The sequence below is a fragment of the Gadus morhua genome, chromosome 5 (genome assembly GCF_902167405.1).
Source record: "Gadus morhua chromosome 5, gadMor3.0, whole genome shotgun sequence".
In the NCBI taxonomy this organism is placed as follows: Eukaryota; Metazoa; Chordata; class Actinopteri; order Gadiformes; family Gadidae; genus Gadus; species Gadus morhua.
In genome coordinates, this window is record NC_044052.1 from 4006621 (window position 1) to 4069408 (window position 62788).

Consider the following 62788-nt stretch of genomic DNA (forward strand, 5'->3'; position numbering starts at 1 on the left):
GGACTACGGGGCTCACTTTTCTGTACACTAGTGTGCTAGTATTTGCTGTATTGCACTGTTATTCATAAACTAATTGGGATTTTTTTATAAACTAAGATTATTAGGCAGTTTTACATCTATATGTATACTAGTGTGTATAGTACAAGCATGCATTTTTGCAAGAATCCAATAGCCCACAATTCATTTTTGATGTTAATAAATTACAAACATTATTTATCCATAAATCCAAGTCAAAGCCATAAATCCAAATCACTCATTGATATGGGGAAAACATGCCTTTTTAAATGTCCAATATATATTTCCAACAAAATATATATATATAATTTTTTTTTTCCATAAACGATTTTTATTGAATTTTCTTTTTTATGCAAACATACAAACATTTACAACCCCCTCCCACCCCTCATCCCAAACAATCCTTGGACAGATGGAAATTACATTAAAAAAAACAACAACATAGTAAAAAAATAAAACAATTACATGAGTATTTCACCTTAATATAGACAATGCCGATCAAATACTGTGCATCACATATACACACATTCATACAAATCTTAAAAGGAGTACCTTGTTTAGCTTGGTTACCAAACGGACAGGGTTATTACTTAGCCATTGGGAAGCGACTTAAGCTTATTGAAGTGAGAGTTGAAGGGGCGCCACCGAGAGTCAAATTTCTTTAAAGAAACTCTGAGAATATTTATTTTTTTCCAGTTTGATAAAGAACATAACATCACTCAACTAGGAAGATGACAGAGGAGGCTTGGGAGAGTTCCACTCAAAAAGTATTCTTCTCCGAGCTAAGAGAGAAGAGAATGCGATAACATCTGCTTGAGGTCTAGAGAAGGCAGAAGGCACAAGGGGAACCCCAAAAATGGCTGTCAAAGGACATGGCTGAAGATTTAGCTGCAGGACGTCAGACAGTGTTTTGAAGACAGAACACTAAAAAATTGTTCATTCGTGGATAGAGAAAAAACATATGACTGTGGTCAGCCGGGGCAAAGCCACACCGGTTGTAGCTATCGTCTACGTCAGGGTATATCTCTGCCAATTCGGCTTTAGAAAAGTGGGTTCTATGGAATACCTTAAACTGTATGAGCCCAAGGCGAGCACAGGATGATGTTGAGCCTATTCTATCGATTGCCTTAGCCCACCAGTCATCTGTGAAATCCACCTTTAATTCTTTCTCCCATGCAACCTTAGCTTTTAGCACAGGTTTGTTATTGAGCGACATAAGACCGCTATATACCCGGGATATAAGGGCTTTCTGATTGGGACTTAATATAAGTAATTCCTCCCAGGGCAAAGTGGGGGGTGGTGAGGGAAACAAAGGGTACTGCGTGCAAATGAAGTGCCTTATTTGTATGTAACGAAAGAAATGTGAACGTGGCAAACCAAATTTCTTAATTAGATCTGTAAAACTGGAAAAAACTCTGTTTTCATATAAATCCAAGAAGCAATTATTGCCTTTTGCTTTCCAAAGAGAAAATTAGGCATCTAAAGCAGGGGGAAATGGTGGTTACCAACTATGGGAGCAAGTATAGACGAGGATAAGAATTTGAAATGACGGCGGAACTGATACCAGATCTTAAGGGAAGCCAACACAAGGGTTTTTGGTGTGCTTAGACACGACAGTTGGAAGAGGGGAACACAGCAACGCTGAAAGAGATGTACCCAGACAAGACTTTGATTGAATGGACCCCCAAGATGTGTTAACTGTGGAACCAAAACAAAAGTTTTTGAATATAAGCTGACCAGTAGTAGTACATAAAGTTTGGCAGGGCAAGGCCCCCTCCAAATTTACTAATTTCTAGTACAATCCTACTAGTTCTTGGGTGTTTTCCTGCCCAAACAAATGATGTAATAAGTTTGTTCAACGATTGAAAGAAGGATTTTGGTAACAATATTGGAATGGATTAGCCTGGATACCAGCCTGAACTCCGCCCACAAAATATTTGGTCTGGAGATTCAGTCTGGAATTGAGCTCGTTGGGAGGTATTAGGTCAGATCAAAAAGTGATCTGACCAATCAAATTGTAAGGGCGGGCTTTATAAGTTGATGGACAGATGATACACATTAACGTAATCAACCACGTCACCAAAGAGCACTCAGCGCTTTTACTTTTTTTCCCAAAAATGCTGACCGTGTTGCCAATTTGTCCATGTATCCTTAAATTCTTTTTACAAAACAGGCATAAATCGTTTATGTCCATCTTCTTTTTCTACTTCTTCGAACGTGCGCTCAGTTGAGTTAGTTTGAGAATAGCTGTGCTTCGCACAACATACGTCACATACTACGTTGCTCTGATTGGTTTTAGGTCTATCCAATTGAGCGAAGAGGCATTTTCCTTCCTGGTTCCGCCCTATAATCACAGCCCAATGGTTCGGTCTCAGACTCATATTCTGACTAGAATTATGAGTATGACATCGCCAGGCTAGGAATGGATTGGAATAAGTAAAGAAATCGGGGCAAAATTGTCATCTTCACAGAGTTAATTCTGCCTGTCAGCGTCAGAGGGAGGTTGCCCCATCTCTGAAAGTCAGATTTAGTCTGGTTAAGTAGGGGAGTGAAATTTGCGGAATTTACCCTGAGCGGCCAATATTAAATGGCAAATTCAACTCTGAGGGGGGGATGTTAAGAGGGAATCACTCACTTTTCTGCAGGTTAAGCTTATAACCCGGAAAAGGGTTAGCCAAATTCATTAAGAATAGAGATCACAAACGGAATTCGAGACATAGAGCAAGAGGTCATCCGCATATAATGACACACGATGTTCGATTCCCTCACGATGGATTCCCTGAAGTAGGGGGGAAAAGCGCAGGGCTATGGATAGGGGCTCGATAGCTAGGGCAGATAAAAGTGGACTTAAGGGGCAGCCCTGTCGGGTCCCGCGGGACAGTGGGAAATAATCAGACCGAGTGTCCCCAGTGCAATCACTTGCCTGGGGATCTGTATATAAAAGACGAATCCACGTGCTAAAGCGGTCACCAAAACCAAATATTTTAAGAGCAGTAAATAAATACAGCCATTCTACTCGATCAAAGGCCTTTTCGGCATCCAGTGATATTACAACTTCAGGACGTTTAGAGGTAGGGGTCGAATAAATTATGTTTATTAATGTTCGGATATTGAAAAAAGAATGACGCCCTTTAATGAATCCTGTCTGCTCCTTCGAGGCGATATCCGGCAAAACTGCCTCGAGACGCGTTGCTAGCACCTTCGCCAAGACCTTGACATCAACATTGAGGAGCGATAAAGGCCTGTAGGACCCGCAACAAGTAGGGTCTTTATCCTTCTTAAGTAGGAGAAAGATTGATGCCTGGGTCAGGGTAGGTGGTAGTGTCCCCCGTTCGATTGACTCAATATATACAGCTCGAAAGAAGTGGTCCTAGGAAGTGGGGCTAGTTTGCTACTAAATTTCTTAAAGAACTCGGTGGGATGGCCATCAGGGCCAGGGGCTTTGTTACTTTGCATAGAACATATTGCATCAACTATTTCCTGCAGCACCAATGGTAAATCTAGGTTGTTTCCAATTGCAGGGTCAATAGTGGCCACACTAAGATTATTAAAAAATCGGTCCATGGTGGTGTTGTCGGTTTGGGAGTCGGATTGGTAAAGAGCCGAATAAAACGTTTTGAATGTTGCATTAATATCGGAAGGGGCAGACAGGGGAGCACCGCCTTAAGCGATTCCCATAGTAGAGAGTAAGAGGTAGAATCATTTTTGTTAATAGATCAAACTCATCAATAGAGGAAGAAATATAATGAAAGAAACCCTGGTTAGAGAGAAGCAGAGAGTCCAGTCTCCACAAAGGACGGGGTCTTGGATGGGATGTCAATAGCATGTCAAGAACCAAAGGGGAGTGGTTGCTTATAACTAGGAGACTAGCATCCACAAAAAAATAATCAATTCTAGAATAGGAGTAATGTTCCGGTGAAAAAAAAGACAATTCTTTTGCATGTGGATTACGAAAACTCCATGGGAGACTGAGAAACGCATCCGTTTTGTAACATAAAGTCTGCAAATGCCCTTGACATGGAAGAGGGATGAGCTAGCCTGGGGCTGGAGCGATCTAATACGGGGTTAATACCGCAGTTCAAACCACCACCAAAAATTAATCAACATTCATTTAAAGCTGGGAGACTGCTAGGTAATCTGTTTGCAAAGCCAGCATCATCAAAATTAGCAGCATACACGTTAACCAGTAAAACAGGTGTCTGCTGTATGGTGCCTGTTACAATCAAATACCTTCCATTGGGGTCTGAGATCGAGCTAGTGGGAATGAATTGTGTTCTCTTATGAATCAATATAGCCACACCCCGAGCCTTTGAGTTAAAGGACGTGCGCAACGACATGACATGATCAGTATTGCACATATGCGTCTCCTGTATGAAAGCTATATCCGTTTTTAAAGGTTTAAGGTGCGACAAAACTCTGGATCTTTTAATTGGATGTCCCTCGCCTTTGACATTCCAGGACAGAAACCTAATAGAGTTTACTGAGTTATTAGACATCATTAGGGTAAGTATGTAGACAGTGTCCTACAAGATAATACAGTGATATGAAAAGAGATGATAAAAACACACATTGCATACAGATGTTAAGAAAATAGAATAACACCAAGGATAACCCTCCCCCCACCCCCCAAACCCAATGTCCTCATCCCCAAACGATGAAGACGGCAGGTTGAATGCAGGTTAAACTTCCGTTGCATCTCGACAGAAACAGAAAACGCTATCCTCTCTTCATGCAGAGAGGCTCCGAGCGTTCAAACAGAGCACCATGGGTGCATATAAAACACAAATGAACACCACAATTGAGAAAAGTCACATCTTTAGGCACTGTTAGCCTAGCATGCATATCCAGCCAATAGGGCCAGATAACAATTGCTGACAAAACGATGTGTAATAAACAAGAGAAAAGAAAAGAAAGAAAAACACACGCAACTCAGCTAGGAAACCCTATTAACATTCAACACTAAAACTGTGTGGTTTATAACAGTATCCTAAAGCCTGTGTGGGGAGTAGATCAAAAATTAGAAAAACAACAACACCCCACACATCAGCTGGGAAATTATTCTTTAAGGGGCCAATATCTAGGCTAAAGTCTTTTTTAACTTACAGGATGAGAGAGTTCAGTAGTCTGAGAATCATCAGCGGGCAGAAAATTGCGAATCGTAAAATGCCTGGGCTACTTTCGGGCATTCAAAAAACCTCTTCTCCCCCCTTCTCCGTGCTCCACGCGCAGACGGGCCGGGAACAGGAGGGAAAACCTGACTTGCTTCTCGTAGAGACAGCGTTTCACACCGGCAAAGGATGCTCTCTTCTTAGCGATGTTGGTGGTCATGTCGGGGAAAAAGTAAACATTCTGTCCATGGTATTTGAGCTGCTCTCTCGTCTCAGAACACGCTCCTTATCACTGAAGTAGTGGAATCGGACAATGAATACTCTCGGTCTGGCCCCCCTGCCCTCCTCCGCCGAGCGCGCTGGGCCGATGCGGTGAGCTCTATCCAGAATCGGTGGGGAAGAAAAGAAGCTTGTGCCGAGGACCTCGGTGAGAAAGGTAGCCATGAACTTCACTGGGTCTGCTCCCTCTGTCTTCTCCGGGATGCCAATTATAGATTATTGCGACGCAACCGTGATTCCAAATCTTCGGTCTTAGCCATCAGCTGTGTATTTTCAGACTGCAAACGAGTACATGTCTCCTCGAGGGCAGTGATCCGGTCGCTGTGGTCAGACAGGGCTGTCTCCATGGCGGTTATCTTCAGGTTGAGCGAGTCGGTGGTCGACTTGACGGCATCTAAGGCAGCGGAAATGGGCCTCAAGGCTTCACCCACTACCATTTTCATGGTTGTAGTATGGGTTGTTGTGAGGTCGGATAGCAGCACAGCGCGGAGCTTGTCGAGGTCCGGCAGGAGCAACCTGGTCTCACAGGAATCTGTGAAATTACTACGGACGAATAACTCGAAATCCGTGGACACATCACGGAAACACGCCGATTTCCGTGATGTGGCCACGGAATTCGCTCCAATGCAAGTTAATGAAACTGATGTTCCGTGGCTCACACACGGATCCCCGTTTCAACGAGCGAGTCGGCCACGGGGGCTTAACTCAAAACCTGTGGTGGTCTCACTGAAACACTTAAATTGTCCTTGATGTGTCCACGGAAGTTGATCCAATGCAAGTAAATGACACTGATATTCCGTGGCACACACACAGATTCCCGTTTAAATCTGTGTCTGTGCCACAGTTGACCACAGCGGGGGCTTAACTCAAAATCCATGGGGGTCTGACGGAATCACTTAAATTGTCTGTGATGTGGCCATGGAATTTGCTCCAATGAAAGTAAATGACACTGTTTGTCACGGTCTGTCCGCCACGCCCCCTTAACCCTCGCAGCTGGGCTGCGTCAGGTGGTTAGTGGAGCCTTTAAGTTGACTGAACACTGTTCACCTGTAGCCAGATTGTCTTCGCTGTTGGTTCATGCAAGTCTCTCCAGCTATTCGCCTGTCTCCTGTTCCCGGTTTACCGATCCTGCCTGTTCCCGACTACGTTCCCCGCCTCGTCCTACTGGATCCTCGTTCGCCTGTCCCCTGTCCCGGCTTCCCGACCCTGCCTGTCCCCGACTACGTTCCCCGTCTCGTCCTACTGGACCCTCGTTTGCCTGTCTCCTGTCCCGGCTTCCCGATCCTGCCTGTCCCCGACTACGCTCCCCGTCTCGTCCCTCTGGATCCTCGTTCGCCTGTCTGCTGCCCCGGTTTCCCGATCCTGCCTGCCCCCGACTACGTTCTTCGCCCCGTCCCCGTTGATTTGCTTGACGAAGTAAAGAGCGGATTATCATTGTGTTTGCTGGTCTCTGAGTCCTGCTTTTGGGTTCAAATCTGCCAGTCTCTTCAGTGGAGCGTGACACTGTTATTCCGTGGCTCACACACGGATCCCCGTTTCAACGAGCGAGTCGACCACGGGCTCACGGAATTACTTAAATTGTCCGTGATGTGGCCAAGGATTTGCTCCAATGCAAGTAAATGACACTGTTATTCCGTGGCTCACACACGGATATCGGCGAGTTTCCGTGATGTGGCCACGGATTTCGAGTTAAGCGTCCGTAGTCATTTCACGGATTCCTGTGAGACCATGTTGGGCAGGAGGGTATCGTCTCCGCCATGACAGTGCGACATCGTGGCTGCCTCTTTCTCCGGCGAATTCTGCCCTTTCTCTTTCTGCCTGCTGCGGCCAATCAACGGCAAACAGTCCATGGTCGCAATAACCAAGCAAAAATTATTTTCAAGTAGTGTGTGGTGCTGATATATGTCAAATAATAGTGAACGCTTGGGAGCGCCCGCGCTGCACGTCCTTCTCCTTCACATGCTTACCCGGAAGTCGTATGTTTCTTTCCTTAAGATAAAACACACAATCGTAAAAAAAAATGGAAACAAACCTTAATGAGATTTTCCCCTGAATCTCTCCCCTTTGCCAGTCCAGGAGTAAAAAGACAGTTCAAAGAAAGTCAAATCTTTTAATATTCTTTTCTGGATTGTTGCAACGCAGTTCATTTGACCCAACCTGACCCAACTAAAAACTCAGGAGCTGGGTAGAACTTAGGCCCCGTTGACACGAGGACGCTTGCGGGTAAAAACGACAAAATATTTTATCGGAAGTGCCTTTCCTTCAGACGGTGACAGCGTTTTTGGGGCTTAAAAACGCAAAAATCTGAAACCACCCTCCAGAATGGAAAACTTGAATACGCTCCGCCGTAGTGTTTCCGTCTACACTGCCAAGACGCAAAACTCTGCTCAGATCTGCTCAGGTCCCATACGCGTTTACGTCACATGCATGCGCCAGTACAGGGAAAGAAACAAACATGTTGGATTATTTCCATGTGTCGGACCGTCAAGCTGCTCTGGCAGCTCTAATAAACTTAGAGCAGTCTTTCCATGAAATGTACAGGATATGTAGAGATAGTATTACTGAACAGAGAAGGATCTGTAATTATGTTTTGGTTTTCGCGGCGCAGATGAGAAGAAGGAAGATTCTACACATGCGCTCAGACATGGCGGTGTTGTGTGATAGTGTATCACAGCACCACCTAGCCGCCTGACATGTATACCCAATCAAATTCCACACACTTTTGCGTCACCATATGCACGCAGATTTCCTCTCGAAAAACGCTTGTCTCAATAAAAAGTCTAGAAAAGTCTTGTCTTGAATAAAAAGTGAAGACACAACGCCACTTTTGCGTCTTCTGTTCAGACCGTCATCATGTAAACTTAGCCTTAGTTACCCTACATAAGTAAAAGTAACCCAATAAAATGACCCAGCAGTGTCAACCATGCGGTTGGGTTGATATATTAACCCAGCATTTCTTAGAGCGTACCAGGGATACCACTTGATACAACAGATAAAGGCAGATAAAAAAGGAAATCCCTACACCAAAGACATATAGCCTATTTAAACCTGGTTGTCAGACCAGGCTAAGTGTCAGATGTCTGGTTAAGGTGACAGATGCTTATGAGTGCAAGTGATGTGCAAATCCGCATAGAGTCCAATAAATAAATGCATTGTATAGTTATAAAGTAGCCTTTGAGAAAAACCAACAGTATATAAAAACAGTAAAAAGTTGTGCATGTTATACAAAGCCACTAGAGTTCATGATATGCTGCAGCGATGTAAAGTTGATAAAAAATGTAAGGGTTCTGCCGAATGTGCTGCTGAGGAAGCGGGAGGTTTTTTGTTTTGATGGCCCTCAACCTTCTACCTGATTGAAGAATTGACAGGCCTCCGTGATGGATTTGGGCCTCGTAGATGACTGGAGAATCGGGGAGTCTGCAGACACACACACACGCACGCACGCACGTACGCACGCACGCACACACACACACACAATATCACTTATAATACCTTCTTGCATTTGCATAAATGCAATTTTGGCTTTTTATAGTATTTTTTAGCATTAGGTTTATTATCATCAACACATACACGAAGACATACACACAAACACACACACCCATACACGTAAACACACACACACACAAACACATTACTGAATATCACACACGCACGCTGAATATTAAATCATTTATATATCGGCCTATGCAATTGTCATGTCTTTTTAAGGCATAATCGCACAAGTGATTATATAAAATAAAGACAAATATTTAACATGGCTAACCGAGCAAATTCTTTTTAATATTTTCATAGTATAATGACACAAAAGTAAAACAGCACAAAAATCACGTACTACAGGAATGCTTCTGTCTTTGTTTTTTTGATGATCATAGTGTGTGCCCAATTTGTATAGTAAATACAAAATAATCGAATATAGAGCGAATGTAGAAGGAATATAAGCATATAAATGTTTTGCTTTTTGTTAATTCTACCTCCATTAATGGTATATTCAATAACCCTGATATGGACTGTTTACTCCTTTCAAATTTCTTCTTCTTTTATAAAAGTTCTGATCACATAGAATAAATATTAGAGTAGGCTATATAAAGAACATTATTGAGAATCTCATCAGGATATATATATTTCCAGAACATTTTTTTTTAATTCCTTTTTGTTCTCTAGTAGGATTCACATTCAAACATCAATTGGCTTCAGGCATCTTTTTCAATATATCCATTTAAGTTGAAATATGAACTGTAGAAAAAATGTTTTTATTAAACGGCAAGTCTGAAATATGGTCTGTGACCAGCAGATGGTGCTAACATAATTTGAAATAACCGACTGAAGGTACATTTGAAGGCCTTGCCTTTAGTGGAAATGATCCATCTGGTAAACATCCAAAAGCTGAAAATAGATCAGAGATACTGGTGGCACCGGTGTTTGTCAACAACAAGTCAACGCAATGAAAAAATAGTTTTTGCATTACAAAAGTGAATGCATATATTTGAATATGCATACATGTATAGCATAGCAGTACACATTTCTTACATTTATTCAAACATGCTAACATGCAAAACTGGATTTGAGAGTGGGAGGAGCTTGTGTGCATAGTCTCAATCTGTTGGGACAGATATCATATCATATTTCTATTGGCCCTTTGGCGTCTCCCTCCAAAGGCAGACTGCTACATATAGGTGACGTTAACAGGGGCATACATGTAAACCATCAAATTAGATATAACTGACTGAAGAAAAAGTGGAGACCAATACTGTCAGAGTAAACTAAATCTGCTGAGCGTTCGGATGGCAGAGAGAGGCGCCAGTGATGGTGATCCAGGGGAGAGGGGGTTGCGGACACAAGCGGATAAACAACCTTCTCCGGCTGAAGAGGGCAGCGCGGTTCTAGAAGCTGTCCCGGACCGTCAAGTCGTTAACTGCCAGGAAGGTCAGGCCCAGCCCCCTGGTCCTCAAAGCACAGAGGCTCCTGGGTCTCCGGAAGAGGACTACGGCTCAGAGTGTCCGGGATGCCAGGCCATGGGTGCCCTGGTGCTTCCCTGTGGGCACAGGCTCTGCACAGCTTGCGTCCAGCTCAGCGGCGGGGGCCGGGGGGAGATGGGCCCCGGCTGCTGCACCGTTTGCTACGGGACCCAGCTGATGGACTCGGTCCTTCACACCCTGCTGGAGGTCCTGTTCCAGGGCCAGTCCAGGAGGCCGCCGGAGGGAGTAGAAGATCGGAAGAAGGCCGCTGTGGAAGCAGGGGACTCGGGTAGGGCCGGTGTGGAGGAACTCTGCTCACGGCACGGCCAGCCTTGCACCATGTTCTGCTTGGAGGAAGAGGAGCCACTCTGTGAGGAGTGTGTTGAGGAGGAACACGACCACCACCACTGCTGCTCCTTACAGGAGGCCGTCAGGGCTTGCAAGGTGAGGAACAGAGGATGGAACCAAACACTAGGATTTAGTCGCAAAGCAGTAAACATTGATGATTCAATTGGTCCGCGCCATTTATAGCTTCAATTTGTTAGAGCAGGATCAGTAATTGAATTGACCATTTCAGGAATTTTTTTTTTGAAAATAGATTACTTTCACTTCGCTGTACACAACTGTTCATTTTTTGGAGTTTGCGATTTGTGTGACATCCTTCAACTTCGATTTGAGTGTCCTTATTTTAATTTCAGAGCGAGTTGCAATCTTCTCTTCAATCCCTAAGAGAACAGCGGGAGACTCTGAAGTCCATTAAGGATTCCTGTCAGGACACTGCTAATTATGTCAAGGTACTTACTCACATAGTACCTGTTGTTATGGAGACACTGTTAAATGCAAAGACACACACATATTTTAAAACATACACATCTTAAATATATCTTAACCGAAGGCCTCTCACATCCTAACCTCAGAACCAGTTAGTGCGCACGTCACAAGTGCTGCGGGAGGAGTTTGAGAAGATGCACCAGTTCTTGCGGGACAGAGAGGCAGCTGCCATGACATCCCTGAGGAGGGAAGAGGAGGAGAAGAGTCTGCGGATTGCTGAGAAGATGGAGAAACTTACAGACGGCATCGACGAACTGAAAGACGCAATGCAACAGACGGAGGAGGCCATGGTGTTGGAAAACCATGTCTTCCTGAAGGTTAGCTGCTAATCCTTTGGTCAAGGAGACAGAACAATGACAGCCCGTTCAACCCCAGACTCTCTCAAATATACCCATGGGCTCCAGTGTCCTAAAATAGTAGTAAAGTTCTGATTCATTTTTATATTTTAAATGGTGATCGTGAGCCTGTACCTTCCCCCTGTTCAGATTCTGATACGTTTCAATAAATTCAGGATTAAACTCACCTAAAACTGAAACGTCTATGTCGTTGCTGCAAACACTTTACGACCCTAACTCAATTTCAATGTATTTACTGTCTCACAACAGAACTACAAGAGGGCTTCTGAAAGGTATGTTCCCTGACATGTTTATCATGAAGGTCGCAGGCATTTCCATCTCACAATGGAATGCCTAAAACCATCGACATTTATACATAGATGCTGTATTGATTGTTTAAACCCATTGCTGTGCTACTTCAACAAGACTGTAATTAATACAATTCAACAGGGGAGGCGTGTTTTTCTGGATAAAAAGCACCATAACGTTTACATTTATTAACCGATCTGAATCGTCCACTTTTGTATTCATATTAAATAACATGTTAAACACTTTGAAAACTAGCATTCTTTTATTTGTTTTACTCCAAGTAGATCATCAACCCTTGAATTGAAATGATTTTTATGTGGGGGTTCCTTACTGTAGGGCTGGGTACAGAATAGCTGAGCCAGAAGAGGAGTTAGGATCGCTGCTGGATGTGGCCAACCACCAGGGTTGTCTTCACTTCCATGTCTGGGAAAAGATGCTGGACACCTTTGAATATGGTGAGTTCATGAAAAAACGGGAGTTCATGAAAAAAGGGATTTGTAATACAAATGTATTTTCACATTAATCTTGATTATCTCACTTTTTACCAGGTTTAGAGAGTTATATAAATCAACAACACTTTGAATACTAGCACAGACAATGGCAAAAAACACACTAATCAAAATGCTAATCGAGCTGCCTGTGTTTCACCAGGGATGGGGCTTAAAGTTGAACAGTTGATTCACTCTTTACCCCACGTCTATGTTTCTGCACTAGTCCCAGTGACTCTGGACCCCAACACAGCCTCTGCCTGGCTGAGCATTTCCCCAGACCTGGCCAGCGTGTGTGCCTGCGAGGAGACTCACACGCTTCCAGTTCCGGCCAACCAGGAGAGATTCGTGGGGCCGAGGGCCGTCCTGGGCTCCGAGGCCTTTGAGGCCGGGAGACACAGCTGGGAGGTTGAGGTGGGCGACAACACCTGCTGGTCCCTGGGAGTAGCCAGAGAGAACATCAGCCACAGGAAGGACTCCTGGTCAGGAGGATTGGAGCCAGGTGGGGAGGACAGTGTGGCTGGCCTCGGCGTCAGTGAACGCTGGGTGCTTTCCCTCTCCGATGGCCATTATCGTGCCTTTCCCAGCCATGGTGGCGGACCGATCGGGCTGAGACGAAGGCCCCGTCGAGTCACGGTTCAGCTGGACTGGGAGAGGGGTTGTCTGACGCTGTCGGATGCAGCAGACAACAGCCTGATTTACCGCTTCAAGCAGCAATGGAGCGGCCCGCTACGGCCCTACCTCTCCACCACGTGTGCCAAACATCCGCTGCGTATCAATGCCAGGAAGGTGACAGTGATCGCAGACTAGGACGTCCTGTTCAGAAGGCTGTCGTTGATGTCCAGAGTACACTGGGTAAACACACCAACAGGGTTTCTCTTTAGGAATTAACTATTCAAGTGTTCCTCAGAGGCTTTGTCTCTTGACGGTCAACAGTTATGGTTATGAAAGTGTGAATACCACAATATAAATCCCATTTAGTGGTTAAGGTTATTTTGATTGAATAAAAGTATGTACATAGGCCGGTATTTTAGAAAGGTACACATTTAAATATGAATTTAATAGGTAGTTAGCTTTAAAAAAACGATATATACGGTTGTTTCACACTTACAGACTTTTAACCTTGTGTCTGTGTAGATTAAGATAAGAACTTTATTTCATCCCATGCATGAAAATTCACTTGTTACAGCAGCCCATGGAATATAGAAAGTATTGCTGTATAGAAATACAGCAATACATGCATACATACATCAAATAAAATCAAAAATCACACAGTGATTACAATGTCATGCCAAAAGGGCATAAATGTACACCCCTGGGGTTTCAAAATAAATTAGGCTAAGAGGTCCTACACTACATAATAAATACTTAATTACACATGGAAACAGCGGTTTACAGCATAAAAAAATACAGATGCAACAATATTGTTATAAAAAGTCCTTAAAAGAGGCATACACACCGACTTTTTTTTGATGACTTTTGCCCTTCTCTGTAATCTAGGGCCTTCTTTGGCCCTAGATTACAGCATGTTGTGAATTTACAATGATTATTCTGTTTGTGGTCAGTATGTTTATCAGTCTAATTCTGCTGGGTTTACACTGTGGGTGCATAGCAATTAAATAGTTTTCCACCTCCATCTCATCCATCTCTTTGGGTCTCGCCATGCTGACGGGAAACACTGTTCACTCTTGCGCAGTCTCTCCGAGTGAGTATCATATGATCTGGCTTTACTATGTAAACACATTGCTCTACAAATACACAACCAACAACACACCAATGCCATCGACCTTCTTCCTAAAATAGAGAAAGCAACAGTTACTCAACACAAAACCAGAGTGGACCCCCTACTGCTTTCGTGTAGTGATTTGTATTGGCATCGATAATAGACACATTTATCCGATGACTGCAATTGTCTTAATTTTTCAAACCATCTCATGTGGGCTGAATTATTCAGAGACAGCAGAATCCATTGAATATCCAATAACAAGAATAGTGTTGATAATAATTAAAATATTGAAAACAACAATAATTACATTGATAATTAGTGTCATATCAAAAAAGGTAGAAAGTGTAAGTGGAAAGTCTCGTGTACAAAAGGCTTTGGAGCAAATGTCCCATATTTGCAATACAAGAGGCTGCAGTTTCCGGACCGCAGTTTCAATTTCAATGGCCATCGTCTTTCTATTTATTTAAAGGGATGATATAATAAATTGTTGTCTTTTCCCTTTGTTTCAGACTGTTAGATGATGTACATATACCTGTTGTACGTCAACCAAGCTAGAAAACCCGCTCCTCAATAAGTGCGTGAATCAGCTTGAACTTGCGTCAGAATGTGCAGTGGGCGGTGTTGAAGTGAAGAAGTCCTGCCTCCCAGCTACCCGAAATGTTTACAACTTCTCGGGGATGTGGATTTGCTGACACACGCGCAAAGCATTCGCCCAATACTTAAAGCGACATAATACAAATCAGACCGTTTTTGAGAGACGCTGAAATTGGTTTTGCAAAAATGAACAGTGTTCGAATAATACGGGGTATTTATTATACAGATGTAACCCTATTTTAGTAGTTCCCCCAAATGCAATTATTACTGACAAACCGTCCACTTCTGCCACCTAGTGGGGGCCAGTCTCCATTCATCTCCCACACACCTGCCCGCAATCCTCATCAGCTCCCAGTATCAGCCCCGGACAATCATCGCCAGATCGTAATAGACTGAACAGTTCATATAGCTTCTTGGCCCCATCAGTTTAATCCTACTTGTAAGAATGATCCTGTCCCACCCACCTAACCCGTGCTTCCTTGTTCCCCAGTTCCATGCTCCTCAGTCAGGACTTAGCTTGACCTTTTCCGGATTCCCCCCATTCTCCAGCGCCCCGGATTCTCAATAAATTCCTCTGTACCGTCAATCTTGTCGTGCCTACCCCGTGTCGTGCTTTTGGGTCCACTACCTCCCCCCCAGGACCCTAAAAAAAAAAAAGCATGATATGGGATATTTTTCTAGTGGAATTCTGTGTTTTAAACCAGTGTTTTTAAGTCAAATTATGTGCAGCAATGCCGAGTGGCCCGTTTATGGTATAGTCATCTGATTATACTTAGTTACAATATATATGTATGTATCATATAACATGAAATAGGAAATGATATGATTGCCTGATGATGATTTATAAAATAAAAAATCGAATAATACATTCATAATTAATTGAATTACATTTAATATAGCCTTTATATGACAGGATGTCAGTGCCATGGGGTGTGTATTTGTGTGCCATGATTGTGTGTCAGTGTTAATGCTAATTGTGGACACAGGCCTTAAAGGGAGACAGAATTTGGGTTAATCCCAAAGAGACCATAAGCAACGACAAAATTGTTGCGTTGTATGTTAGCCTGTAAGATCAGATGAAAAATAATGAATACTATTTGCCCTTGTGCTTTTGTTTTTATGGCCATTCTGACAAGGCTATACTTTATGGTGGTTGGTGTCAGTAAGATTACCCTGCCACATTCTTAAGTGTTTACAAATACATGACTACAACTGCTTTCGCATTATCCCAAATGGCCCCTGGTGTACTTATTGATGAAAGTGCACAGTGCACACGGCTTTACAAGTAAGCTATGAGTCAGACTCATAAAATAGGAGCAGCATTGTTTACTTTGGGAAAAACAGGTGTAGGGGGTGGTCGAATGTGCAACCAACAACAGCCTTGAGGTAGTCGTTTCCACGATAATAATTATGATTAAATCCTTACACCGCCACCACACCCCACACCCCCACCATGTCTTCTCCGAGCTCTGAGCACCCCCCCATGGCCTCTTAGTGAACAAAATGAGGGCAAGCTTGATGGGAGGAAGAGCAGCGAGGGGGCATTCTGATTTGTGCTTGGCAGGTACCCATTCAAAGCTACTAGTTTGTACAAGCAGCCCCCCACTTCTCCAACAAGCGAGGAACTGGCACTGGCACTGCCTCCACGTTAAATGGATGACAAAGCTCAGAAAGTTTATTGAAAGTCTATCAAAGCGGGGCCAAACTTCGAGGCCAGTGTCGGAGTGCGCACGTGGGACTCCCAGAAGGTGTTAAAACACCAGGAGCCCTCTCCCAGAGCGCTGAAGGGGGGATCAGATTATGCTAGGAGGCTAGCAGGTGCAACATTCAAATTAAAGAAGCACCGGCCAACGCCGCCTTTGTGAAACACTTTTACGACCCGCATCTGTTTTCTAGGCCCCGCTGCGCGCATGTCAATAAGAATGCTTTACGACCAGGGAGAGCTGCAGGGGGGCATGCCTCTGCATTTAATTTAGTTGAAGCTTGGTTATGATCATACGAGTGCTGCAAACAGATGATAGACTAGGACCACCTTTAATAATGTGGAGGCTGTACCAAACGATGTATTGCAGTTGAGTGGGGGGTTGAGTGGGGGTAAGTAGGCTGCACCTGAACATGTGCTGGTCTAGCCTCATTAATAACACATGCACAACCATCAAGATGCACCACCAAAGCTTCCTTGCGTTTACGCATATCGATGTTTGACCATCCTCATCTACAATTGATCCAAGGTGTCATAATCATCCTTATGATCATAATTGCAAAAAAAGTATTGCCAAAGTCCCTTCTTACCGTAATACCATGATATTTTCCATATAGTAGGACCTGTCCACTGTGCAGCGTCTAACAGAGAGCTGTTTACACAAGGGTTTGGATTCTCTCTTGAAATTCATTCACCTGAGGAATTGTCACACGTGCCAACTTTTCTTATGATTGTAGCTTGCATTTCTATTGTTAAACTTCATCAAAAGACATCTCAGGGATCGGGATGGAGTACGCATATGAAACTTGCATGTGCATGCACACACCGAATGAGGATCTCTCGTACACCATGCGTTAATATGGTTGTTGTGAGAAGGTTGTGAGTGCATTATTCCTTTTGTGTGAATATATTCTAGTTCTAGGTTTTCTATCTAAAATGGTTGTATAATCTAGATATGAAGCCCTATCTGAAAAGATTCTTTGTTGCTAAAGATTATAAATAATAAAGCATAAAAAAACAAAGTGAATACTCGGGCTGCAGCTGATCAAATCTTATTTGAGTTTGAATGGAGCCTGCGTGTCCGGAGAAAGCATCTCAAATAAACCATCTATTCTAGTGTGTATATCCCACTGTATCGTCTTGATACAGTTCATTTTCTGCCACGTGTTTAAAAGTCTAACACGATTAAGCCCAGGTTACATTTGATATTTAAGTAGGTGCATGATCAATACATGCTTGCATTTTAATACTTAAAAAGCGTATAAACCTTACATATATACCTCTCGTCTGTGGTTGCTCGGCCTCTCTGCTTAACTCAGAGCCTTGGCATTTTAATGTAGCATAGCTAGACCTGTTAAGTACACAATAAACCAGTGGGGGGGAAAAGTCAACCTTTTTTTATTTAGCCTTTAAAAAAAGTGCCCTCCTTTTGCTTGTTGACATCATGGACAGATAGCTGCCCTCAACATTGTAGAAATAATCATCCACACAACGGTTACACACGAGGCCTGTCAACCTCACCTATAATTGAAGCCCTGTGTACTGTGTTTACGACGATGAGTCTGTGGCACACCAGCTCAGCAAGCAACTCCTGGAACCCGTATGAAGTCATGCCTCAACCGCGCAGACCCTGAACACCCAGCTTGTGGTCCTGCTGCTGTTTGTTTCCAAGAGGGCCTTTTATCTCCACCTCAGCACCTGTTTATTTGCTTTTGCTGTAGCTCAATTTAGCGTGATGTCATACGGCGGTGTTAACGTGACCCCCTTCGTCTGTTAGCCTGATTGCAGACCTCCGGGCCATGGGGGTGCATTTGTCATTAACCCAGAGAAACGTTATTTCCATGATCTTAGCCCTGTTCAATGATTTACCCTACGGTGGATCTAGAAATGGTAATATGATTGTGAATACGGTGGCGATCAAACAATGGAACGTTGTTTTGCCTGGAGACAACGGATCATGTTGAGTCTACTGACGTGCCCTGCATAATCTAGGGCAATGTTCTCATCGTGCGGTTCGTGAGAATGTATTGCCATGTTTCATTGTTTTGAACATAGTTATGCACTTAATTGGGGTAGACGTTTGTTTTTCTTTGTTTATATTTATTTGTCCTTTCGCACCTAACTCTGAAAGAAATACGTAATGTTAATGACATTTCGCTCGTTAAATCTGTTATCCAAAGCAAAGATCACACATACGTACAATCGGTATTGGATTAATTTATTTGAATAAACAGGTTACAAAACAAGAAAGCAGGACAGAGCGCATGTAGGAATCAAAATCCAAGGTTTGACAATTTCTTCATGAGAGGTAGGCTACTCAAATGCATAATGGAATAACACAAGTTATATTAGAACAAAATAACAAACTTATATACATGACAAAATATACGTCAACAACATTGATAATGTCTTATCTCATGGATAAAGAAGAAACCACCATAGGGATACTCTAAAAAGCTGAGCAAAGAATTTTTGTTGATAATTTAAACTAGGGGTGGGCCATTATTTCTCCTTGGAGGATCACACAATTCAAAATGCCTTTGAGAGCCAAGTAAATGTCTTGTCTTAACCATTCGATTGGTTTATAGAAAATGTATCACTTTAACTCTTATTAAGCATTTGTAAATAAAAGTGACAACAAATTGTGTCAGATAAATCTTTAAATGTAATTCCCCATGTAAACAACATACACACCGTTAGAACATGTTTGATACCTATGTGTACCTGTAGCAAGTACACTGGACATGAACAGGTGCTTCCAAACATCCCAAAATACTCAGAAATCAATTTGACCTATGGCGCTTTTTACTGCTCATTTTAGCTGGCTACCGGATCCAATTTACTTCGCTTTGATGCTGTGTTCTATTTATAGTTTTCACATTAAAATCCCATTTGAACTGTTTTCGAATATTTAACTGCTTTCATCAGGGAAAATTAAAAAACAACGATCTATTTTGCTTGTTTTGGAACTTGCGGGTCAATCAGAACTGGCCATCACACCACATGTGACCTGCGGGACCACACGTGACCATCACAATGCCCAGGTCTGAGTTAAACAGAACAATGTCATTGCTGCATTGTGTTTCTACATTTGGACCTTTTAATCTATCAACTTTACAAGGGCCCGTTCTCAGAAGGCCGGAAAATTTCTCCATTTGAGTTGATATCCTTTCCCGTTGTTTTCTCTTACTTTTCTGATGTTGCTCTTCAAAGCCGCATGCCAGTAGGAACCAGCAGCCGGAGGCATTCACTCACAGCGGTAAAACCACAACCATGGGTTTGATGTGCCCACGTAGACTCCACATTTAAACACTTCAAACAAGGAATCAGCTTCATTAATATATTGCAGTAACTCCCAACCAAATTATTGTTGGGATACACCACGGGGTGCCTATTAGAAGAGGTGATCATATATCTCTGCCATGTGTGCGCAACCTTTTCTTCTTTCCTCTTTATTTTTTTTGCGATGCCGTTGTGTGAATCAGACAGTGTGAAGTTTTGGCAACTAATTTGTGAAAGAGTCAAAGTAACGCTACATTTATTCTTTGGTTATGTTTGCAGCGTTCCACGAAGATCGCCAGGAGCATTATCACTTTGACCCCCGGATGTTTCTTCTCTGGAGGCTAAGAGGACCGGCCTTTGTAATTATAATGATGTAATGTAATGGCTCACAGGAAGTCTGCGTGGACAAGAAACAATGAGGTTGTGAAAGGGATTGTGCCTTTTGAGGACCATTTTAAGCATTTTTCTCAGTCGAGAACACCACTGAAAGTCATTATCTGATGACTGCTTTTAATTTGTGTCTTTCATGTTTGTGCTCTATGTGTGTGTCCATGTGTTTGTTTGTATATGTGATAGTTTGTCTGTGTGTGAAACCTCAGGTTCAAGGAAGTTTTTATAGTAAGAGTACACCGAACTACAAAATGGCAGTATAAAAACATGCCATATTTTTCAGGACCGGTTTTAACCCGGTTATTTTTCACACAAAAAGGGCAATAGTTTGATTAATATTCAAAGGAACAAAACTGTTATTTCTTTATATCCTATTATCTTCTCAGAACCTGTGGTGGTCTCTAACAACTCAACAGCAGCTACTGTACCTGTTTGGTATTGTCCAAATGTGTCAAGCACGGCCCAATTGACCCTGTCTAGGACGCTAAATAACAAACTGAGCCTTGTGTTTCTAATGTTCCTTTCAGTTAGGCACCTGTTTGGAGAAGTCATGCATCTCTTATGCAGTGATTAACATTTAGGGCATTTAGCAGACACTTTTATCCAAAGCAACTTGCAATAAGTACAGCATTGAGTACTGCAGCAGTAAGTATTTATTGCTGCAAAGTCCAAGCAAAGTGCCTTAAAACCACTAGCTGAGGTTAACAATGGCAGCATAACATTGTTCATGACGAGGGTTCCTCCACTATTCCTCCTCCTCCTCCTCCTCCTCCATAGGTTCAGCCTCCTCCAGTGCCATTTATACAGTATGGAAACCATTAACCCTCTGAGAAAAAATAAAATGTGGATGGGGGCTCAAACAAAGCTCCCTGGAATAGATAAGTCGATTTTACAAACCATTTCCAAATTATGCGTAAACGGTTGGCCAGCTGCTCGGGTTGTTTGGTTGTGTGTTCTGGAGGAGCAGATGACCATTGGCGTGGCCTCAGCATGATCCAGCGGACTCTGAGCACTGGACACCAGCCATGATGTCATGGCTAGCCAATGCAGGGAAGACATCTGAAGAATGCCAATGAGAATTATTCTGACCCCAGTCCCAGCATTCGCAGTCACTGTTGTTGGATCTCTATCTCTCCCGCGCACGCTCTTTCTCTTTGACTCTTTCCCTCTCTCTCTCTCTCTCTCTCATGTGTTCTCTCTCTCTCAATTGATTAATTCCTGGTCAAACTAAAACACCAGTTTGCGTGGTTGTTTACGAGGGCACACTGACCCATTGAAAAACAAAAAGAGTAGAATACATGAGTAGGTCAGAACTGATGACAGGTGAGTCTTCGTATAGGATTGTGTTTTTCTTATGACCTCAACTGTGTTCTCTATAGTGTTTCTTCCCTAAAGGGGGGTGGCTGTAAGCGTGGGAATGGCACCATTCTGATGATAGATACTCCGGCTTGTGCCATTTAAAATATTCATCTACCGCCGTCTGTCTTAAGGAGGTGTGTGTGTGTGTGTGGATGGGGTGGGGGGGATTGCAGAGAGTGAGGAAGCTCTAACAGTGCCAATAACTACAGTCACCCCCACCACAACTAGAATGCAATCATCCATCTATTCTTAATGTGTTTCTATAAAAGTGAATGATGATTGAATTAAATCATTAGAACAATCCGGAACGACAAAATAAGACATAATGGATTTTCAGAAAGTTGTATTGTGTCTGTGTCTGTGCAGTCAGTGTACGCTTATTAAGGTGTGCACTGTCTATGTGTGTGTGTGTGTGTGTGTGTGTGTGTGTGTGTGTGTGTGTGTGTGTGTGTGTGTGTGTGTGTGTGCGTGTGTGTGTGTGTGTGTGGTGAGGTTGCTGCTGCTTGTGTAGGCAAACATTCTCACTCACTCATGCATTGAGTGCTTTTATTTTGTAGTAATGTTGACTCATGCTGTCAGCAGTGCTGAATCAATGCCCTCAGAGGCAGGGCTGGAGAACACTATTCGGGCGCCCACTCAAACTTGAGATTCTGTCCACTCACAGGTTTCTATTCATGTGTAAATATAATCCCTGCGCAGTCTAAAATCAGCACCATGACATCGATTTAAAGAGGGCAAAGTGCTTGTTCTTTTGATCATAGTGCGCGGTTTACCAGATCGGATCTACAGGTAAGCAACATGTATGTGTGTAGCGTTTCTCTTGGCAAGTGCTCGCTAGTCCCCCCCCCCCCCATGTATATACATTTTTTGTACACGCCGTTGCTACACTGCAGGAGAAAACGATTCCATCTTTGTTCCATTGACAGTAATTCACAGTATGTAGAGTCGGATAAAAGCCCATCTCGCCATCTGGAGGTTGAGCGCATGGACGTGCATATACACAACCACGGTTAATTGGCTCATTAAGTTACCTTGGTTCCACTTAGACATAAAATAATATTTAGCGTTCCATCGCGGATCACTGATGCGAGCGCTGACCGAACCCAGAGCTCTGCGACCAGAGAGCGAGGCGGACCGCATGGAAACGTGCTGCTTTTACAAACTCTGTTCGCTTCCCACGAAAGAGGAAACCTGTTTCTCATAAAGCTGTGATTTGTGCAAGAAAAACAGGCAATCATCAGCGAATCCCACCCCGAAAAAAAAGAGAAAGAAAAGGAAAAGTAACACCGGTGCGTCTTCCCAAGTGTGGTGAATCGCACAGGGCGCCCAATCACAGCGACCTTCCTGTCATTAGCAGTCATCAGCCTGGGCATGTCCAGGCATGGCTCTGGCCTGTCAGACGCACAACCTGGAGCCGGTCGCAGGCGGACTGAGGGGGAGGGTCATGGGTAATAATGCAAAGGGTGTGTGTGTGAGACGGCTCGTGATTGATAACAGTGGCAGCAAAGGTTCTGGCGGGTTCTTCTTCATAGAAAGCCAACTCTGCTCTCCCCCCAGAACAAGATTCTTGTTCTTTTGTACAGTCCACTTTCACGTTGCATAACGCAGTCCAAAACAGTTGTTTTGTGGTGTTAGGCATCTTCTACACACTGCATTCAGATTAGATGTTTTGAGATGTTTTGGGATTCGAGGTGATGTCAATTATTTTAGTCTATGCTTTATTGTGACCACATGTTTCCAGCTAACCCCAGTTATGAATGGTTTCTTCACTACATAGAGGTTAAGGCTGTTTCCAGGAAATGTCCACAGCTTCCCGATGAACCGTGATCCCGCGTGTACAGAATATCGCTACACTGCTACCACCTGATCACTTCACACTTCTGCTCCTAATCTTTACTTATTTTTACTTATCTTCACTTATCTTTCGTTATCTTTATTTTACTACCTTACTTTATCTTGTATCATTACTGCTATGTGGCTGTTGCGGCTCCATGGTAAAGAGAAGATGAAGGCGAAGAAAAGGAAACAGAGGAAGACAAGGAAACATCAGAGTGGGGGAGGAGGGCGTGGCTGGTTGGAGGTTGATGGGGGGGTGGGAGGGGGTAAGGGGTAGGGTGTAGGACTTGGCACCCTGACCTCCGGCACTGTCATGTATTCTCACTGACATCATCATTGTAAAATTAGGAGCCCTGGTTTCATCTTTCCTGCAGATGTGGAAGCTTGAAATTGCATTCCGTGGGCCTGTGCCACATTTCATCAGTGAATGTTCCCCTCACCGGCTCCAAGGGGGGAGGAACAGGCAGAAGGACGGGGGTCGGGATGGTTAGGAGCCTCAACCCCCCCTCCCCCTCTCTACCCCTATTGCCTCCCAGCCTTTTACTGCTTGGCACCCTCCAACACTAACCTCCCTCCCTGCACACACACTCACACACACACGCACACACTCCCACAACACAACACAGTGTTTTGGCCGGAGCCAACCTCTGTTGCACTCCACAGCCTTCCAGCGCCGCGGCGCAGCGCGGGCTGGGCGACTCCCGGGCCGGACCCACACCTGCGGCTGATAGAATCCTTCTGGTAGTACAAAGCCTGTGATTTACGGCCCCCGAGGAGCCCGGGGCCTCGTACAGCTGTGGACCGGCAGGAAAGGGAAGTTGTTCATCACGCAGTGCGCGTTTTCACCAGCAATCTTTGGCCACAAACGCCCAAACAGCCCGAGCCCGAGCAGAGAATGTCACCGTAACGACAGGTGGTCGATGGTGCCGGGGCACTTTGTAACACATTAGCTAAAGGCTAATAGCGAGCAGGGCTAACGGCCGATCTCAGGTGGCCGAGGAAATCAGTGTGCAGCTCCCTGACTGAGGGCGAATGACATGTGGGATATACTTTCATTCATCCAGTGATCTTTCTTCGCCAATGTGCTTAATTGTGTGTGTGTATGTGTGGATCTTTGGTCTGCGTGCTCGAGTGTGAATTATGTGACACACACATCCAGTAACAAATACTTTGGTTGCTTTTGTTTTACTCTCCATTTTGACTTTTTCTAAGTCACGTTTCTGGTCTACGTTTTCACTTGAGGTTTCGCATTGGAGACGCAGAACAGAATTAGTTCTGGAGCCACGGCGGGGGAACTCTGCCAGGAGGTGGTGATGTTGAGAGATGGATTCCTGGAGAGGAGGTAGGGGCGGGGGTCATCCAACACCACACCGGATGAGAGCAGGGTTAGAGTGGGGGTGACACGGTGACAACCGCCTGTATGGCTATAGATCTAAATATAAAAAAATAAACCGCAATGACCTCACAACAGCCTGGGTCTGAGTAATGTTCCTCGTGCTGTCACATGGGTTCCATGAAGACGAGGTCAGACCTAAATACGGGGGGGAGTGGTAGTTGATCTGGACTTACAGGACGATAGTGATAGGGCTCGGAATGTATATCCTGAAAATGCGCACGTCTTGTTCCGAACCGAGTGATTTATTGACTCTGCATTTAGTGTGTGGATGGACCTGGAATTCGGTGTATCCTGGAAATATTATTTCTCTTTCTGTTTTTTAGGGGGGGGGGAGACGTTGACATGTTGAGCTCTTACACACATGTGAGTTTGGAGCAGGAGCTTGGGACGCAGCGTCTAGTGGAACCAATGCATTCGGTCAGGCCTTTAAAAGCCATTTCCATACGGTACGTTGTGAAGACAAAACACATATTTCTCTCAGGCCTGGAGGTACGCTGCATTAGTATAGACAGATGAACGTAGCTAAATCATCTAATGGCTGCCATACAACATTTAATAGGTTACTAGTATGTTTTTGTGGTTATATCACAACAAGAATGTTCATTGTTGTGTGTTTTGTTGTATGTGTTACCAGCAAGTAAAACACCATTTTGTATATTTCTCTCATGACTTGAAGTCCTTGTAAACTCATTGTATTTACATATGTATTAGCGTGAACATGTATTAAGCTATGCTACACAAAAGTTAGGAATACACAAAAAAGCTAGATTAACTGTTGATATTCATAGCTTCCATATCCACTTTATACTGGACTTTTAGACACGGAGGGCCGAGCAAACACAAGTTTTCTTCGCGTTAATTACTTTCTGGTTAAAATTTGCAGACAGTTACAAATCCTAGTTTATGCCAGTAGAGACCCTCGGAAATGTTGACACTGAGAATGAAATGAGGCCTTCAAGTTAATGCTGCACCACCACCCTCACACACACACACACACACACACACACACACACACACACACACACACACACACACACACACACACACACACACACACACACACACACACACACACACACACACACACACACACACCACCACCACAGAACCTGGCATGCAGTTCTCAGCTGCAGCTGTGTTGGAACGGCTTCTCTTGTTTGTGTACCCGATGTTGTTTGGTTTTTTTTTGTCTTCTTGCTTTAGAGTTTTTATTTGCACATCCCCGAGCTCTGCAGCCATGCCTCCCAGAGCCAGACCACCTGCAACAATTAAAAGGAAGAAAAAAAAGAGAGAGAGAGAAGAAATGGCCTGCTGGCTCAGCAGGGCTGCTGTGATCAACACAGAATTATATCATATGGAGGAGGGCTTGTTGTGCACAGCGTGTCTCAACCTTTTAAGGCCTCATTCCCCCCCCCCTCCTCTGAAAGTAGAGTAGGGCCTACATGGGAACTCGAAACTGTAGCCAAATCATGCAAGATAGAAATAAGGGAAGTTCATGCCTTCTTTCTCAAGTGGGGTGATTGGCCAGCTCTGCTTGCAGCAACCATGGGTCGTTATCTGGTATACGCAGGTCTTGTGTTGCTTATTTTATGTTATTATATTTTATATATAAGACCAATGTTGACATGACATTTTTAACCTTTCCAGAAATGTTATATTTTCTGACTGTTACTAATTCTACTAGTATTACTAACTCCATAAAAAAACCTCCTTTACAATACTGTTATGAAGAATATGTAGTGGATATGTTGCTCTCAAACAACTTGTCTAGCTATCCATCACTTAAACTATCCCACTGGTTTGACAATCAAAACAGTATTGCGGGGTACAGATTCACAATTGTGAAAGTGTAGCGATATTTTCAGACACTCCTATAAAATATGTGGGGTTATGTGTTAACATTGCAGCGCTCCGGTCGGGGTACATTCTTTTGAAACGGTCTGCGTTCTCCATAACTCCATAGCTCTGTGCTGTGGGCGTGTCGGTGCGGAGGTCCACTGTGTGATACGGTTTGTCATCAAAACATCTGTTTCACAAAGATGGACTGGAGCAAAGCCATGACATTATAGACTCAAGTGTATCTCTCTTGCTCCCTCCATTCCTCCCCCTCCCTCACTCTTTCTCTCCCTCGGTCTTTCTCTCTCACGTGCTCTCTCCCCCGCTTTCTCCTTCTCTCTCTCTGGCTCTCTCTCTGGCTCTCTCTCGGTGCCTCTCTCTCTTAACATCAAAAGCTTTAATTTCCTTCACCAGCCCTGATTATTCTGAGAAAAGGGATTTCGGTGGTCGCTAAGGGTGTCACGATAGGGACGAAGAGTCTACTACCACCACCTTTAGGACAAACCCAGGTGCTGCACGTCCTCTTTTGGGGCAGTTCACTCAGTAGTTCAGTCTACAACCCCTGCCCCTGGTACATGAAAGGAGCAGGCCCATACTTACTGTTATGAGCGACACCTATGTGTGTCTTATGATTATCACAGGGTCTAATTCTTCATATTGGCGCTCAACCTTGATACATTTATACATTATGTGATAGAAGAAGGAAAATAAACATGTTATTTCACAACCTCTTTCCCCCATGCCCTCTCTGCTAGGAGATAATCACAATTCTCTGCTTTTCTAGGACCTTTCCACTCATGGCGGCGTTGTTTTATTGTTGTATTTGACAGTAACCTTTTTGTTGTGCTACACATCCCATCAGTCACTGTGTCAGACGATGTGAGGCTGCAGAATGCTACGAGATGGCTCAAATGTTTCGGACTGACCGCTTTCTCCAAATGTTACCCGTTCCCAATTCCGTCATTTGTTATCTTTGTTTTCTTTCTTTCCGTTATTTTCCCTGAAGATGGCATTTTCATTGGGTGGGGGAGGGGATCTCACCAAATGTGCCAAAATGACCCAAAATGCCACTGGTCATCATGATATATAACAACTGTATTGTTGTTAGGGTCAGCAGGAAACAACAAATAAAACAGTTTTCCCCACAAATGTTGACAGCAAACTATCCAAACCTTGACAAATTAACCATTTAGTCCTCCTAAACAAACGACCCAGAAGCATTTATTGTTCATCCACATCTGAAGCCGAGCACTTCTTTATGGTTTGGAAACTACAGAGGCGGTTTGAACAACGTGATTCATCTTAAAACAACAGGAGGGTGGGCCTTTGTTGAAATGCATCTCACGTGTGTGTGTGTGTGTGTGTGTATGTGTGTGTGTGTGTGTGTGTGTGTGTGTGTGTGTGTGTGTGTGTGTGTGTGTGTGTCTGTGTGTGTGTCTGCGTCTGTGTGTGTGTGTGTGTCTGTCTGTCTGTGTGTGTGTGTGTGTGTGTGTGTGTGTGTGTGTGTCTCTGTGGGGCTTTGAAGGAGTTTTGATGAATGTGACTTGTGCAAATGTGCGTTTAAAAAAATAAATAATGGTAGCTCCTTCTCCTCCAGCAGTGTTGGTCATCTCTCCCTGTAGGAGTTCACCGTGATCAATCCAACATGTGATACCTCTCACAGCGACGTCCAGAAGATGACAAATGTTTCGGACGTGCTTCGTACAGTTTGTCATCGGAGATACCTATATGTTGTTGGGCCACTGCTTTAAAGAGGGGGTTTGTATATTTATTTGTGTATCCTTGGTGTTCACAAGTAAGAGAAAGACATGTCGTGATTACTTTATTTACCAAAAAAGGAAGCACGATCCAATAGAAAATGGATTATGCGTATGTATGAGTTGCAATTCTGTTGTAAGACATTTCTCTCTGCCCTACTGTGCCTGTCCATTTTGAGACTCCATTCCTCCCCCCAAACCTAAGGATACACAGACACAGAGTCATCCACGCATGCACAAAAGCACACACACAGAAACCTTGCCTTGTATCTGTTCAGCCAGTCAGCTCCCTCCTGTCATCTGCGCCAATCACCATCTGCCCCAATTTACCACTATTTATTTCTAATTGGGCCAAAATTGAACTGCTGTCAGTGATTAAAGTTGTTCCAAAAAGGAGGAACGAATCTCTTTGCCCACGTCCATTATTAACTCATTGATTACAATAATGCGGGAAATTGCCCATTGGAGTCAAATGTTAGCGGAGACACCTGGCCTGAACGCACCCAGCAAAAAAAAAGAAGGATAAAATAGAAACCCACAGGAGCCGCGGGCCTTGTGAGTAACGGGATGTGGCAGCTGCCGCTAACTCTACGGGGCCTGCCCCACCAAACGCCTCCTGTTTGACCAGGCGTCGTACCCCTTCCTCTCCAGCGGCTGGTGGTGGGAGTTTACCATGTCGCCGATGGACTTGCTTAAAAACCGGTATTCAGTTAACCACGAGTCCGCAAAGCTTCAGGTTAACAATAATAAGTCGTGGGAACTTTTGGGGTATTGAGTTGATGGCACGTTCTGCATTTGCCTTAGCAGTGCCTATCCATGAGTCAGAGGTGCTTAAAGACAGGATGAAGTTATTGCATTCCTCATGGTAACACATTTCAGCATGCACATCATGTCCTGTTTGTGTCTATTTTACATTTATATCGAATCACCTTAACTGTGACTGTCAGAAAATCTTTGATGAGTGATAAGTATGCCAGCGAAAGACAACGTTTATGATCCAAATTGTTGTTTTGGTATTTCCAACAGGTAAATGCACTATAAACAGAACCATTATAATAGAAAATATAAGTCCACTTGAGTGGAGCCTTAGTTCTTAACTATAACATGCAGAGATAGTAATGAGTTTGGTCTAGAGATTTATGTTTGGTAATAAAGTATGGCTGAATTAAGGGGAAGGTTTATAGAAAACATTTAGTAGTAAGTTAGTATCAAGTCGGCTGGAGAGCTCGGCTGGAGGTATGCCAATGCTTATCATGCTAGCATATTAATTTTATGGTCTTCTGTTATTTCGATGCTATCCCTTCAAAGTCATTCAGTCAAAAGGGTGTTTTGAGGTACAACAATTTCAAAATCAGAGATCATGCAATATTCACTATCAATGTTTTTATTGTCATTTATATGAGAACACTGGCAAAGCGAATTATATAGACAACTAGGCTAATTCAGAAAACTATTATTTTTGCTAGATCAATGTTAAGTAATTATATATTACTTAGCTACTGTAATCATGTAAACTAAGTTGGTCCATTGCTAACTTGTCTATGGTTGAACAAAGAGTCATTCTAGAGCTCAATCCTAATGTACCTGTTTCTTACCTGTAATCCCTGGAGTGAATTAAGATTATTATAGATAGAAATGTGTGTTTATGTCTTTTTTGTTAAAGTTCTCAATGACAATTTAAATGTTTCTTATCATAAGTTATATTTGGCTATGATGTCAAAAATACAGTCAAGTATAGTATGATAAATTCTCAGTATGTGATGGCTGACCAAAACGTATTGCCATTGTTTCTCTTTCAGTACCATCAAATAACTACAAATGGACATTGCTGTCATCTTAAATGAAGAAACAAGATATTAAATAAATGACATCAGATGGATTCTTTAATTAGAACTTTGAGACAGGTAGTGAAACATCAATATTGTGCAAAATTCCCTAGATCATGGTGATGCATTCTTCTGTATCGTCCAGCCCTACTTACAAGGAATGTTGTACGCTTTCCTTTCCCAAGACTTTCCCAGCTTTGTTTGATTTGATGTGGATTTGAACTGGCGACCTTCCATTCACACGCCTACTCCTCCTCCTCCTCCTCAAACTGACGACGGCAATGGTGATGAGTACATGCTTTAACCTTTCTCCTTTAAACCTAAGCTATTAGGGGGAAATGAAGTATTTTGTCTCCTGGGAACTGTGAATAACTCTACATGTACCAAAGGGAGATAAGTAGATTAGCAGTGTAATATAATCTAACTCCCTTAAATAAACTGTCCATTCCTTCACTGATGCTCTCCTTCAAGAAAAGGGGTGTAGCAGCAAAAACCATGCTACAATCCTGCTTGCCCTTTGCCCTCCCTCAATCCCTCTCTTTTCTTTAGTTTTGTTTCTTTTTCTATAAATGGTGCATACAGTTGCTGTCAATTTGTCTCCTTTCCAGTCTCTACAAATCATCTATATGTAGGACCCACCTTGTTTCAAAAGGTTAAGCAGTCAGGCAGGACCGCCCGAGTTCTTGAAAGCAGCCACAACGCAGGCCCGGTTTTTGTCAATATAGTCTCGAAAGGATGGAATACCAGCAAATTAACTGAATGGCTGCGAATACATCCTCTTTTGTCATGGAAATGCAGCTGTAAATGTGCAGATATTTTAGTTAATTTTACAAAAGCGAGTACAATGATAGCTAAGCCTACAGACAAACCTGAATAAGTGCAAATAAGTGAAAGCTGAGTGCTGAAAATCTATGATCCAGCTAAAAAAGCACTCCCTGATTTAGCTAACGAGAATGTGGCATGGGTAACATGAGCCACTATGGCACACTCATTGCCCCATTGAGACCTATCGCCTGCATACGAGAGCCCTAATTGTGTACGCACACCCTGTCCCATCATGTTAGGGTTCAAATATTTACCCCACAGCCAGAGGGGAAAAACACAGAGATGTGTACAGGAAGCCATTATCAGCATTACCAATAGTAATCCACACACAAGCCGATGAAGAAGACCAGTGCATGACAAAGGTCCGGGGAATTAACCAATTCCACCTGCTGCTCAGCTCCTCATTCGCCAACAGGAAAAAATACCATTTGGAAATTGCCAGGTGCTGCATCTTTCATTCCCCCCGCCAGCAACAGCTGAATGCTTATGTTGTTTACATAAGCCATGGCCTTGTTATGCTCATTATCAGAGAAGGTCAGGAATCCATCGATTCTGAGCCAAGTGCAACTGGAAACACATGCATCCAACAGGAAGGCGTCCGTGAATGAAATATACGTTTTCCTCCATTGAATCTCACCTGAAAGTGATATTTTCTGGCTGGGCCATACATGACTCTACGCTATGAAACGTGCTGGGATTGCCCACCTTAAATCAAAGCTGATCTGCAAGCAATGCTATTCTCAGCAAGAAGATTTGTAAAGATGTTATAGAAAAATAAAGACATCCATAGCCTGGTCTTTTCCAGAATGTTTTGCTGTTTTCCCCTTCAATTCCCTAACCCTAACCCGTACGCCGATGATAACCAGCTTCATACCTCCACAGCAACCATCACTCCTGCCATTCTCTCTACCCTCTCAAACTTGGATGAACAACAATTTTCTCAAACACCACTGCAATAAATCGGAAAACATCATCATTTGCCCCAAATCCCGTCTCCACTCCACCAAAGACTTGTCACTATGCATGGATGGACACACAGTCACTCCCTCCCCCTGGTCCAAAACCTTGGAGTCATCCTGGATCCCACTCTCTCTTTCAAATCCCACATCATGAACATCACCAAAATATCTTTCTTCCACCTCCGTAACATTGCACGCCTTGGACCTACTCTCTCCCCCTCCACTGCAGAAACACTCATTCACGCCTTCGTAACCTCCAGACTGGATTACTGCAACAGCATTCTCTATGGCCTCCCCTCCACCGACCTCCACAAACTCCAATTTGTTCAGAACTCTGCTGTTAGATTACTCACCCACACCCGCTCTAGAGAACACATCACTCCCATCCCCAAACAACTTCACTGGCTCCCAATTCAGCACCGAATTAATTTCAAGATCCTTGAAATTAACAAAGCCCTCACCACCCTCCCCCCCCTACCTGACTGACCTCCTCAAACGTCACTCCCCCACTCGCCAAGTCAGATCATCTAACACTGAGCCTCATCACAAGTTCTGACCACCGTCACAAGATCAAAGCACCGCACCCTACGAGACAAAGCTTTTGCCATTGCTGCCCCAACCCTCTGGAACTCCCTCCCCGCAAACAACCGAGACTCAATAAACTAATTCAAAGCCAACACAAAACTCACCTCTTCAAGAAAGTATATGACCCCTGACCCCACCCATACCACACCTGACTCTATTCAGAACCTTGTTTTGAACGTTTTGTATCTTGTTTTCCTGTTTTTCTTTTCTTTATGTACTGTATATTCTATGTGATGTAAAACATCTTTGAGTGACCTCCAAAAAAGCGCTATATAAATCCTATCAATTATTATTATTATTATTATTAATGTTATTATTATTAATTCAAATTCTACATCAAATATAAATTATAGTCTGGCAAAAGTTATACAAATTGCGCTTGTGCTGTACTAATGCAAACCATGGCTGATTCAGTCCCTGTTGGTTTTGATTGTCCATACCACACACCCTCCCTCCTGCTTTCCTTTGTCTCTTAAAATCAACTGAGGCTGAATTTGATCCATCTGTTGCAACATAAGCTGAACGAACCGAACCTGATGCTCCAGCCGGACCTTCTGTGAAGAAACAGTAGTAAAGAGAGAGCGGGCTAGCTCCATTCCAGTGGACTCTGTCGGCAACTCTCAATTAAAAGACCCTGAAGGGCCTTTATCAAGCAATAAATACAATGGAATACAAATGGAAGTGTTGAATAATTCCCCACCTAATCAAGTACAAGATTAAAAGAAAAAATGTGAACCATGTGTCCACGGTCCCTGGAGTCTTGCACTTATTTTCCCACGTTAAAATACCCGAGGGGAACTGATATGGCGAGTGACGAATTTGGCACATTCAATGTTCAGATAATAATTGCTGTTGGGCCAAGATCAAAATCAATACTCTCAACACAGAGAACGTGTTGTCTGTGTGTGATTGGTTCTGGGACATGGGTCTTGGAGATATGGTCACCTATTCAATTTAACCTTTTTTCAAAACTCTTCACAAGCAATATTACAAAAGTAGAATGATGCTCACATTCCACTATTCCTCCCTACGTTTCCTCTCTCCTCGCAATCATTTTGATACAACTTTACAAACATTCCATTGAAAATAACAAAAATTCATTAGCACCCATTGAAAATGTCCGTTAGCCTCTTTCAGCCAGAGCTCACCGTCGGGGATTAGATCAAATGCTCTTTGCCTGACAACAGACCTTCTCGCTGGTTGTAGTTTGGGAAACAGCAAACGTCAGTGCTGAATAAGGGACGGCCCGAGCGTGGGAGGAGGCTGTTTGGGATCCATTTGTTTTAGACTGGGATGTGTTGCTTCTTTGGACATGCCTCTAGCATGGATATGGTTCTCCAGGGCTCCTGCATAAACCAAGAATGCCGCGGCGCATAGCTGCAGACATCTGTCATTACTTCAGAGCCTTAGTGGTATCAAACTGTTTATGTTAGCGGCTACTTATTGCACTGGCATTAAACGAGAATTGCAGTTCACAGATAATAAATAACATGGCTTTGAAATTAGCCCTCTTTTCTTAACATTTCTGGATATCCAGGCGGTGGCAAGAAGCATAAATAAGGATAAATAAAGACAACTTACCAGCTGAGAACCAGTCACAAGTCTGTCCTATAGCGCACCGTAAGTAGCGCGCAAGGTAAACACAGACTTGAATGGAATTCAAGGGTCTGAATCTATTGATCAAAGATGGAGATTCATCAATCCAAGGTCCAATGAGATAAGGATCAGGAAAGATATTGTATGGTTTTATAGAACAGCTTGTTTTCTCAAAAATATCGTACTTCTTAAAAAGTACAAACGCCAATGAAGCAATCATATTTTCCGGTTTCCATGTACCCACATAAACGGTTTAAAACCACACAAACACCCATCAGAATTAAATTACAGTTAAAGACTAACAGTTGGCCGTTGAAGTTCATCCACACCAGCTATCTGGTTTGGCTTTTCCAAGGTATACAAGCCATGGTTTCTTTTGGATAGTGGAGTGGACCTCAGACCACAAGAAAACGATCAATGTATGATGTAATCAGTAGCACATGGGTGCCCGGTCTCCCCTGTCACATTTAATGATTCACTATGGATTCACGGTAGAGGTGAAGTCGGTGTGCAGTGTGTAAGAGTTGCAGGATGTTGGAACCTGTTTTAAGACACGCACGGCGCAGCCACCCCCTCATACGAATCGTAAGCTAAAGCTGTTTGTTAAATAAATTGTTGGGGGGCATTTTTGTCATGTTTTTTTGCACAGGTATACAATTGTATAACTGACCTGTCTGACTGTAATATATAGTGCCGATACATATAGATTCACATTTGCTATCATGCACGCACTCTGGTACGTACACACATACACAAAGACACTTATGCATGCAGGCAAATACACACAAACACACATGCACGCACGCACACACACACACAGAAATACGCACAAACATAGACACACAGACACACACACACACACACACACACACACACACACACACACACACATACACACAAACACACACACACACACACATGCAATCACACATCCATGTACTTAGTGTAATTAGCATGCTGTACGGCTGCAGCATGTTAGCTAAAGTGTCCTGTGACAAGCCTGGCTACTGCTTCCTCCTCCTCCTCCTCCTCACATGTGGATCTGGTTAGTAGACAGAGGAAAATATGAGTGGGATACACAGGTAGTACACACTCTCCATCAAAGGCCAAAGCTTCTGTCTGGTAAAACGTACACCGCTGGGATGGAGGGTGGGCAGTGGCCGACTAAAGGGCCCCGGCCCCTGGCTCCTATTTATATATATCAGTGAAATCCATGCTTTCATCTTTTGCTCTGGTTACAAGACACAGTACATCCCCCTCTCTTTGATTTATAATCCCTGCTTTGGCGCAACACTAATCATTTATTATGTTTCCCTGTGTGCCAAAATACTTTCACACAAGCTGTCAAAGGGATGATTAATTTTATGATATACATCTGAAGGTATTAATCACCCGATTTGAGTGCTGTATTGTGTTACAGGCCATTACATTACCTGCGTGTGTGTGTGTGTGTGTGTGTGTGTGTGTGTTTGTGTTACTGTTCGTGTGTGCCTACTTTTAAGTTACATCTTAAAAGTATGTTTGTGCGTTTGTTTGTGAGCATGTGTTTTCTTGTGCGTGTGTGTGCCCTTTAAAGTGTGTTTGTGAACCATGTATTGTTTCCAGGGTTTGCGCCGTTCTTCGACCAATCAGAAGACTGATGCCAGCTTCTTCATCGTTTTCTGTCATTCTGCGGGGAACACTTAGCTGTAGAATCTCCAAAAGACAATTCAAATCCAAAAACTTTACACATCTTAAAACAGAGCAAATATGTGTCGAAACAAAAGGGTTAGGTCCGTACTGTAGAACCTGTCGTGAACAAGCGTTTGAAGTCAGAGTTATGCTATGATAGATGCTTTGTTGAAAGTCTTTGTCAGTGTCCGTACGTCGTCCCAGAGAAAACACACATTTTAATTTCACTGGATCTCTTGTGGCTCCCAAATTACTTACGTTCATCCAAGCACACTACATATGTTTCAGATTTGATTTAGGAGGTATTTTAAGAAAGCCCAACCACTAGTGCCAAGGCAGCATTTTGGACCACGATAAATAACATTGAGGAAGTCGGCCCCTTTTTAATATTTCACTATGGGGATGACCCCTCTTTTGTCGCATCTCGAACTGAACAGCAAGGACACACAGGGAGGCACATGTCGGTAGGTGATCAACAGTCACTTAAAGTCACATCTATGTCTGCAGCCTCCCTGTCTAACCCCAACCTGCTCTCATGCTGTCTATCTGAATTGGATTGGAATAAAAGTTACTGTAAATTTAGCAAATGGTACTTCATTAGAGATAGTTACTAGAAAAAACACTTTTGAGTTCACTTATATTCTATTGGTAATTGTTTTGTAGGATTGCATTGGAGACAACATCAACAAATGTTTGTAATCAAGCGCAAAATTCCCTTTGCATTTCCACATGTGTCTCTTTACTCTGTGTGTGAGACGAGGGCGTAGCGTGGCAAGGGCCTGGTTTGGAAGCGTATAAACGTATAGAGACACCTGTACTTTTAACAGTTTGCTGCTAATCAACACCAGCTCTGACCGCAGCAGAATAGTTCCCCGGTGAGTAAGCAATGCATGGGTCTACCATCAAACAGGCAACGTGTTTTCATGCCATCATAAAATTACACATTCCCATATAGGATATTGGCCCAGACCCAAACGATACCAATGCTGAGCAGAGTTGGTGGGTTAGGCTCTAGTCACAAGCTTTGGCTAATCCACCATCTTGGGTTGATAACCACCGCTATCTAGAAGAGTCAAATGAACAAAGACTGTGGCCGATTGCGTGGCAGATAGAGTGGGGAAAGGAGCTCGCAATGAGAGGGAGGGAGGGATGGAGACACGATGAGAGGGATAGAAGCAGCAATGATGAACCACAAATTAACTCTTCTTTTGCTTGTTTTATCGCCAGCTAAAGGCATAAACCAATAGAAGACGGATGGTATTTTCGTCTTTCATTTGGCGTTTGCATAAAAGTTGAGGTTGGGGCGGGGCATCGATTTTCAAACAGTGCAAGGGTTGTCGCGTTGGCTAGGGAAGTGCTAAAATTAGCAGTCGCTCATCGTGCTATGAGTTAGTTTCACAGATCAGGCTATATAATTTGACTAAATATGTGTCAACTTATTGCCAGTGTAGGCATGTGTCATTATTACATAATAAAGCCATTTACCAGAAATAGCAAAAATATAGGAGCAAAATAGGAAAACTAATTCCATTGAAACAACAAAATTCCACTATTAGTTTACCCAATTTGAACCTATAAGGGAGCATATTTTTCCTTTTATTGGGGACTTTCAATGAATAAAGCGCAGAAAAGGAACAACAGGAGTCTTCCAACATTTTGTTTGATTTGGAACCATGAAAATTACAATGTTCCAAGTAAATATTAGAGGTGATTTATCCGAGAATAAATAGCCCCAGCATTACCTCTCAGCCCAAGGTAAATCAGCCACACTAATCACCACTCACGACCACACTTCAGGATACCTCCACCACAAGCAGGGATGAAGGCAATGGGGCCGCTCGCATCGCTCTAATGAAAATAGGCTGTGTCTTCCCTGGGAGCCTCCATCGCAGGGCCAGGTGCAGACAGGAATTTATACTTGCTTGGAGGATTGAGTTTTGAGGCCTAATTAAACCTGACTCGCAATGTCCATCGGCGGTTTGTGGAGTTTATGAAAAAAAGAAGCGACATGATATGAGTGCATTGGTGCATTTGTGTAAGTGCATGCATGTGTGCTGCGGGACTGAAATGTGTGTGTGTGTGTGTGTGTGTCTGTGTGTGTGTGTGTATCTTTTTTTTTTAAAACCCTGTATGTGAATGTTTCTGTTTTTATGATGTGTACGTCCATATGTGTATGTTTATGCGTGTGTCAGTGGCTGTGTGTTTGTGTGAGTGCCCGTGTATGTCTATATATGTGTGTGTGTTTGGTAGTGTGTGTGCCCTTTAAAAAGTATAAACGTCGGAGAGTGTACTTTTTAAGGGTGCCTGTTAACCGTATTTTAGAGAGGTTATGTTTGCACAATGTCCGCTCTGTTAATCCCCTCACATGATCCCCATTGGCACACCAAAGCCCCCTAACACTGCAATATGTATGCCCTATAATCTATTGACACTCATGGACTCCTTTTGATTACGAATCAAATGAATGCAGTGAGTTGATACATCAAGAACAACGCACCCAACTTTTATTTATTGATGATTTAAATTTCTTTAAATTAGGAATTTTCAAAATTGGGGTAGCCTGCCAGCCAATCGACCAATTGCAACCGGAGAAACCAAAGTCTTGCACAGCAGAGGCAGGCAGTGATCCGTAACATTGCTGCGTATCGAGTGTGTGCTGCTAGCTTATTGGTCCCATGTGCACCTCGGCTTGAGAAGGCGTTCTATCAAACCTGCAGATTTCATGCTTTGTCTCAAACAGAAAGTGCAAACCTTTTCCTTATTCAACCTGTCCATGTCCATCCACGTGATTGCATGATTTTCGCCCTGTTGAAACCTGAGGAATGAATTCATTTTATACTTATACTCTTAATTTTACTCTACGATTGCTGTCATGGACGGGGTTAATTGGAGATCCTTGATAATCTGCCAGGGTTACGGGTGTGTGTGTATGTGCTGCTATGTATGTGTATGTGACCCTTTGTTGGAGTGACATTTCATTAACGGTGTCTCAGTGACTCACTTATAATCCCTGCGTAGCCTGATTGGGAGACGGCTGACCTGATGGACAGATGGACAGATATATAGATGGATGGATGAAGGAATGCATTTCTGGCTATGGCTGGATGGATTAATGGATGGATAGATGGATGGATGTGTCGATCGACTGATGGACGGATGCATTGACATATGAATGGATGAAAGATGTGTAGATGGATGGATGGACAGATCATAGTTGGATAGATGAATGGAAGGATGGATGACTATGAATGGATGGGTGGATGATGCTGTTCTTTTTGAAGAGGATGGCGCAGTCCAATCATACAAGGCGACGATCTTGAATCTCCAGGAAGAGTGTCTTGCCCAAGGATATTTCAGGTGGATAACAACCAGCAACCCTATTACCAGAGTATTTACTAGTAATTACTTACTGTACCTGACCACATACACACAAGTGACCCCACTGGTATGTTTGAGTTTGTTTTTGTTTGGCTGGATTTGTGTTTCACAACGTGTCGTTAACGTTTCTGTCTCGGAAATGCCGGGAAGGTTTGTTTGGATATTGTGCAATGGAAATCCATGTAGAGATAGCGGTAGGCTTTGATTTCTGACTACATGTGCTTTGTATTCTGCTTATGCCTGGCACGCCCCCAAGATGCTGCAGTCGATCCCTCCCCCTGTGGTTCATCAGACAGCGAATAAATCTGTAGATATAAGAATGGATTCAAACATAAGGGCCAGGGCTTCTCTGAAACCCTTCATGCTAGCACAACCTTTACTTGCACGGCTGAACCAATGTGTAATGGGTCAGCCAGGAGCATTATGTGGCCCACCTCCACACCAATGGAAACTGACTGCATATTCTTTCTCAGGATTATTCACTTTGCAACAAAATAAATAACATTGAATATTTGAATTGAATGTGGCAAAAACAAATGCTGCTGGTCCGTACTTGGAGGGGCTGGGATTTATGCATCCAGGACCAGATGATGACATGGTTTTCATGTATTTAATTTTTGCAGTGCACGTCCACACCGCCTCCATCTGTCTTTATTTTATTGAAATCCAGTAAAGCAGCCTTCACTTTCTTGGGGTCCAAAATCTTTATTTGACCTATGAAATGTTTATTAGGGTAATATTGAGGTCTGCATGGGACATCAACCTGCTATTTGAGTTTCTGTTGATACATCTCCTGTGTTTTTAAATAGGGCAAGGTTTCACATTTCAAACCTTTTGATTCAGTTGTGTTATGCTCGAAACACGGTCAAATTAATTTGCAAAGAAATAGGACCCTGACTGGCAACGATGGCAACTGGCTGGCTGACAAGATACTCCGTATTTCTAGCAGTGCTTATAATTTGCAAAGCCATTTATACATTGCTGTGTCCCCATAGTGGTTATTTTGTTATGCGTATATAATGCAATATTTTTCCATGAAACACATGCACATGTACATCCCCCAAGTTGGTACACAGCACGCACGCACGCACGCACGCGCGCGCACACACACACACACACACACACACACACACACACACACACACACACACACACACACACACACAAACTCAGATACTCACTATGTAAAGCGTTTTGGTACCTTGAAAAGTACTATTATAGCACTAAATAAATTACAACATTCAAAAGCATGCGTGTAAACGCAGGCAGAAAAAAATGCACACACGTAACGGATAAGTGGAGTGATTGACGTATCTGCCATATTTGCTGTTTATGTTGTTATGTTACGATCTTAACTCTAGGTGGTACTGTTTTGCTGGTAGCCTATGTGCTGATTTGCTGATCGAGATTATTTCCTTAATGCCAGTTGCAAACCCGTGTTGCGCAAACCGCTGCGCAAACACCTGCGGCCCATATTTCGTGCCCAAAATATGTCTATGGATTCATGGTTCTGGTCATCGCAAGTTGGACCTCAGGCGCCGTACTACCATTGCGGAAGAGACATTGTGTGGGGTTGTTTGTCTATGGGTGGGTTAGCGTTACTGTGTGGTACTGAGTTATTATTCCCGTCACCGAGACGTTTATATTAATTAGTTATGTTGAGTGTGTTTTGGTGTGTCGACTCGTGTGTGTGTTCATTAAAGCCAACTCTCGTAGTCGTGCGGTGTAAGGGGCGCGAGATTTGCATAACCGCTTAACCTGGGCTCCCGTCTCGTCCTTCCCGCGCTCCTCGCCACAATACAAACAAATAGTCAAGTCACCTAGATAAAGAATTTTTAGGTTAGGCCTATGTGAAAGGCATCTAGCGATGCCGAGGTACGGTGAGGACATGGGGAATTGAACCCATTGCCTTTGAGATTGAAGGGATCGGGCCATTACACTTTATCCTCTTGTGAAACCCCCTCCTGACCCCCACTCGTAAATAGCTTGTCCAATACGTGTGAGTGGTTTGTAAACATGGCTTCAGAGCAGAGCCAGTGGTCGACTCATCTTCTTGATGGGACGTCCGAGGCAGGAATTGAAGTGGGCGGTGATATCGTGTTTGTATAGCCTACGTAAGGACAGCTCCCATACGCATGCGCCGGTAAGCGACCCCGTAATCGTGCGTAATTAAATCCGTCTCACATAGCCCTACATGACCAAAACTATGGAATGATTGTTTTCCGCTGCCTAGGGAAAACCATGTGTCAATGACTTGTTGGACTAGTGTTTTGACTACACGCGCACTCATGTGCTCACAGGCACACACACACACACACACACACACACACACACACACACACACACACACACACACACACACACACACACACACACACACACACACACACACACACACACACACACAGAGAGAGAGAGAGAACACACGCGTGCGCGTTGACAGACTTCTGTGGCAACATCTGATTCACTTCTATGGTTGCACTAATTAAAACTTGTCGGCTAGCCTTCTCTCCTCCAGTCAGGTTGAACATATTCTGCCAGGTTTTCTCATAAAACAACAGAAGTTCCGCCAATGTAATCCCCTTAAATATTGTCAGTCGAATGTTTTGCAGACTCCCACCAAGTTAACAGAAGCATATTGGTTTCCTTTATGACCGTGGTCTCTCCATGATCCATGATCGCTGTTATGGTTGAAAACTCAAAATAAATACAGAGCTCCACGAAAAGGCCTGTTTGTCACTGAATTGCCAGGTCCGATTGAAACCCTTGAGAACAGAACAGTGATTTAGTGCGATCCCGACACTCCAACAGTTGGGATGAATGAAAAAGTGGTTCAGATGAGGTAGAAGGGGCATTTAGCCAATAGGGGGCAGTTAGGCTCTGACAGACCTGAGGGGTTGCCGTGAGGGACCTTTTTAATGTCCCAGCTGACTAAATCCCAGTCAAACGGCGGTCAAATATGGCAGGATACAAAGCCCAACAAACAACTCTTAGGTTTATGACATGATTCCCAAAAATTACTCGTAAAATAAACGATTATAATATGCCTGATGGGCTCTGTAATTTCCTTAAAGATCACTTCAATAAATGTAAATGTTATTTGACATGTTGTCATTTATTATTATTATTATTATTATTATTATTAATAAGAAGTAAGCCTACATACAAATAATAAGAAAATTAAAATAAACTACTACTAGGCCTACTAACTTAATAAATAATAATAATAATAATGACACTAAAACAATATTAAAGGATTCAATATGTTCTTGTTCGATTACTACATATTTTATTATTAATACTAAATATAATCGCAGTAATATATAGCCTATATATTTTTTTAAATCACAGTGTCTGATACCGAGCGACTTACAGTGAAGGCCTACTAGTTCTGAGGTAGAGGATAAAATCCTTGTGTGTGTGTGTGTGTGTGTGTGTGTGTGTGTGTGTGTGTGTGTGTGTGTGTGTGTGTGTGTGTGTGTGTGTGTGTGTGTGTGTGTGTGTGTGTGTGTGCTTATTTGAACAGAGACCGCAGAACGTTTTAATATGTAAACAGGGATTCAGACTGAGGTTGTTTCATAACATGTGGTGCGTAATGCGACGATGCCTTATCCTTTTACATTACAGTCGTGTAACCGTGCAGCGTGGAGCGAGAGGAGACCCCTGCAGAACGTGTGGCCTATGGGGGGCTGGCTAAGTGACGCGCATGTGGGTGTAGGGCTTTGGTTGCATTAAAGAGGAGGTTGGAGTCCTGACCGCAGAACAGATTCAGGTCGTCCCTGGGTTGCGCGCAACGCAGTGTTTGGAAGTCCTTCTCGTTTGCATCTATTGGTGACATGCTCTTCGTCTGCAGAAGCGTCGGATTGATCATGCGCACGTCTTTTACAGTCTGAGACAGAAAGCGTGCACAAGTATTTCAGAAACCCAAGCACGAAAGCCATTTCAACTTCTTCAACGGGACGCCTAACTTTTGCAAAGTCGTCCTGGTCATCCTTTTTTGTTTGGTAAGAAGATTTACAATATCTTTTCGTCTATTTAAGTAAAATATTTGCGGGTTTGAAAGGACAAATCGCTAAAACATGGTATTGTGTTTGAGAGATGTTAACTTGCCAAATATAGAATGACCGTGGATGTGAGGTTATAACAGCGATGTCATGGTTTCAAGGGGTTTTGGAATGTTGTCGTTTTATGTCTTCTGCTTTGGATTTGCATAACAGACCCTCTTCAATAGTATAATATGCATTATAATATTATTTTGGCCAAGCCTACATGGGCCACTGAATCTAGCGGAGAGGTGCACGGGCTGTCCCGCAACAGGTGGGACCTTTCCGATGCGAGCCACTCCAGAACGTGAGAGCTAAAGGGACTAGAGTTTAAATAATGTCATGTTTATTATTATGTATTTTCATTTGTTGTCCAATACTGTCGTTTGAAATCGCTGACTATAGAGCTTTTCACGGAGATACCCATGTTCCTGCTGGCAGATGAACTCCATCGGGCCATTGTAGTTTATATCTCTTTTTTTAAATGTGAACATTTTCTGAACAGGCCATAAAATATATATTATATCACCAGCCATTTGATCTGATTATAGTTGTCTTTTAAATAGCTGTTTAACATGAGACCTTAATCAAATTATTTCGGGAAAAATGATTTCATGCTATTTATCTTCAAACATTCGTTCTTTTTAACGCCACTTTGAAGATTAATAAATGTACAGATTAAATATAGTCTATGCCTATATTGGGCCTATATTTTTTCATGGTTTAAACGGTAGCATTTTTTCATATGATCCCTAACAAATCTCCTCATATCCTTTAATCGACTTTAAAAACTGAATTTCCTCATGTTTATCTTTGTTTTTTAAATCCATCAAAATAGATTGTCTTCTAACATTGCATACAACACCAGTCGCCCCATGGATTGCCTGTTTCCTATACGGGCCTGCAGGCTCAGTTCAGTGAACAAAAGAGTCCACAAAGCTTTCACTAATTGCCGCAAGTATTAACGAGGGAAGCGCTCTGAAGTCGGCCAATACACATCCCGTTAGACACCCCTGCAGAGCCGCTACACAGGGACCGAGTCAACGTTTTGAAGCCAATCTTTACGCTGTATTGGCTCCACATGTCAACTTAGCGCACGCCTGTCTAGGCCCTAAAGTAACTGATTTAGACTCAATTGCAGTGGCTTACCATGAGCCTCGGTCGTGTCATGCAGCTCAACGATGAGAGTGTTTAGAGAGAGAGAGAGAGAGAGAGAGAGAGAGAGAGAGAGAGAGAGAGAGAGAGAGAGAGAGAGAGAGAGAGAGAGAGAGGGAGAGAGAGAGAGGGAGAGGTAGCCAGGTGTGATAAGGGGAACCCTTTGCCCTTTGTTCATCACCTCAGTGGAGATGTGGTCGTGCCCAAATGTATCGGCCTTTGAGTCTGATCCACGCTGTCGGCCTGCTACACCAACGCACGGCATCAAAAAACACAACCACAGCAATGTCTTGATACGTTTTTAAAAATAAGAATGATGCAAGTGAACGAAGGGTCCAGTTTGTGGGGGAAGGCTGATCCGTTAACATCGTTGCATATTGGTCTTTTCACCGCATATTGCGCGCCTGCGAGCTCCGCACTCCACACACAGACTATCTGGATGGATCAGTGGTGTAAAACTCATAAATTCGTTTATAGCCTTGATACTGTTTAATATAGGTGACTTTGTAATTGAAATGTCTACGACAAGCTCGTGTCACGCTTCGCCCTAATTTGATCATGCCTGCTGCTGAGGTGTTTCACCTTCATGCGGCGGCGCACACCTCGACAGCTCCGAGCGCGCAGAGGCCCCTCGGAAGGCGTTACATGTAACAGTGCTCACCAAAGAGCCGGGCCACATCGCTGTTTGGACTTATGTGGCCATTGGTATGCAGACACATCAAAGGGTTAAGGATATGAGACGGCTCAGGAGCAAGTGCTTATCTCCACTAATGACCTCCTAAGTAAAAGTCAATTACTTCTGCGTCATGATCAGAACAGAACACACTGCAGGGGTCTTTTTGAGCTTAACATCCAGTTTTTTTTTGTTTTTTGTTTCAGACTTAATGATTTTTACTTCTGTGTGCTCCTGGACTCATTGTAATGGTTTTAATGAATGGATAAATGTATCACGTTTTTTCTTTGTTCACTTCAAACGTGGGTTCATTAGCATAGGCCTACAATGTTTAAGTAATGCAATTTAGTGGACAATAATGTAGAAATTCAGATCAGTTAGGAAGTCAAATATTTATCTCATGTCTCAAATTTTTTTTTGATGATATGACATTATTTCGATTGAAGTGATCCACTGTTTTATGTTCAGCCGTTGGAAAAGCATGTCTCTGATATTCCTTTGAATGACTGGTTCAAACATTGAAAAAAGAAAAACATATCCCCGAAATATATGAGGTTTCAGTCTCAGCAGAGGAGAACCATAAGTGAGTCCTCTGTCTAACCTCATGGATTTCAGGTCAGGTTGTAAGTAAAAGAAAATCAGAATAGAAAAAAAAAATTCCACCTCCAGATCTGTCGGATGAGCCAAGATGGCAAAACTTTCCTGCAATGGATCCTGTCTGTCAAAGCCTCCCTGGATACAAAGATACATTATTGTCTATTGTTAATCCTTATCAAACTTGATTTAACAGCGCTCTGGTATTCCTGGGTCTGAATGCTGTCATTCTGTTTACCTGCTCTCAGACAGCCCCGGGCATGTTTTATGAAAAGGAAACACCCACACCAAACACAGAATGCCACTGTCTTCTCTCGCTCGCGTATTTCATGAATGTCAGCCTGCCAATTGTTTTGTGTTCACCTTCACCGACACACGTTTGGCCTCTGTGCATGTTGGTGTGTGTGTACAGTATGTGTGAGTGCACAATGTGTATGTGTGTGTGTGCAGAGAAACTGTGTCTTTCACACACACACACACACACACACACACACACACACACACACACACACACACACACACACACACACACACACACACACACACACACACACACACACACACACACACACACACAGGATGGCAAGGATACGGATACATGATAGATCAAGTAAAAATGAAACCATGTAACTTATGACAGAACTCACTTACGGTAAGAACAGTACCACAATATAGTGGACTGTGCGCTGAGACAAACAAACTACATTCCTTACTATTGTTAAATTAATTATTAACATTGTGATTCTGATTTGAAACAAATTGGACTGCATTGTAGTTATGTGAATTAATAAATATATATTTATATACATATATAAAACCATGGGGTTTTGCTGGTAGGACAGTGAAGGTATATGAGTGGGTGGTTAGTGTAACTGCTGATCAAACATGCAGCAGAAAGAGGGTTACATTGAGAAACGGGCCTACATGTTGTAGTTGTCCTGGAACTGCCCAGCAGAGAGCTATCTGTGGCTATACTCCAGGGGCCGGTGACATGCTGCTCTCCTGCTGCTGATAACTGAGGGCCATTCAGCTCCATTGTCAAGATGTGTACTTGATGTGTATTGGATTCAAGATAAGACGTGTCTGTGTTTATCTGCATAGTGTGTGTTTGTGTGTGTGTGTGTGTGTGTGTGTGTGTGTGTGTGTGTGTGTGTGTGTGTGTGTGTGTGTGTGTGTGTGTGTGTGTGTGTGTGTGTGTGTGCGTGTGTGTGTGTGTGTGTGTGTGTATCTGTCTGTATGAACCTAGAGCTAGATACTTATGAAACACTAAATGACATGCTTAAAATATCCATCTTCTGTACACATACAAACAGTATGAAACTAATCTCTCTCTCTCTCTCTCTCTCTCTCTCTCTCTCTCTCTCTCTCTCTCTCCCTCTCTCTCTCTCTCTCTCTCTCTCTCTCTCTCTCTCTCTCTCTCTCCCTCTCTCTCTCTCTCTCTCTCTCTCTCTCTCCCTCTCTCTCTCTCTCTCTCCCTCTCTCTCTCTCTCTCTCTCCCTCTCTCTCTCTCTCTCTCTCCCTCTCTCTCAGTAGGATCGTCCAGGTGACTGCAGCAGCTATGGGCAGCAAGACGCTCCCGGCTCCGGTCCCCCTACACCCCTCCCTGGCCCAGCTGGCCAACTACTCTCTGCTGCAGAGCTCCACCACGGGCCTCCACCTGCCCGCCGCCGCTGACCACTTCCCGGGCCTCTACAACTTCAGCGCCCTGCACGCCATCCACCTCCACCAGTGGACGCTGGGCTACCCCCCGCTGGGCCTGCCGCGCTGCGCCATCGCCAAGCTGCCCGCCCACTTCTCCGCCGCCATGGCCTCCACCGCCATCCCCATCTTCCCCCACCTGCTGCAGCCCAAGCAGGAGCCGGGGGCGACCACCGGCCCGCGCGGCTCCAAGAGCAAGCCCCGCTTTGACTTTGCCAACCTGGCCGCCGCCGCCACCCAGGAGGACCCGCTGAAGGCTGAGGACCTGAGTGTGGCCGGGGCGGCGGCGGCGGCGCTGCAGAACGCGCCCCTGAAGCGGTCCTCCGCGGGGGCGGCGGCCGGGCTGGGCTGCCTGCTGGACGTGGCCAAGCTGACGTCGTCGTCCTCGCCCGAGCGCAAGCCCCCCCGTGGCCGGCTGCCCTCCAAGACCAAGAAGGAGTTTGTGTGCAAGTTCTGCGGCCGGCACTTCACCAAGTCCTACAACCTGCTGATCCACGAGCGCACGCACACGGACGAGAGGCCCTACACCTGCGACATCTGCCACAAGGCCTTCCGGAGGCAGGACCACCTCCGAGATCACCGGTAAGAGCCGGCTTGTTCACCCGTCGCCCGAAACGCCAGTGGGCGGTTTCAGTAATTGTCAATCATCTTTGGTCAGAAATTCGTCCTTCGGAGAAAGGAGTATTATCACACTGTTAGCACTTAGGCTGTGTCTAGCGGCTCTTTGTAGAGAAGTACTTTAAGTCGTGTGTGTGTATCAAGATGGTTTAAGTGTTAAAAGGCTGTGTGTTAAGTAAGTGTGTGTGTGTTTGTCTGTTTGTGTCTGTGATGTTTGTGTGTATTAAGACATGTGTGTGTGTGTTTGTGTGTATTAAGACGGTGTGAGTGTGTTAAGACTTGTAGATGTGCCGTCAGAAGGTGCAACAGTAGGTGTTAGCGAGGTGTGAAAGTATTGGGGATCAAAGAAAGTCTGTGTGTTTGTGTGTGTGTGTGTGTGTGTGTGTGTGTGTGTGTGTGTGTGTGTGTGTGTGTGTGTGTGTGTGTGTGTGTGTGTGTGTGTGTGTGTGTGTGTGTGTGTGTGTGTTAGGTGTGGGTGGGGTGAGAAGGGGTTATCTTGTGCGAGGAGGGGGGATGGCTTAAAAAATGTTATTTTAAATCACTGACAGCTTTTCCGTTGCTCTTCCCTCCCAGGTACATTCACTCCAAAGAGAAGCCGTTCAAATGCCAGGAGTGCGGCAAAGGATTCTGCCAGTCAAGGACTCTGGCCGTGCACAAGACGCTGCACATGCAAGTCAAGGAACTAAAGCCGGCCAAGATCAAGTGATTCTTTTTCGTCAGCTTTTTTTTTTTTTGTTCTTTTTAAAAGACAGGGACACTGGAAAAAACAAATGAATCCAAAGAGAACTGCTAACTATCTTTAATCTACCACAACCCAAGACTTCTCCTTCATCATCTCAACTTTGGCAAACATCTCTCCTAATGGTCGAGTGGTTTTGTACAACATGGGAAGATTGTTCTGGGAAGAAATGTATCACCAGCCAAATATACATAAACAAATACATGTATGCGTATATATATGTATATATATTTAAATATATATATACATACATGTATGTTTTCCTGTTCACTTGGGAATGTCTGCAGAGGATATTTATGATGTGCCGTGCTTCCGTTCTCAGATAAAAACCTAAAAGCAGGTGGGTAGTGATTGAGAATACGTTTGATATGCATAAACAGATTTATCTGAAACATCAAGAAGAAAATAAATATATTTTATGGCTGCTTCCTAAGACTGACACCTTGGATCTAAAGATGTCATAAAAATGGGACAGGCCATCTCTTTTGCAATGTTTTTTTCGTAAACATTCTTAATATGATTCAAGCCATGTTTGCATAGCCAACCTTTTTTCTCCTTCCGTAGTATCACATTCCAATGTTATTTTTGTACATATATATCTAATTGTATTTTTGCACTTTAACCCAATTGATTATTTACCTATATCACTGGATTTCCTAAACTTATTTTCAAATGAATAGTCATTTTCTAAATAAAATATTTTTTACTGTAGTTGCTTGCTTTATTGCCTGGGAACAATATGACTTGTTATTGTATTTGTTAATACTAATTTGGGGTACCAGGCCTGAAGTTATAGCTATCCCTATCGTTTTTATAGGTATTCTTTTTATTAGTTTCCTGCCTTTGGTCAATTTCCTATCATGCTAGAGACGCAGAACTTGGCAGGCAGATAGTTGCTGGTAACCTCAGAAATGAAATATTATGTTGCCATGGTAAAGTTGTTGGCATGGCCTTTCAAGCAATAAGACTTCTTGTTCATTTGATCGATCCAGAAAACACATTTGGAGATAAACCCTTTGTTGATGCTTCTTACCGATTGTCATGCTGATTGGTGAAATATTCTGATGCGGTTTGAGTTTGAAAAAGCATCTGCTATAGAAATTAAATTTATTTGCAACCAAACCGCAACATATTTGGTACACGCCTTCTTCTTAAATTAAATCAGTGTCCGTATTTGTGAACGCTTCCTCACTGTTATCTCACTGGCCTCAGTGGCCTCATTCCTCTCTTTTACTGAACTTATACGTAACCTAATATTAGCCAATCACATACTCTTTCAGTTATACCTCCACCAAGTAATTGTCATTATAGCCAATAACACACACCTGCAAGGTGTGCATGAAGTAAGGGAAGGATTTTATTTAAAATAAAAAAACAAAAATACTATTCTTCTTCTAGTTTAGAAGCAATATGAAAAAGTTTAAGTAGTGCTTTTTATATTGGTATGCATATTTTATGTTAGGATTATATATTTTCTATTCTTTCACTTAAGGAGCCAAAGAGAAGCACCTCTCTTCCTGCCTTCTGCGTTCATCAGCATTTGGAATAGGAAAAGTACTATTGTATTTATTAGGTTGCACATTATTCATTAACTTTGATCTATCCGATCTCATCAAATGAGAGCTGGGGTACCTGGTCTTAAAGGGGCTGTAGGAAACACAAAATAGACATCATTTTATTGTCATTTGTTGGAATGCAATATATCTGGTCATTGATTTGGGACTGAAATGCTCTGAGAATCGGTTCTGGATGAATGTGACTCTCTTTTCCCTAATTGCTTCAGGGAATCCATCATTCCTGTCTTTCATATTGATGCACATGGTTGATCATATATCTACCCGAGGAGATATGATTTTTTTGGGGTTGATATTTCGGCCTGCTTTGCACCTCTCCAATGTATGGTTGGCTTTTTGTTTGCATCAACATACTTCAATGGAAGTCCAAAACTGATCGTTGCAAATGTTGTGAGAAGCAAGATTTGTTTTGTGAGGTTAAAACTTACGGAATGCTTTTTGTCTCTTTCTGCTAAAGTAATTTAGTTTAAATGAATTCGACAATGTGTTGGGTGTCCCTGGAGAGCCAGACAACGTTGCATGACAGGAGCAAGGTGTCAGTTGTTTTGAGTGTGATTGAGTTGCTGCTGGCATACAGCATGAGCTTGGGTCTTCCAACACCTGGAAAAGTTGAGCTCAAGAGCACCAAAAACTATGTGTTCTGAACAAACTATAAAATGCTATCTCATTTGAAAAGCCCATTTATCATTTTGCTGTTAGGTTTACTATTGTTTGTATTTTTCTGTAACTTGTTTTGACATGACCCTAGTATCCTGATTTTAAGCATCTACGCTCTCAAGGACAAGAATAAGGCAATCTTTGTCATGATCCTGGTACCCCAAAATGTTGCATGTTGCAATGTTTTAATATTTATAGTAGTGGTAGTAATATTTGTCATTTTAACTTAAAGTTAAGGCTTTAGATTAGCCAGATCTTGTCAGCCGATGACATTGTTGGTCTGGAGACCAACATTTTACATTTTTAGGTTTCTGCCATGTCCAATCATAATAATAATTTGTTCAATCAAGAACTTTTTGCACTGACGAAGTAACTATGCTCTTAACTAGACCTCCACAAGGGTATACACATGTAGATGATTGCTTGTCTTCAATCACAATTGTAACCATCTGTTCATCAAAGTCCACTTTGGTGTTTGGTCTCCAGTGAATATCTTACTCACACATTGGTATTTACATCGATTGGCCGGATTAGCACAGGGTTACGTTAAGGACAAACACGAGGCTTAGCACAGCAGAGCTGAACAGCCCTTGGCAGCACCAAGAGTTCTCTAGGTCCTCACAGAGCAGATTGTTAGTGACTCCTGGGTCGAAGCCTTCTCTGATCCTTCCAGGGACTCCAATAAAGTCAGCCTGTTTTCGATGCCCTATTCCTACCCCCAAACATAGAGGTCCCCAGAAGACATGCTTCCCTGGAACATCTGATCCCAAGAAGACATACATTCATAGAAGATATTTGGCCCAGAGGACAGTGTCCCTGGGAGACAAGGTAACAGAAGATCTCTTGGTAAGTGTATGAAGTGTATTTGACCTATAGTAAATTCTAAGTTTGCTTGGGGCTTACAGTAGTTCTGGCCATAAACATGATTTTTAAGAATCTTTTTGAGTACTACTTAAATTTGGCAATTGGTCTGGGAGAAAATCTCAAAGGTGAGGAGTAGATGTAGGGCAGAGGAGTTCAGGGATGATTATATCAAATTCCAACATGCACCCAATAGAACATGTTGCTTACTTTTATACTGTACCCCAATGCGCTAACAAAAACCATCCAATGTATCATCTTTTTCAAACCATGAGTGACGACATTTACTGTTCAACACACGTTATTGCCCTAAGCCTGTTAATACAAAATGCGCTGAAAGGGCAAGATGGCTTCTTCTACAACATCCATCCATCTGCTATGGGATTTGTAATCAATTAGTTTAAAATATAATAAAATTAAACAGGCATCAGTAAATGTGTACCTTTCCCTTCATGGATTAAAGTAGGACTGTCAAAGGATGTTTTACATTTCTAAATGATCTAACAAGTCTTCTCTGCGTTTCCTAACATCAAAAACATGCTACTCATCTTATTGGGAATTTACCAAAGCCATTGCCACTTTCCTCTCCCAAATAGCGTTTGGCTTATTTTAACTTCAGCAATCAAAATTTCATTACTGTTGGGGATATCATGTTGCTAGCATACCGTTAGGTCTATTTATTAGTGTAATTTATTAGTGTGATTGTGTTTCTTCTGCTCTCTCTCTCCCTCTGCCTGTGTGGGTGTACAGTGTGTTTGTGTGTGTGTGTGTGTGTGTGTGTGTGTGTGTGTGTGTGTGTGTGTGTGTGTGTGGTGTGTGTGTGTGTGTGTGTGTGTGTGTGTGTGTGTGTGTGTGTGTGTGTGTGTGTGTGTGTGTGTGTGTGTGTGTGTGTGTGTGACTCATCCTGCCGGGCCAGGGGAAGGTGCCTGGCTGAGAGGATGGCCAGCTTGTTGCTCACTGTTTCTCTCGAAGCCAGGAACTCATCAGTCTATCATCAGATACCTAAGCAGCCAGGGACCCACACACACACACACACACACACACACACACACACACACACACACACACACACACACACACACACACACACACACACACACACACACACACACACACACACACACACGACAATCCTACTAAAATTAAACCAGACCTGGGCAATGCCGTTTGTGTACACCAAAGGTGCAGCTGGGTTGTTTGCGATGGTCTGGGGGAGGCGTACGTGACACTTGTCTGGTCCAGCACAGGGGGGACGGGCCGGTCCCTGCCCCGAGTTCGGATGGGTGGGGGGGGGGGGGCAGTACTGTAATCGGACTGAAAACAATGGGCTTCTTCGCACCACTGAGACCTGGAACAGGAACAGACCATTTTACAGCCGACGCCAGACTGAAGAACACACTGTACAGTTACATACAGAGCACCACGTACCCGGCCGGGGACCGCCTCATTCCATTGATTTGATTGATTCCTTGAATTGGTGATGGTAGTAGGAGTGGTAGTACGTCTTTAATGTAGCCAGGAGATCATTCTCACACACAGGCGTCATGCTAGGACAAACCAAGGTGTCGCTCGTAACACTTAATATAGGTCAGCTCCTTTCATGTAGCGGGTCAGAGGTAGCAGTGGAGTCATGCTACTCCCGCGCTACATAGAGTAGCAGACCTATGACCCCTGAACGAGATTTAGATAACATGAGTCAGATGGTAAGACGACAAGGCGTCAGAAAATGTCAGGTTTATGCAGCTGATCAACAAGTAAGGATAAAAGTTAAAAGGGACTCTTGTGGAGGTGAAGGGCTTCCGTAAGAAAAACACTTGAGTAAAAGTGATAAAGTTGATCAAATTAAAGTAGTAATAAAAGTATTTATCTGGGTTCGATTGTATTTGAGTATCAAATAAGTACAATTAAAAAAGTCCATCTATAGGTAAACATTTGTGGTAACTATGGTGACAGATGTTTCTCTTGTGAAGTCGTCCGTTGGTCGGTCAGAGGATAAGCGAGTAATCATGAGTTCACTGCAAAGGTATTGGAATGAAAGTACTGTTTTATTTCTGAAAATTTAGGGAAGTAAAAGTGAAGGTGGAACGATAAGTAAAAACTCAACTACAAATCAATCAAAAACAAAGTACTGTAACAAAGTATTTTGACTTTGTTACCTTTTGCCACATATGTAGTACTAATCTAATCTAAACTTACTTTTAAACCTGACACATGAAATGAACCAGTAGTTTATGGTCAGGAGAAGTATTGATGTATAATATATCTCCCTGCTTTTAACACGTCAAACATTTCAAGGGAAAGATTAAAAAGACAACTTATCATGGGAAATGTTTGCAGGGATCTTGATGCCTACATTCTGTGAGCAGGAGAAGCTGGCATTGGACCAACACCAACACCAGCATTGCTGTGAGGCCGTCCCTGGCCAATAGGAAGTTTCAATGACCAGTTAACATGAAATGGACTCGAGCGATTGTTCGTTTGTGTGGGTGTGTGTGTGAGTATGTGTGGGATGATTAAATTTTTCATGGCATTCCTCAACCGCTATTGATAAAGATAATGATTATTTTTGAGCTTTCAGAAACAGTTGAACTAGCAAGATGCATGATGGGATGAAGAGGAGTGGGGGCCGGGGGTGGTGGTGCAGCAGGCACAGTATTCAGGGTAATACTGTATGCATTGGCAAACACACACACACACACACACACACACACACACACACACACACACACACACACACACACACACACACACACACACACACACACACACACCCACAGACCTGGCCCGAGCTTTACCCCGAGGCGTGGAGGGAAATGTCCTTCACTGCTACTGTCCGAACAGCGAGGGGGCAGGAGGAAGGCGGGGGGTGATTTAGTAGGGGGTGGTCCGGGGGGGACAGGGAGCCGTGAACAGTAGACGCTGTCCCTGGCAGCGACGACATGTTAACAGCTTCCACAAGAGGGAAGGTGTGTCAGAGGTGGCTCCCAGAGTGTGTGTGTGTGTGTGTGTGTGTGTGTGTGTGTGTGTGTTTTGCGGAGAGAGATAAACGGAGGATGTGTTTGGGGCAGGACACCCAGATGGGTGCACTGACAGACAGACGGACCCGGCAACCCAAGGGACCCACATTCTGTCCCCACCGCCCACTACCACACACACACTCACACACACACACACACACACACACACACACACACACACACACACACACACACACACACACACACACACACACACACACACACACACACACACACACACACACACACACACACACACAGAGTTCCATTACCCCCCCCCCCCTCCTCTGGTGTGCTTCCTCCTCACACCAGAGGAAAAGGGAAAGGAAAAGGTGGTTGCTGCCTTCCAGCAGATCCCCAACAACCCCCCCCCCCCCCCCCCCCGATTACAATGCACACACACACACACACACACACGCACGCACGCACGCACGCACGCACGCACGCACACACACACACACACACACACACACACACACACACACACACACACACACACACACACACACTCACACACACACACACACACCCACACACACACACACACAGCTACAGAGCGTTTAACTGTGAAGGCCAGGAAGGTGAGAGCAGGTCCCTTCCACTCGGTCAGCTGGCCTTCTGACCCCCCCACTGGTGTTACTAGCAGAGCACAGTTCGCTCACAGTTCACTGACAGTACAGGTTCTGCTGAATAAGCTCCCTTGAGTCGGCGTGTAAGAGCGTGCACGAGCAACATGAAAATGGCATGAGAATTTTTTTTTTGCAGAAAACAATAGTCAACACTTTTAACATGATTAAGCTGCATTTTTCCAAGGACAATTAGCTTGGATGAGAACATTTTCTACAATAAGTATCATGGCCTTGGAGGTGGTGATGACTTGTGTAGTGAAGACAAGTACATTGTGCATCGTTGAAAATTATAGGTTAAACTGAATGTTAGAGCGGTCAAAAAACAACCTGCTTATTCAAAAGACAAAAATCACATTGTATAAGTAAGTAACGTTCCTTACAGTTCCATGATTTTTATTATTATTTTATTGACATGAAAACAATGTATCACAAACAATTACTGTTACAGAGCTATGCCTCAATCTTGTTAAGATTGCTAGTGTGAATACAGTATACTATGGCCCTGGTATTAATATTATCAACATAATACAAATGGAATTGAGGCAAATATAGAGAGGTTGATAAATAGAGTTCAATACGGGAATGATTCGTAGCCTATACAAGCTAAGTGTTTTAGCCTTAAAGTAAAGTTGAAAGTTCACCAAATTATTTAGAATAGGGCTGTTAAATGCCTTCACAATTGAAGGGATTCGAGTTCACCCCTTGGCAAAGACCCAGACATGGTCTCTAGAATGTAATTGTTTGAATAAATTGTGTCTAACGCGGAGAGGCTAATTGGAGGAATCAAATCTAATGGCTGACTTAACCGATTCCAGAGCTTTGGAGGGGGTGATGTTTAAGAGCATCATGCAAAAAAAAGAGAGGAAAAAAAGAAAGGGAAAACACAGGAAGGATGTCCAAATGTAGTCTTTCTTTTATTTTCTTTCTTTTAACCCCTCAAATAGCTAAAGCTATCCCCATGGAACCATAACTGTTATTTTCGTGCAATAAAATGTGTGATTTTAAAGATCAAGACAATTCCACTGCACGGAAAAATGGGAAAGAGCCCAAATGTTTTTGATATCGTCAGGCCGTAAGCACTCCTTCATAAATCCACCCCCAATTTACCGCTGTGCGACCGGTTACACTGTTCTGCCCATTAGGCTCACTCATGGCTCCGCGGCAAATTCTATTCTCATGCCGAGAGAGCTGATCGAAACCATAAACCAAGCATTTTATGGCTATTTAACAACTTTGTGATTTAATCGAAAGGAACAAGTCCCAAAATAATTTGTAGACAATTTCAATGTGCCTCAGGCCTAAAAAATGTGCATCTGAGCCAAAGGGGTAGAAGTGCAATTATTTGTCATGCAACACAGTATGTTTATGGTCAGCTGCTCTGCTAGTCCAACTGCAGCTCTCTCTGTTGTGCAGTTTGTTTGTTGTGTGTGTGTGTGTGTGTGTGTGTGTGTGTGTGTGTGTGTGTGTGTGTGTGTGTGTGTGTGTGTGTGTGTGTGTGTGTGTGTGTGTGTGTGTGTGTGTGTGTGTGTGCGTGCGTATGGCTGTCAAACATTTTGGAATGGTAGCTTTTAGCTCAGTGTTAGCCTCAGTGATTATCACCACTGATGTTTTTCCAACACATTCAAAGGCAAATGTGCTTTGAAATACGGATTGCTGTCCGACTTTCCTAGGCAGGAGCACATGGTTATTGGATACAGCGTGTGAAGGTATCGCTTCTTACCCCTCTCTCCTCAAAAGAATAGCAAACCTTTGTCGATTGGTTAGTCTCACTGGATAATAATTCTCATAATTCTCATTCTCATAATTCTCAAAAAATATAGTTACAAATATGTCAGCAAACTTTGTTAATGCCAGTTTATTACATATGTGTATTATATATGCTATATTTCCTTTCACTACATTTGTGTCTCAGATATATATATAATTTGTGCATGGAATGTGATGAACGTATTTTATAGTTACTGCCTACAGTCCTTAAAGGTATATGGGCAACAAATTGGAATACTGGTATAGATACAACAGGACTTTTCCAAATGACAGTGATTTTCTGCTCAGTATCAATCTGAGACATGAAACGATACAGTGAAAAGCATAATGTCCCAGGGTTCTGCATATTGAATTGTAGTTTTCCAGCAAATCCAAAGATTACTGCTTTCCAAAACTTTCCCAATGCAATCCCTACGTCCCAAATATTGCTTCCAATCATTGTGAATTGAAAGAAAAATAGGTTTCAGATCAATGGAACAACTAATCTTTTCTTAAACAGGAGAAACCTTTGAGCGTGACTTGTGTTTGAGCGTTCAAACACAAGTCACCCAGAAGAGAAACGGCCACGCCTGTGTAAATGTAATGGCACGGTGTGATCTCTGTTGACTCACTAAACACTCAATCATGAAAGAAATGCGGCCAATTACAAGTGCAATGGAAGAGTACCCCGCACCAAACCCCATATTTACTGGCCATGACGGTGTTGCTGTTGGGGCACAGATCTTACTAAGTATGGGACGGTATATATTTTTCTCTTTTATTTCTTCGTTTTTACAACTGGGGAATAAATCGTCGGTTCATTAATTCCTTCACTCTGCACTGTTTTCCTCAAGTGACTTCTTTGAATAATTCAGCAGCCCGCTCTGACCCCAGAACCTTTACACTTCTTGTTTCAATATTTTTCCACCACATCAAACAGATATTTATTTGACTCTTTCTCTGCGCAGGGGCCTTTACGTTTTCATTGCTGCGACTATACGGGTTTAATCAGTTGGAAGCCCTGGTCGGTAACCGAAACTTGAAACTTCCCCTGTGTTGTAACACCGGCTTATGTATGGAAACGCAGACTCAATGTGGTGCTAAAATATCCTACTTTGTTATCCTACACTAACATGAGATACAGGGAAACTAAAGGCCATCACAAGAGATATATTTAAATTAGATTTGACTGAATTTCCCGAAGCAGGGCTGTGTCGGGACAGGCGTGAACAATGGACCTGCGTCTGATACGGAGTGAGCGGAAAACTAAAGTCCTTCGCTCCTTTGAAACAATATGGTGCCATTTTCATTTATTAACCGGAATTTTGGCTGCTTGTGCTTCGGGCAGAGACCTGAACCATGACATGCAAAGACAATTTCAGTTCAAATGAGCATTTTTCCATTATTTAAAACGCAACACTTTCAAAGTGTTTCTCTCAAATAAATGTGCATTAAACACATTTGATTCTCAATTTATATATATATATATATATATATATATATATATATATATATATATATATATATATATATATATATATATATATGTAAATAGTATCACGTAAGAAAGAACCACCATCTCATGCCACCAATCCTGACTTTGGATGCCAGGTCGACGCCAACCGACTGTCAAGCAGCCTTCAGCTACAGCGACCCGCGCTGGGACGATACATCAGAAGCACTCGCGTCCAGCAGGAACACATTGTGAGCATGAAAGCATTGTAAAACGAGCTGAAAAGCAGTGATGTTATTATGCTTTTGTATTGGAAACTGTCCCTGAGGGTGTAAAATATGTTCCCATGCGCTGAGGACTCCTTCGGTCGGACCCCACCACTGGTTCTGATTTGGATGCAGTGGCATATGTTGGTGGTTTCAACTAATTCCCGCTGCAAGTATCCTACTGCTGTGCGTAAAGCATGGCCTTTCATTAAAAATCAGTTCTGGTTTCTGTGAGAAGAGCCCTCCAAGAAGGACACACAATGTTATTTTTTTGGCAAGGGCCCCCTCCGAAACATCTGTACTCCCTGAAACTCGAGCGATATTTAACATAATTGAAATGAGCTCTGTTGGTTTTGTGGGGAGCTACTTTGTTTAGACACATTGAAAGCGCAGAGATCTCTGGCACACGGTGGCTTCCATTATTTGTCACAGCAGATCCTTGTTTGGTCGTGGTTTCAGAGGAACTCTGCTTTGCTTTCAACAGTGGCCCTCGCTTTCTTGGTGTTTTTTTGTGGTCCGCTGTGGGCTATTCTTTTGGTCCTTAAGGAAGAAGGCATGTGTCTATCTACAGCGTGGCGATGCCGTTGTGTTGAGGAGCAATGGTACAGGGTTCATCGTGCTCTGTGAGAAATAAAGAACATGTTTCTTGTTGTTCCTGATCGATGACTAAGCTTAATCAAATTAAATCATTTGTTTCCCCACGGTTTCTGAAATATCCACATATTTTGGCAAGAGACGACTTGAGTGGAATGTTTCCAGAATCAAGAAGAGACCGTCCTCCCGCTGCTGCTCAGATCTTTGGTTCTCTGGTCCCAGTGCCACATGGACAAGACGCAACTTTATTAAGATTGTACATTTTCACATTTGGGACAGGCAAGGTGGTTGTGTGTGTGTATTTGTGTGTGTGTGTGTTCGATTATCGAGCTACATGTGTTTAGACTTGCAGAACCCAAAACGTAAATTCCCAGCATTCAAGCAAAGCTAAAATAACAAGGGATGTGTGTGTGTGTGTGTGTGTGTGTGTGTGTGTGTGTGTGTGTGTGTGTGTGTGTGTGTGTGTGTGTGTGTGTGTGCGCGTTTGTGCGCGTGTGTGTGTGTGTGTGTGTGTGTGTGTGTGTGTGTGTGTGTGTGTGTGTGTGTGTGTGTGTGTGTGTATCTTGTGCTGTAGAAGATCTACTGTAATAGTAAGCTTCAATGTATTCAAGGCTCAAAGTTACATTACTAGACTGTGCTGCAGTTATTTCTAACGAGTAGCAGTGTAAGTAATGCAAATGGAATTAGGACATTCCAGTATTGCAGACTTTGGCTGTAGGTGTAGATGAAGTGTTCCACACCTCTCCTTATAAGACTTAGTAGCCGTGCCCATTATGACTCTTTAACATGTAAAACAAAAAATAATGCAATTAAATGTCAGGCGAAAGACTTAAACCTAAGCGACCTCTTATCAACAGTGTTGCTGAAGCATTTCACATGAATAACAATGTGCAGACGTTGACAGATAGACAACAGATGTTGCTGAATGTATTTGACACCTGTAATTCTGTTGTGATTTAAATACATTAATTAGTGACATTATTTAGTGAGACCTTCCAGAAATAAGGCAACAGGCAGACATATAGACAGACAGACAGACAGTGAGGCAGATGGACAGAGAGACAAACAGGCAGCCAGACAGGCAGACAGACAGATGGATAGATACATTGATATGAGGATGCGGAAAGCCTTAAAAAGCAACAAAAAAACCAGAGTGAATTCCAGTAAGAACCAGTGCCAATTCTACCCATGTGTGTTTTATATGTTCCTGCATGTGCCATGGGGTGTTTGTCTCTGTGCACATGGTTCCTCAGAGTTCAGGCCCTTCTGCTGAGAAACCCACCATGAATAAATCACTCATCCGCCCTGGAAATAGGTGCAGGCTACCTTCTTGTAGCTTAGTGGAAAAAAAGAATACTTGCAGGTGCGTCTGGATTGCGATGGCTGGAAAAATCCATTCATAATTTCTCTGACATCATCTTACCTTAGGTGCGCTGTTTGCTCTCGCAATTGCGTGATCGTTGCCACATGGACTTGATTAAACCAATGGGATGACAAGATATATAATCTGTCATCTTCCGTCTGCCAACTCGTGTCAACTTCAGCCAACCTGCGGATGGACTGATTCTGCCTGAGAGACAGACACTGAGAATGACTTCAGCGCTAATGACACACAGTGATAATAAACACAAGTCGCATCGCATAGCAGAGCCGCGACGGCTCTGAGTCTCCTCTATGCTCCCACATGGACCTCCACTCCCATCCCGGCCCTGATTCAGGCCTCTTCCTTCATGTTGAAAGCTATGAGTGGGTTTGTTCTGAGATAAAAAAAAAAAAAAAGTGAAGGGAATAAAACAGAGGAATAAATGGAAGCATGTGTCAAAAAGGAAGCAGAAACAACAGACAGACAAAGAACATCTCTGGCTTCATGGCGCACAACCCATTCAAGGCCCTGTAACGATATCGAAGTTCAGAAGCAATTTAAGCAAATATTACTGTTTTCATACTCAAATAAACAATGGCGATATGGCAAACAATGAAATGTTGTTTCTATTAATGGACTGAGAAAGAAAGCTATTTCAAAACTGTTTTTAAATATAAACAGTTAATCCATTGCATTTACTGTAGAGTTCTCGGTCTCGATTGGTATTTACAAACCCATTGTTTCTTCTTGTTTAACCTTTTAGCTGCACACCTTAGGTACGTAGTTGCTCCGCCGCGCCGTGCATGTCCTAAATCATGTTTAGTGACCATGGCCACTGAACATCGACCTCGGTTGGAATGAAAGGATTATTGCTTTTTGGCTAAATAGAAAATACCTTTTACCACCTTCAACGATTCAGGCCTGTACAGACCACCGTAGTTGTTTGAAAATTCGGTTGGTTGCATTGTGCAACCTCACTGCTAGATGCTACTAAATTCTACCTGCTGGACCTTTAATCTATCAAAAACAGTCAACAGCTGCAGCAAACTCTACATGAAGATTGTATTTTGTGCACGATTCAGCAACGGTTAACTCAGTAGTTCATCACCTTTTCCCCGCCTCGAGCCTCTTCAGTCATCGATCACACCAGACGCTTCTCCACTGTGCGACACTAAGAACGCACTTTTTTTTTTCTTTCTTGGCCTTAACTAAAGGCAGTGCGTTACGCCTCGCGTTTAACAACCTGAAAAGGTTTTCGTTGTGATGGCTGGCAAGAATTGTTGACATCCTTATCGATGTAAGATGCTGTGTGTGAATAGTAAAAACAGCAGAAGTACCAGGAGGGTGGATGAGCACTGCGGCAACAAACATGTGTAAAGCAACAAGGAGCAGATCAAAAACAACAACCTAAGACTGCGAACTGAGGTTGGCTGTGTTCAGTTTACAACATGGCACGGGTTCTCCTTCGGGCCTGTTTAGCGAATGTACCATTACCCCGCAGCCAGCGTTGCAATATTAAGGAACCTAGCATATGGAGTAATGGTTTACATATGTTCCTCTGGTATTCATAACTGGTTCTGTAAAGAAGGGGGGGAGTGGTTAAGAATCGATGACATCAGAGGCAAGCATAATTAGAGCGACCTGCTAGTGTGTACTACCACCCTTGGCCAAAAACTCACACACACACACACACACACACACACACACACACACACACACACACACACACACACACACACACACACCGCACACACACACACGCACACATATGCACGCACACAAATGCATACACACACATACTCACCATCTATGGCTGTGTTGGTGTGTTGGCTGCATGCACACCTTGTGATTGCACAGCACTGCGTACTACATGTCAAGTGCTATGATGTGGTGAGTATGTAATGCCTGTTATTATTATTTGGGGCCGAGGGGGGGGGGGGGGGGGGGGGGGGGGGGGGGGGGGGGGGGGGGGGGGGGGGGGGGGGGGGGGGGGGGGGGGGGGGGGGGGGGGGGGGGGGGGGGGGGGGGGGGGGGGGGGGGGGGGGGGGGGGGGGGGGGGGGGGGGGGGGG

The 62788-nt window shown here is 43.4% G+C and overlaps 3 protein-coding genes across 8 annotated transcripts in view; all 3 read left to right on the plus strand.

Annotated features, from left to right (window-relative positions):
* The window catches only part of LOC115543740 (mitochondrial amidoxime-reducing component 1), a 10643-nt gene extending 10321 nt beyond the window's left edge, over positions 1-322 (plus strand). The window contains exon 7 of the mRNA XM_030356256.1: positions 1-322. This exon is cut by the window's left edge and continues 373 nt beyond it. The gene's annotated coding sequence lies outside the window, so the exon portion shown is untranslated.
* A 9600-nt stretch (positions 323-9922) lies between these two features.
* On the plus strand, positions 9923-15226 carry LOC115543739 (tripartite motif-containing protein 35). Of its 3 annotated transcripts, XR_003976754.1 has the most exons (8): positions 9923-10801; positions 11056-11151; positions 11275-11505; positions 11794-11816; positions 12169-12287; positions 12547-13175; positions 14017-14025; positions 14556-15226. XR_003976754.1 is itself a non-coding variant. In XM_030356255.1 (6 exons), exons 1-6 carry the CDS (start codon positions 10184-10186, stop codon positions 13128-13130), a joined length of 1671 nt encoding a protein of 556 aa, XP_030212115.1. In that variant the 5' UTR covers positions 9924-10183; the 3' UTR covers positions 13131-15226. The 3 variants fall into 3 exon arrangements, 1 of the variants encoding a protein (XP_030212115.1); XR_003976753.1 differs by having other exon boundaries at positions 9924-10801; positions 12547-14025; XM_030356255.1 differs by having other exon boundaries at positions 9924-10801; positions 12547-15226.
* Positions 15227-22217: 6991 nt separating this feature from the next.
* osr1 (odd-skipped related transcription factor 1) lies at positions 22218-49269 on the plus strand. 4 transcript variants are annotated; one of them, XM_030357245.1, is made up of 5 exons: positions 22218-28900; positions 29998-30102; positions 30210-30308; positions 47037-47783; positions 48393-49269. In XM_030357245.1, the coding sequence occupies exons 4-5, from the start codon at positions 47062-47064 to the stop codon at positions 48523-48525; spliced, it is 855 nt and encodes a 284-aa protein (XP_030213105.1). In that variant the 5' UTR covers positions 22218-28900; positions 29998-30102; positions 30210-30308; positions 47037-47061; the 3' UTR covers positions 48526-49269. The 4 variants fall into 4 exon arrangements, with proteins under 4 accessions (XP_030213105.1, XP_030213106.1, XP_030213107.1 ...); XM_030357246.1 differs by having other exon boundaries at positions 29998-30308; XM_030357247.1 differs by lacking the exons at positions 22218-28900; positions 29998-30102; positions 30210-30308 and adding an exon at positions 42544-43042.
* Positions 49270-62788: the final 13519 nt, after the last annotated feature.

Excerpts from the sequence above, each read along its gene's own strand:
- LOC115543739 (XM_030356255.1), top strand. The coding sequence starts at position 10,184 with ATGGCAGAGAGAGGCGCCAGTGATGGTGATCCAGGGGAGAGGGGGTTG. Across the intron at positions 11,817-12,168 it reads TACAAGAGGGCTTCTGAAAG|GGCTGGGTACAGAATAGCTG; the intron begins GTATGTTCCCTG and ends TCCTTACTGTAG. Across the intron at positions 12,288-12,546 it reads GCTGGACACCTTTGAATATG|TCCCAGTGACTCTGGACCCC; the intron begins GTGAGTTCATGA and ends TTTCTGCACTAG.
- osr1 (XM_030357246.1), top strand. The coding sequence starts at position 47,062 with ATGGGCAGCAAGACGCTCCCGGCTCCGGTCCCCCTACACCCCTCCCTG. Across the intron at positions 47,784-48,392 it reads GACCACCTCCGAGATCACCG|GTACATTCACTCCAAAGAGA; the intron begins GTAAGAGCCGGC and ends CTTCCCTCCCAG.